At 38.9% G+C, this 72089-nt stretch overlaps 1 protein-coding gene and 4 non-coding genes across 6 annotated transcripts; 2 read left to right on the plus strand and 3 right to left on the minus strand.

Moving 5' to 3' along the window:
- Positions 1 to 8823: 8823 nt before the first annotated feature.
- nrsn1 (neurensin 1) lies at positions 8824 to 17377 on the minus strand. 2 transcript variants are annotated; one of them, XM_064338005.1, is made up of 3 exons: positions 17249 to 17377; positions 10866 to 11072; positions 8824 to 10400 (listed from the first exon to the last, which is right to left on the minus strand). In XM_064338005.1, the coding sequence occupies exons 2-3, from the start codon at positions 11061 to 11063 to the stop codon at positions 10002 to 10004; spliced, it is 597 nt and encodes a 198-aa protein (XP_064194075.1). In that variant the 5' UTR covers positions 11064 to 11072; positions 17249 to 17377; the 3' UTR covers positions 8824 to 10001. The 2 variants fall into 2 exon arrangements, with proteins under 2 accessions (XP_064194075.1, XP_064194083.1); XM_064338013.1 differs by having other exon boundaries at positions 10866 to 11100.
- Positions 17378 to 20021: 2644 nt separating this feature from the next.
- On the minus strand, positions 20022 to 20093 carry trnap-agg (transfer RNA proline (anticodon AGG)). Its single transcript has one exon. It is a non-coding gene; the product is annotated as a tRNA-Pro (tRNA).
- Positions 20094 to 20197: 104 nt separating this feature from the next.
- On the plus strand, positions 20198 to 20269 carry trnag-ucc (transfer RNA glycine (anticodon UCC)). Its single transcript has one exon. It is a non-coding gene; the product is annotated as a tRNA-Gly (tRNA).
- A 995-nt stretch (positions 20270 to 21264) lies between these two features.
- Positions 21265 to 21336, minus strand: trnap-agg (transfer RNA proline (anticodon AGG)). Its single transcript has one exon. It is a non-coding gene; the product is annotated as a tRNA-Pro (tRNA).
- Positions 21337 to 21440: 104 nt separating this feature from the next.
- Positions 21441 to 21512, plus strand: trnag-ucc (transfer RNA glycine (anticodon UCC)). The gene has a single exon. It is a non-coding gene; the product is annotated as a tRNA-Gly (tRNA).
- The last annotated feature ends 50577 nt before the right edge of the window (positions 21513 to 72089 follow it).

Here is a 72089-nt window from a genome sequence, read left to right on the forward strand (position 1 = left end):
AACTCTGGGTTACAGGATGCATTTTCTGCTGTATCTTGTTCTGTTATGTGAACGATTGCATTTATAGTTTAACCGCTGTTATGAATATTATTAACAATAGTAAGCTATTTAGCTAGCTAGCTGGGATAACAAGCATGCCATAAAACTATTTTGACTTGCTGAATTTTAATATTGGCTAGGTAACAAGCGATGGCAAACCTAGCATATAGCTATCTTGCAGTCTAACCCGGTTTCAAAGGGTTTTAGAAAGACACTATGTCTACAGTGCCTGACCACACCATTTTAAAAAGCAAGACAGAGCTAGAGAAATAAATTTGTTTGACTTATGGTTTTGTGCAATTTCTTTGGTGCTAATTGTAAGGTATAAAAACAAGAAGGAACTATTTTTCCTGATAGAATCATTTTTTTCATGGAATTAACAACCCAAGGTTTTTGCTTAACAATGGTGCAAATAGAACTATCAGCCAGAGTTTAAAATAACAACGGTCCAAATACAACTATCAACCAGAGTTAAAACAATATGCCCAAATGGCCCGAGAGGAATATTTCAATTTCATCTGATTTAGTCAATAAAAATCAATAAAGCTGAAAGTATTAGCCTAATATATAGTCATTGTCAGTAAACCAGTTTGGGCTGTCTCTTTATTGTAAAATAATGCACTTTGGGGGTGGTTAAGCGATCTCCTTGTGGTTTATATGTATGTATAGTTCAATAGCAGTTGGGTTGGTCGCATCAGATTACTGGGTGATTGCATCCTATTAAAGGTTGACAACTCATTTTTTCCTTTGCGGTTGAGTTGTCCAAGCAGCACTTCCTCTTCACAAAACAGCACTTCTTGATAATGTTTCCTTCCATCATACCTACGAAGCAGTTTGTCTGATATCTGACATTTTTTGCATTGCCGGCTACTTCCCATGTTAATTGCAAAATTTGTTGACATCAAAATCACCTGTTGTTTAGTTTGAAAGGAGTGAAGCATTCAAATAAGGTTGTCAGCAGAGGCAAATCCAAATGAGGAAAACCATTTGATGCCTCTGTTCTCTGTGTGTCTCTGCTACAACCTCATGCACATGCTTCACCTCTTACAAACCTGTTCTGTCGTGCTGTGAGCTGGGAATTTGAAATCAGTATTAGTAATTTGCACTTGTATGAAATCCAGAAATCAGCCCCACTGCTGCTTGACCTCTGCACAAGCTTTTTTTTTTTTTGACAGCAGCTTCTTGGAAGATATCATGACTTGTTGCATCCACTGTGGATATAAATATTGTATATCATAATTTCCGGACTCTTACTGTTAGCGTCACGTCTTCTTTGGGTATCAACTAGTTTAACTTTTATTCTTCTCATAAAACAAAAAATTACAAAAGATGTGCCCAGTACTTATATGGTTGATATTGATACCAATGGTTTTGTAGTTCTTGTGAATTCAGGAAGGAGTGGGGGATCTTAGACATAAGACATATCCCACGAGTGATTATTGATAACATCCTTGAACAGTTGTTTAATTTGAAAATTACAGCATGAATCATCAAGTAAAGAGAGACTCACCTCTAAATAATCAAGGCCATTTCAAGGCCAAGGTAATTAAAGATACCATTACAGAACATACTATTGTCTGTACATGCTTGTCTGTAGGTGTGAGTGGGGATAGGTTATGTGGTGTATAGAACTGACTGCAAGGGCTGCAACTACACTTTTGGCATATAAGGACTGTCAATCTTCCTCATGCCACTGAATGTGTGTATATGTGTGGTTTCTGCATGAATGTAATGTGTGTGGCTGCACAGTAAACAAACTAAAGCAGTATTTAGGATGACCATGGGTTAATTCCATCTTTAGTATGCACTAAAAGAAGACAAAGATAAACTGGAACACATATCTGAATGAAAGTTGAGACTGTGAACAATTTCAAACGACGACTGAAGACCCACCTCTTCAGGCTGCACCTCTCCCCATCCCTCCCTTCCCCCCCTGTAAATGACTAAACTTAGGGGTGTAACTAGGCAGCTGTTTAATAGGTGACTTAGTTGATGCGCCAGTCTTAACGACTACTTGTATTTTTATTTATTTTCATTTTTCCATAGATTGCGTTGTGGCCGTTCTCGTTGTTAGTGTTAATCAGTTTAACCACCAGGGTCCAAGTTGAACTATGCGGTTGTTCCCTGTACTTGGACCGGTACTTCTCTCTAGGGGTTTCGTCATACTTGTTCCTGGTTATGGTTATACACTTTGTTGTACGTCGCTCTGGATAAGAGCGTCTGCCAAATGCCTGTAATGTAATGTAATGTAATGTAAAGTAATTCATTTCTGAACTACTTTCTTTCCTAAATGACAATGAATAATCATAGCTGTTACTTGATTTGCATCTGTTGCTCAATTGGGAATATATACAGGACAAAGATGTTTAATGCCCCCCATGACATTTCACCACATGAAGAGATTGATCAGCTTTCACTGAAATAAAAACATCATTCCATGTATTAATCGCAAGTTCCTATGGAGACAGTCTAGAAGGGTCAACTGGCAGTGGCCTAATCAATTTCCCAGCAGAAATGAGATCCTGCTTTTTTCTGTTCAATTTGAAATGGCCAGTCATAATTATAGGCTGCTCCTTTTCAATGCATTATCTGACCCAGCTTGCAACCATACTGTGGCCCATTAATGGCCTGCCATCTGTCAGTCCGCCAGCATTTTGCAAATTGGCACTATAGCAGTCTTCAATTTGACAGCTGAGGCAAGGATATAGATGAGGATCAACAGAATGTAACCAAATTGTTGATTAATGGCTTCTAAAAGACTACTGTAATGCTGATTTGGAAAATGCTGGAGCTGGGGCAAACCTGTGGAGGTGCACAATAAGACACAGGGGTTGGTTGTTTAGTTAGTCTACCTCTTGACATGACATTATGGCCAATTATGCATCTTGCTACATGACTCAGTATACAGCATTTAGGAACAGTAACCTGAACAGATGACAACTGTAAAAACACAACAGATGTTCCTGCCCAAGATTAGGGGGGCAAGGAGAGCTTGTTCATTTACAGTGTCAGCTAACATGACCACACAATTCAAATAATTTCACAGTACACACAGTACCAAGATAGCATGTTTATGCCATATATGCACAAACAGTGCATGAAAAAATAATTCACACTTTGAGAACAGGACAGGAGCACCCGTCACATATGGGGAAACACATTAGCACAAATTGTGGTGCATGATTGAGACATACTTGCTCTATTTTTGCAGTGTGGACCTGTGCTGTGCTGACATCTATGGGAAAGAAGCACAAACTTCAATAAATTAAAGATGAGATGGAAATAATATGTATTCATTCAGGATGAGATAATGGATGTGCTTTAGTGTTATTCATTTGTGTTATTTAAGCAAAACCAGACAATGGTGAATATCCAATTTAAGAGATACAACTGACACAAACCCCACAGGACTAGCTTACACGCTAGGTGGAGTGCAACTTGTTTGACATGAGGGCAGGTGTGTGCATACTCGATCCTCAGGACCCACTGTGTACACTTGTGTACCCTTCCATAAATAAAACCTCAGAGTAGTACTGAGCTGCTAATTGTACTGTAAGAGGGAAGTCAAACTGGGACCCAGAAAAGGCTGGCATTTGTACAAGCCGGCATGCTGGGACGCAGCCTGTACTTCAAAGGACCCGAGAGCCTTGTGGTAAAACAATAAGTTACTCGGACTTCCTCTGGATGAGCAGGCCATTTGGCTCTCTGGACTGTTACCCTCTGGACAAGACTGAGATAAGGGGAACTGGACTGGTTGTTTATGGTTGTGTGAGCAAGCCGTTGGCTCTCTGGAATGTTGCCATCTGGACACAACTAAGATAAGGGGAACTAGTCTCTTTGTCTGTGGTTGTGGGTGTGTGTGTTTTGGGGTCATAAAGGGTGAAATGTCTGGCCAAATGGTGGGGCAACTGTGCGGGACAGTACCACAGTGCCCTTATGTGGGCCCCTCTGCCATTACACTTTTTATTTCTTTTCTGGATCTGGACTTTAAACCATCTGTTTATCCTATTTACAAACCCCGGAAAACCGTACAAACCATGCACATGTTTTCATTGTATTATTGTATTATGCCTTATGTAATAATAACATGGATTGCATGTAAAATCGTTAAATAAAAGGGTATTTTCATGACAACTGCACCATAATATTACATCCACTTGACATGTTTAGTATGGACGTATTCAGGAAAATTCAAGCAATTGAATGAAATATGTTTCATACCAAATAGAATTTAATAAAACATAGTTACAGAAACTCAGGAAAAACCTAACACAATGAAATGTCCTCTCTGGTAATCATCTCCTTTTCCCAATTTCCCCACTAATTGTTTTAACAACCGCCTCCAAATGGTGGGGGCCGAAATTCCAGATTTGACTCGGCCAGGTTAATTTATGGCAATGCCGCCTAGATCAAATGCGGGATTTGGCTTAAAAGGAAGGGAGACAAAGCAATCGAGGAAGATCGTAACCGACTTCCCACATTGCACATACGCTGTGCTCTGTGTGTAGATAGAGAAGGAAGATCGTAATCGACTTCCCGCATTGCACATACTCTGTGCTCTGTGTGTAGCTAGAGAAGGAAGATCGTAACCGATTTCCCACATTGCACATACGCTGTGCTCTGTGTGTAGATAGAGAAGGAAGATCGTAATCGACTTCCCGCATTGCACATACTCTGTGCTCTGTGTGTAGCTAGACAAGGAAGATCGTAACCGACTTTCCACACTGCACTGTGTTCTTTGCATAGCTGAACAGGGAAGATCGCAATCGACCTCCCACACTGCGCAGACTCTGTGTTTTCGTGTGTAGCTAAACAGGCGGGGTAAGAACTTTTTACTCTGTATTTATGTTTTTAAACCTTATAATTGATTGTGAATTTGAAGCTAATGACCTACCTGCCTGTTCAATAAATTCTTCTTATTTTTAACTTGCGTGGTCTTCATGACTCTAATCCATTTTATCTTCTTTTCAGCCGAAATTCCGATTAAATACTCAGGGGGACAATTATGACTAGGATCTACTGATCAGGGGTCTAGTACAGCGAACGTCTTTAGTGAGGTCTTCAAGTTAGATAGGCAACCACGATCTGCCCGCTAACGGGATTGGTGGTATTGGTTCTGGTGTTTTGGCTTAAGAGGACCCATGGGCGTTATACGCCGGTTCTTGTCAAATTCGCCTTAAGGAGCCCGATAGATACGCACTGTCCTGGGCTCATAACATGTATTATGGTGGTCCGCCTCCTACCCTCTGGGGGCCTCACCGAACTGAGATTTAACAATAGTGCTAAACCCGGGAGCATATATTGAGGAATGATGGCACAAGATAGAGTCGAGTGTAACCACTCCCAAGTTCCACGTATAGTGAAACCCAAATCTTAAATTATAATTTAATATGGAGTCAGATTATCACGAGGGTAAAACCTAGTAACTGTTACGCTTACTTGCTGTGGTCATGAATATATTTGATGTGTTGTTCTGCGCATTTGTGAATATTCTGATGCTCCCATTGGAATATTGACAGTCCGGCGACAGATCAGATATATCTCTGATGACAGCATAGCCCCGTTTGTGAACGGAGATGTAACCAGAATGCTACTGGTCCGTTTCAGGCCAGTCTTAAGCGGGATATGAAGCAGCGCCTTCATATCTGACCCGCGGCGACGGAACCAGTGCATTCTATAATTGTGCCCTGTTCTTACGAACAGAGGAAAAATAACTAACATCTCCGGTTTTGAATCACACCAGCCAAGGGAAAACACGCGGTGCCTTCCCCTCCAGCTACAAACCCTCATTGGTCTAGCTGTGAGGTGTTTACAGTACAGTACTTAATTAGACACTTTGGGCCAGAAGTAGTTTGGTCTACTTTCAGGCTTAAATATGACACGTTCTGCCCCAGAAACATGCATGTTATGTATCAAACAGGTGCACAGGGCTCGAAGCGCAGTATGGATCGACAAGAAACATCACAAGGTGTGCATCTCTCCTTAATGCATATGCATTTAAGGGAGGATCACGCAAATAATGTGTGGCTGATTATGTATCCCATTGAATTTACTAAAGTTTGCACAATTAGCGAGGGTCAATTTTTGTGTGAAATTTCTCCGCCTCTAAAGAGCAGCATCATTGCGTAGGTAAGTCAGTGACACAGATATAGGCCTAGAATATGCACTCAAGGAGAGAATCTTTACAAAAAGACACACTATTTCAACTCCCTGAGCAAGTACAGATTAAGCAGTCAAGCAATATTTAACGCTGGGCATTTGTCACAGAAAATATTGACAGGTTGTAGAGAAGTTATGGCAAAGCTGTTAAAAATCACGAAGAACTGAAAAAATAGGCCAGAATCAGTGTTTTAAAAAAATGTATTAAATTAACCGTAGATCTACAGCAGTGGGGAATGTTTTAAATAACATGCACAACTGTAGTGGCAGTAACAAGTGCTTGAAGTTTAAAAAATGAGCAGCTACCATAATTAAAAAAAGAGGGTACTATGTGTGTTTTATTTCTTTTAAGTTAGATGTTGTAGCTTAATTGCAAAATTTCAGTCTTTGATGGAACATCTCTTGCCACAGACAGGTTAAACATTACCGTAGCTACACGAGAAGGATCGGGCAGCATCAAGACGGTTGATACGGTCGTCATATATTTGATTGCAGTTACTGACTGGAGGCTGTGTTATAGTTGGCATCCAAGAAATCTCAGAAAGCAGTAAAAATGGGTAACTGCTAAAAAGAGACAAAATCATGGAATCTATGATGCCTGCACTTCTGTGACAAACACCCAGCCATAAAACTAATTTCTGTCTTGGAAGAAATAAAAGATTACCTAGAACCCCCCACACAATATTCTATTTCATTCCACCAATAGTCAAGCTCCTTGCAACATTACACTCACTGGACTCTGGATTGATTCAATCAACAATTATCACTACAGCTGGAATATACCGGTTTGCTTTTTGTTGTGTGCTGTCCATAGTGCTCTTGTGGCACACCAGCAGATACATACTGTCACTCGCCAGCATGACACCCCTAGGAGGGAGATGCGGCAGTGCCGGGGAACACCAGTGGTTGTCGCATGGAGAGAGAGCGCACCCACACAAACACAAAATCAAATAAACGACCCTCCTCACCCTTCCCCCTCACGGGTGCCGGGCGAAAACAATAAAATAAAACAACAAGCTGAAATAACGAAGACAAAAGAAAGTAAAACAGCGTGACCACTTTCCCGTGCGCCGCCCGTAGCTGGCCCACCTTTTCAGCCGGCTCCAGCTCCTCCAGCATCCCAGCTGAGGATCACTTCTTTTGGTCTTTCCTTTTTGCTTGAACCAAGCTCCAAAGTAAAATGAAACTAAAATTATAAACGTTTCGTGTGAGCTCCCGGTCTCGGCTCCGAACTGTGGAGCGCAGCACGCCCTTAAGCACCTGGGCTGATTAGCTAACGCAACCCAGGTGCGTGTGCACTCTCCACCAGCAGGCTCAGCCGAGACCAATCCGGTTCACCGCTGGACTGAATGCCACACATACATTTTCCCACATTCAAGATATTCAATGCACTAAACAAGAGTTGTTTTTTTAATTGTGTCATTTAAGCTCTGCTACATACTGTACACAAAATGTGATTTGTAGGCAGTCCCATTGCGTAATGTCCATGTCTGATTATGTAATTAGCATGTAGCCTTAGTAAATGAGACGTTAATTTCACTGCAAACACACCGACATACAGTACACTCATCAGGCTGCAATTAGAGTTTTATGTACATAAATCTGGCCCTTTATGTCTATTGAAGGATGATATACCCTCTTAAGGTCATAGTACATTAGAAATAGTGTATGTCACAAAGAGAAAACATTCTACATTCACACTCCATAATTACTAATCAGTCAGGTCAACTGATGCCTTCATTTTCTGTTTCATGCTGTATAACAAATTATGCCTTTAGAAAGTGGGTACATTTTTTGTTTGATTTAATTATATATTGACTGCTGAAATAATTGGGGTCCTAATGATTGAAAGTATTGTATAACTATACACAGGAAATTGTTGGCCTTTGGCTCCCTGGCCATGGGACGGATCCTCCTTCCCTGGCCATAGAACTGACCCTCTTCTGAGTCACGTACACAATTAACATCTCTGGTCAACAAGGGCATAATGATGTGACTGCCCCCCTCCTCTTGTGACCCTGCAATAAACTCACTGCTTCATCAGTTAGACATAAGTTTTGGGCAGGAGGAAAATGAAGAGAATCAGATTTAATACGCTTTAAACATTAAATCAGTGGTAACTGTTTGATTAACAGCTCCAATACCATGAGCCAATCATATGTTTGCGTACCCAAAGTAATCTACCAATAAGGTTCCAGGGAACAAACATGGGGTTCTGTTGCATCAGTGACTTTGTGAGCATAAAATCTTACAAAAAAAACTTAACAACTTTGCTCTGAGGGTAAAGACACTTGTCTACCCAACCAGATGCACTGCTTAAGGACATTGCCGGACTTAGCTGCGCGTTTCAACTTGCACCTCACTCAATCACTGAGACCTGCCTGAGTTGGCCAGCCATCGTCCATGAAATACATAATGCTGGTCTATTTCCCATTGACAGCTGTTTTGAGGAACAAGTATCTACAGGCTTTTTCTGCAATATATCCCATGCGGCCTGACCCAAGTGGAAGATCTATGCATAACCAAGTTGCCTTGACTGGAACCAGTCGTGACCCCGGCTTTTACAAGAAGTCTTCCAGGATCACACACACCAGCAGTGGCCTTAGTGGCCTTAGACCAGCAGACACACTGACATCAAACAATAGGATAGCATAAAACTTGTAATACCTGATTAGGTCATTTTACTACTGTTGTTGTGTGTGTTTTGCTATCCATGTGTTGGTCTGAAATAGCAAATTCCCTGACCTTGTTGTTTTAACTTTAACTTAATTTTGTGAGGCTGATTAAACTTTGTCTTGTCTGTGTTATTTCACTAAATTGGCTCTACAGATGTGCAAAATTCTGTTCGGTTGTTGTGTTGTTCTGAATAAGCCTGACCAAACTTCACAACAGTATGGTTACCTGGTCACTGAAACTATGCGAAAAATTTGAGTTGACCAAGAACGACAGAGCAAATGGGAATGAGCCAGATCTGCATGATGTTGGAATAAGCCTAAGTAAAAAATGATATTAGAAATTAAACCCATGCTTTTAGCGACCTTAATTGATAAAGATATTGACTGTAAGAAAACCAGCATGCACAGTGGGCCCCAGGATAGAGTGTGAAGACTGCTCCAGGGTAGCTGAAAGGGAAGCATTGGACTCAGAAGACGCAGAGTCCCAATGCTGTATGTGAATTAAATGCATAATGTGCACTTCATCTGTCAATGTGCAAAATCTGACACATTTTTTCAGCTGTAGGCCTCAGCGATGTCACCCTCTGTCTTGTATCCCATCGATTTCATTTTGCAATTTACAGCATTGTATTTTGTGTCAAAAAATGCTTTTTTAAAAAAATCATCTGGAGATTCAAACTGCACCAGGAATGAGTTTCAACATTCTAAAACATCAATCCACCCATTTATCAGGAGCCTGGAATTTAGTTGAACTGACGAAAAGGTAAGCTTAAAATTCCATTTGCACCATTAAGACAAAATTCAGTCTGGTGCTCTGACACAGAGCAGCACCTATAGGTCAGTGCAAAACATTCAGATTAGCACTCCAGAACTACAGCTAACTGATGTTCACAAACAGTGTTAGTACCCAATTATATTGTAATAAAAACAGATACAACATTAACAGTGCTGAATATTAAAAGAGAAAAATGGTCACTTCGTCCTGCTACACTGAACTGAGACTGTTGCCATCCTAAATGTCCTGCCAAAGTCCAATCTTACCAATAATCAGGAGTGCCCAGTTCCTAAGGGGCTTTACATTAGCATCTACTGCGCTCTTCACCACGTAAGCTGGCCCAGTGGGACGCATCAGGTCTCAGAAACCGGCTGAATGTTCTGTGCTTTGGATAGGGTGACAGGGATCCTCCACTCTCCGAGCGTGGGAGCCTTCCTGATGGGGTGGACGGCGGCCTGCAGCTCGGCGAGCTTCTCCTTGAACCTCCGTTGCAAGCAGCGCTCCTCGCTGGGCTCCCCCCGGGTGAAGCTGGACAGCAGCAGGCCCGCGGCCGCCAGGACGCCCCCCGCGCAGAACAGGACGCCGCCGACCAGCTTGCAGACTTCCAGAGCCCGGTTGAAGTGCGCGGCGCGCTTGTCCACAAAGAGCAGCTCTTCCTCGCCGAAGGCTTCGATTTTGGGCGGGGCGGCGAAGCCCACGGTCAACACGGTCAGACCAACGACTAGCATCAGGGTCCCAAACGCGAGACAGACCTGCAGGTGGAAAAACAGAGCAGTAGAGACGGAGGACAAAGGAATGAGGAAATGCAAACATACTTATAGCCCCATTTCAAACTGGGAATGATAACTGTAACTATATGCATAAGGGCTGTCTGTGACCTCACTGTCCATCCATCCATCCATTATCTATACCCACTTATCCTGAGCAGAGTCGTGGGGGGGTTCTGGAGCCGTGACCCTGCTCTCACTGCCGGCCATGATCTCTCTGTATACAGTGTAATTTTCTTTACAATTTTTATACATTGCACTGCCCCAACACAGTATTGGCATCAAAAAAGATCAGAGTTCACACATAATTTCAATTACCATGAAAGTACAGAGGACGAACTCCCTCTTAAAAGTAAATAATCTGCACAAACAACACACAATATTACATGCACGGAGGTGTCTGAGGTTGGCTTTCCCATGAATCATTGCAGGGCCCAATGATGTTCCTACCTTCCCAAGGATAGCGCTCCACCTGCTGGGTGATTTCTGAATCTCAAAGTCTTCATCCCGGTCCCAGATGGAGGCTGTGCACTCCTCATAGAAGTGGTGCAGGTAGGACCGGACCCCGTAGCGCTGGTGGTGGTTGTGCACCGTGCTCTGAGATCGCTCGCCATGATCAGACCCACAGAGTTCTGAGCAGGAAGTCATTCTTCACACCTGCCATGCAAACACAAAATAGTGTACACTGGAACAGAGTATGCAAAAAAGCAGTTATATAATTGCATAATTCTGCATTCATGGAATGAAACTGTTTTTGACTCTTAAATAATATATGTATTTGGTGCACATTCCAAAGAGGCAAACTTGCTCAGAACATGGGGTGAAATGGTTCTGTATGTGAAAAAGAAAGTAAGATACTGCTAACTTTTACAGTCACTGACAAAGTTAACAGTAAAGCTGTCAAAAGTGCCATGAAATTGAGTTTGAATATTAGCTTTTGTAATTAGTTAGAGTTTGAATATATTCAAATATCATTTGCATATAATTCACAAAAAGAAGCTGCTTATTTTTGGGCGCAATATGCACGTGACGCTCCCTCTAAACTGGCCTGCGCGTTATTTTCCACAAGCGGGCAGTACAATAGAGGACATCGGTGAACTTTCATACTAGGTTACTACATCTGGGGCCTCATTTATAAAACGTATTTTATATCAACTGTGTGGCCCATACGTAGAAAATCACATCAAAGTAGTGATTTATAAAATTTCAACATGACTCGATTTGACCATGGAAACGGTTGTGGCTCTACGTCAGGTCTTCACTTGACGTATGCACACACAAGTTAATTTTATAAATGAGCCCCCTGCAGTTTCTATAGCCTAATGCGCAAATGAATAAAGCACTTTCTAGTGGATGTAATTTGCCACAACTCGGCATTTCACAATAATAGGGGAATGATAGTTAATAGGAAATCCCTGTTTATTTCTTAACACAAAAACTGGTAAAACTTGTATAGCCTAAAACAACATAAATTACTTACTCTGTTTAGTTTAACTTCTTTCATCATCCAATTTTATCAAAATCTTCAGAACAGAAAGGAAACATAGCCTGCCATGGGAACATTATTTAGCCTAAATTGTTGGCTGACCAGATCTGTTGAGTGAAGTGAAAAAACATTCTGGCTCACGAGGCTAGCTGACCAGTAACGTTAGGTGTCCATGGAGCTGAAAGTATCACCGGAGGCTATTGGCAAGGCAAACCAGGCGATCCACTTGCTCTGGGTCCAGGGCAGAACGTTTTTTGTTGACAGAGGCAGTGTTAGCACAGGAAATGATCTTTGCGTGCATGAACATGATTCGCCGTATGAAATTAAAGCCTGTATATTCATGTTAATTACAAAACGCGGGATCCAAAACTAATATTCGAATGCTCAAATTTAGGTTCGAACTTTAAATAAAAAAAAGATTTTCAAATATTTTTCAAACTTCAAATATTTTTTGACAGCCCTAGTTAACAGCATACTTAATTTACAGTAATTGACAAGATGTCATAAGGGAATCATGTCACTAGCATTGAAGTTACACCTGCAATAAAAAGTAAAAATTGAAATCTAACCATAGCACCATACTGTAGCAATGTGCCATTGGGTGCTACAAAATGAAAAAGAACCTGCTAGCAATTTTGTTGGACAAATATGAATTAAATATGAATTATAAAATGTAATTGATTTATCTTTTTATTTTTTTTTTACCACAGGTGATGTCATTTAAAAGCCTTCCACAGTCAATATGTTTCCACTTTGAATAAGTTACTGATGCTGATTTACCTGTGTATATGTATGCCATGGCAAACAGTGCATTTGCATTTGATTACTGTCACTGTCAGTGAGTAAGAGTGCTCAAAAGTTGAGTTCCTAGCAGCTAGCTAGTTAGAACAGTTAACTACCTTCACTACAATCAGTGTGGTTGTGGTTGCTAAACTAAAGCCAGTTAGGTAGTCAAGTCTGTGCGAATTCACCTAAATACCAGTGAATTTCCAAACAATGTGGGACAAACCAAACCTACCAGCTATACCAAAGATAACTGTAGGTAGGTGAAATCCTCATAGGTAGTTACGCAAATGAAATAATTCCACCCAACCAGAACTATGACAACCAGTTAGCTAAGAAGGTGCCAGGAAGTATTTTCTTGTTCTGAATTTGCTCTGCATCACGAGGGCCGACCTAGATTAAATCTTATTGGTCTGCTATACAGAATTACAACATTAATGACATCCAATAATCTGAACCAAGTGTTTTATAAGATTACATAAGCAAGCATTTTCACCTTTGGTTTTTTATAAATGGGGTATGCAAGTGTCATTCTTCACATTTTCTCTCAAAACCTCAAAAGAGAACAGGAAAAGCTTGATAATGTGGATTTTGGTGTGCAAGACCTTCAAGCAGTTCACCACCTTGCTTCTTTTCACGCCACAGCCCACAGCCAAGTGCCCACAGAGCTGTTTCACTGGGAGACATGTTGTGTGCCGCTTCAGGAAGCAGTCCACAGATGGGCGCCTGATTGACCAGCAGGGGTTGCAGATACATGGACCCCAAACAATGCAATCACCACATGCACATAGCACCATGGAGCTACCATCCGGTCTGCACTGGCATGGTCCCGATTCAATACAAGACCATGCAGCTCATCCTTTCACCAGCATGGTGCCTTAACTGGATGAGCCACCCAGCAGTGCCCCAAGCTGTTGAGCTTTAATTAGACCCTTATATAATGTGTCATGAGGGGTGATTTACTCTGTAAATGCCATATTGTGTCAGAAACAGATATCTGTGCTACACAGAATAAAACCTTCATATTAATTGAAGGAATTTATATCAGTCAGATCACTTCAGACAACTGCTTTCATGTATTATTTTGCTGTAATACTTTCTTTGACAAGATTTTTAAAGTGGTTGCATGTTTAACCCCTTTACCCCATTTAGGGGTCCAAAAACCAATCCAAAACTTCTCTGAAAATGAATAAAATGCTTGGTGTCCATTATAAAGCATAGACATATGGTCCGTGTGATGGTTTAAGATTAAAAATGCGTATCACATTGAAAAACAATGCAAAAACATTGTGACACACTGTGGTACACACACATACAGTGAGCTCCATCATGTTTGGGACACAGACATATTTTTTACTGCTTTGGCTCTGTACTATTACATTTATAATCAAATAATTTTGATTATATACATGGTTTAAGTGCACATTCTCAACTTTTATTTAAGGGTATTTTATACACTTTGGATTCACCTTGTAGAAATTACAGCACTTTTTATACATAGCTCCCATTCCAGGGCACCATAATGTTTTGGACAAATGTCTTCAGGTATAAGACAGCTTTCAGTATCTAGTCTTTTTCAATGTAGGCTTTTGATTTCCTCTGGAGCATGTTATTGGTGTTTGTCAACATAAGGACCAGAGTTCTGTGAATAAAAATAAAAAAAGCCATCATGAGGCTGAGAAATAAAAAAAAATACTGTCGAGGCAAAACCTTAGGCTTACCAAAATTAACTGTTTGGAATATCATTAAAAAGTCCCACAGTACTGATATGACTGGGATTGTGTCTCAAGTAAAGTTGAAATGCCTAAACATTCAGTTGAAATGAACAGTTGCCATTCATTTTTCCATCTCCTTCAACAAAACAGTCAAATGCAATCTGAATATTTAAATATTACACTAACTTAATAAATTCAAAGTATCAGTACAATTGCCAGTCAGAGGAGCTGATGCGTGGGTCATCCTGCTGACATACTGTAGACGCATTTGGATGGGCTTCATGGTGTGGTATGGAATCCAGGCCTTGCGGCTGCCCAACCCACTAAGAACTGCACAATTAGCACCCCAGATAACAAGCGATTCTGGGCTGGATCGGCACTGATTCTGGGATCAAAGTCAGTAGTGCCAGGCCAGAATCGATGCAGATCCGTACTGGAGTCACTCCCTATCTGGCAGCATCACTTAGGCGGGAGGATTTCAGTGAGCAGCGCATCTACATGTCACTGTCCACCAGTAATCCCCCCCCCCCCCATACACACACACACACACACACCCACACACCCTTCCCCTCCTGGTCAATTGGGCACCCATGGTCTTGACAAGTAGGACATTAATTGTCCTGTTACAGCTCAGTGTCAGTGTGAGCTTTAAATGGTGGACTGCAAAGTGAAAATGAACAGGTTGTCTATGTTATTGACAAAGTAAGTTGAAATAGGCAGCGGACAGCATTCCATTCATTGGTGCCTGTCATTACAGCAGGACAGAAACACATCTGCATCATCATGACTGAGTCAAACAGATCAGAAACACGTAATTATGCACCTTCATATCATAAAATCAGCCATTGCTGTAATATCACCTATTTATGATCAGTTCATTGTTCTAACCACAAAAAAAAGTCTGACCTCAATAACAAGAGATCAATAGCTATATGAAGTCTCTAGGCCCACCTTTGGGCAAAAGAATCTTTGTCTTGCCACTGCCATCCACAGTCTCTGCTAACCAATCAACCAGTTCTGAGGCAAAGAGAGACTTTTTGTGTCAGCTCTCAGATTTGTACCACAGAAAATGAAAAACAAAAATGCATTCAAATTTAGTCAGGAAGTTAATACTGACAAAAACATGTGTCATATCCCAGTTACTTTGTATGGATGCTCAGGAAAAGAACATCAGCCTGTGGAGATGAGTAATCCTGGTGTTGCAAAATGTGTCCCTGCTGGCTGAGTGTGGTTTACTCAGAAGCAACTCAGGTATAATACTCTTAGAATTCATCACCAATGTTCACATTGCAGTTTCAATCAGTATTCTAACATCTTGACTCTGTATGCAGATTTTGAATGTACATGTTTGAGACTAAAGCACCAAAGCATTAAAATAGCAAGTTTTGGTGACAGTCTCCCATTTCTAAAGTTCACAAAATCCTATATTTTTGAATGTGCAGACTAATTGTGTTCTCAATAATGATTGCAACATACAAGTTATTGTTAATTTTCAATGTGGTATGTGTTGACTGAGATTTATGTAAAACTGCAAATAAAGGAGAAACAGGGTTATACATGGAATACATAAAACACCTGCCATTAATAAAACTATCTCAAATGAAATTGTTTCTAAGTAGACTTTTCACTTCCCTATTTGTAATGTTGCTCATGCTTTCTATTTTTTGTTTTTGCGACATTATCTAATAATACTTGTTTGTTACTATTTGTTTGCTGCTGACTTGAAATCTATTTAGGACATAAATTGTGATAGGAGGGGTTATTATATTAAAGAACTCTCGTGAGGCATTTTACAGGATTAACAAAGCAAAATTTACATGTCACATGAAGAATGGACTGAAATATAAATTTGTCCACATCAGTATGACGAGACATCAGCTTAATATTACAATATGTGCAAATGAGTACACTTGTAGTATTTCTCAACATCAATAGTGTATTTTCACCACAAAAAAATATTAATAGGCAAATATTAATTTATGGGGGTTTATTTGTGTTGTTTGTTCCTGACCTGATGTGAAAACAAGAGTAGATACAACCTCTGTTTTAATCAGTAGCCTCACGTTATTATTCTAAGGTGAAAACTGTCAAGCGAATATGCTTTGATAGGTTTTCAAATCACACATGCGTTGTTCACAAGCTGTCATTGGATTGACAGCGATCAAATTAAACAGTGTGATCAACTAAAACATATACATATTTTCACACGTAAAGCATCTATACACAAACTGAAATAGTTCGAAAAAATTTGAGGCAACGAAATACGGTTCACCTAAATAATTATAGTAGTATGAATTTAATTTAATTCTCATTTTAACGCAAATCCGTACAATGAAGGTAAACGAAACATTCTCTGTGGCATATCCATTCGTCACCAATGACGTAGGAGTCATATTTAGTTATTCAGCACCATGGATAGCACCCGGCAATTATGAGAATACAATGTTTAAAATTATTGCATACTGTGTTCAGCTGTAGAGTTTAGTTTTATTATTTCTTGTTTGCAGTTACACCTTCATAAGAACGCGAAATTATACTCAATTAGATTCGACTTTTCTTTCTCCTTAATCGTTATTAACGACGAATAACTAAATTGTAAACAAACGCCTGCCTACATTGTGGAGTGATTAAACACATCAGATGACAAACTTTGACAGAACATCGCATCGTAAATAAATGTTCTCTTTCGTAAATTAAAAAGTGTATATACCAATGCCACGTACATAACCGAAGATCACTTACATTAATCCCCTACTGGGTCAAATCGTTTCATTCGTGAGCCGCAACATTCTACACCAAAACACGGAAACACAAAGTTTTATGGATAGCACCTTTAAACATATTCTCACCATGTTTGTAACGCTTTATTCCAAATCTCGAATAGAATAATACCAATCACAGCCCGAACAGTGATTACTTTCCGCTTTCCCTTCGCTTTGGTCCCATCACTCTGTTTCCCCTCACAAGCAATCGATGATTCAGACATTCACACATCCCAGCGCGCATGCGCACACTCCGTTTCAGTCTCCCCGTGGATAGACACACAGCTGCTAAATTAGATGATTCAATGTGCGTAGGAGACTATTGTTTTCAAGGTTACCAGTGGTGTGAAGAATATACGCGAAAATGCACAATGCGACACAAAGTTATGATGAAAGTAAATTGTCCTTCAGCACTCATAAAACATCTTGCATACATCTTAAAGATAGTTATTTCACTTAATTAATGCAAGACACACTAATTCATACTAAGTTATATTGAAGATAGTATCTACACCGCGAGGAGAAGTATCTACTTAGACTAGTTTTTTTTTTTTTTTTTAACAAAAAACAATTACAAATATGGAAATGTCTGATGAATTCCGTGATATAATAATGTTCACATGTGTAGTAGAAATGTTGTATAACCCAGATAGTAGTTAGTAGCTGACCACTGAAACGGTGAATTAATTTGCTGATTCACATACTTTTTGTCTGTAAGAACACACTGAAATGGTTATTTTGCCAGTGATGCACAACACACAGACAGTGGTCCACACACACGACATTGAGATAAAACATTATTTGTTGGGCATTGGCTGTAGAAAGTATATCAGTCCCTATTGATTGTTTTCTGTGTTGCAATGTCAGATTAAATATACTGTATGTTGAAATAGCATTTGTGTCCAGCTTCTATATAAGGTACTCTCAAGAAGGTCAAAATGAATAGTATCTATACAGCTAAATGAAAAACTATTGGAACAGGGACATAATTTAAATTGTTTTGGCTCTGTACTCCCAGCACATTGTATATGAAATAAAATAATTAATATGAGATTAAAGTGGGTACTGTCAGCTACTAAGGTATTTATATTGATACAGCCCTTTGTATACATGCACAAAACAACAAAAAATGTCTTCAGTCATGGTGATTACATCAAGAATATAAGAGGTTTGTTCATTCACAAGAGCTGCCTTGGAGTTAAGTCTTATATTTCGTAATCCAAATTTCACAGTAGTATTATTTCTGGAATGAATAGCAGTATGTATTGTATTAATATTTATGGAATATTAATATTAAGATGTTTCAACCAGAAACTGTTCTGTTTTCTGATTCTTTGAATAGGCAGTGATATCATGTAAAGAAGAGTATTTATTGTTTTTCAGAAATTTTGGATTAAAATTGTTATACAAAAAAAAAAAAAAACTTTTTTAAAAGTGTATAAATAATGTGAACATTACAGCATTAACCTCCTATCCAGAAATAGCTGATATGGGTGCAGGCTTTCATTCCAACCAAGCAGTTACAAACCTGATTCTACTAATCAACCTCAAGAGTCTTTCCTAATAGTGCCATATAATGTATCTTAAACATAACTAAGATTGATAACTGATTCTCACTAATGATCTTGGATAAAGTTGTTCTATTCCCTGTATTGAAATGTCTATTAATGCAATGCAGTAATCATAGTGTAACACTGTTATGAAAACATTTTGACAAAAATAATTACTCCATCAAAGATATGAAACATTCATTGATTAATGGGGGGCCCTGAATTCAGACCATATTCTATCTCACATGCTATTTTTAGATCTGCCATTGACGTACTGCTAGAAGCCAGTATTAGTCACCACCTTTTCTGTGTGGGGAAGCACAGTGATGCAGAATTTTAATGCTTGTGACCAAAGACATAAACAGATATGCCGACTTACTTTGCAAAATACAGGTAATGTCTAAATCCATTTGTAATATAAATCAGATATTTAGTGAAAATTGCTTATTGTATATGATAGTGGAGTGAATCACGTGCTTTCGTCATTTCATGTTGCCCAGTGCATTCTGTTGTTTTTTTCACTCAAACAAAATGGTCGTCACATTAGTCGTCGTGAAAGCAAAACTTCATTTTCAAATTAAATTATATTGCATTTAAGTGTATGTGACGGCAGCTCTAAAGCAGTTGGCAGCAGTTCAAAGTTAAATATACAAATATATTGCGAACATTGTCTGTTCATTTGAATTTGACATTATCAATGAGGGAATGCACAAGTTAGTGGTTAAACTCACAGGACTTTTGGAAATGGTACTTTGTATGCCCGTGAAAGTCTTAAGAAATACTTAGAAGCGTTATAACTGTCAGAAACCAATGCATTTCTCACAGGCAGGTTCATCGATGCGAGAGAGCGTGGCCCATGGGTCCAAGGTGCTGCATTCACTCTCCGCTGTTCATTTCAATTTGACATTTTCAATGAGGTGTAATGTACAAGTTAGTGGTTAAACTCACAGGACTTTTGGAAATGGTACTTTGTATGCCCGTGAAAGTCTTAAGAAATACTTAGAAGCGTTATAACTGTCAGAAACCAATGCATTTCTCACAGGCAGGTTCATCGATGCGAGAGAGCGTGGCCCATGGGTCCAAGGTGCTGCATTTACTCTCCGCTCTCCAGGGAGGCAAGGGTTTGAAACGCATCCGCTGCCATTTTGACCAAATAGTCGTAAATCATGTAACAGCAGCACGCGATCAGAAAGTCATCGCTGGCATAGAAGAGATCTTGCACTGCGTCACGTTTTTCAGAGTTGAGACAAAACCACCCGTCGGAATGCTGGACCCCCTGCAAGCGATACGGGACTGATGCAAGTATCCTAGGGCTCGTCCGGGATTTGAACCCGGGACCTCTCGCACCCTAAGCGAGAATCATACCCCTAGACCAACGAGCCCCCATTTGACTATTGTGGACCGCCATGGGCCTCAAAAATGTCAAAAATCGAAAAAAGCCCAAGTCTTTTGCGACAGCAAAGGTAATACATCTTTGTAGGTATGTGCATTGGTGGTATAGTGGCGAGCATAGCTGCCTTCCAAGCAGTTGACCCGGGTTCGATTCCCGGCCAATGCAGTTTAGTGGGGCTATCTGCTTCCGGGCAGTCGTGAAGTTTTCGTAAATGACCCGGTCGGGTGCGGAAGCAACACAAATCCAATTTCAAAATCCATGTGAGCTGAGCGCCACAGATTTCTGTTGGACGATAGCAGTACAGCCTTTTCTGGCTATCGTAGTGAAAAATAATATCCATCAGGGAACGGAAAGCGTGCCTGTATACTTACAAGGAAAGCACAGTGTTTCGCCTTCTATGACTTACTATTTAAGAAATGAGTGAAATTGACATCATGGATGCATAGACAGCAATGTTCAAAGGGAACCTCTCCAATCACCTGTGAAATACTTGCAGGGCTGAAATGCATTGTAAAGGCATCAATTTACAATCAGTCAATCAAATCATTTTCAGTGTTTTATTAGACATCAGAAGCAAATGGAACATTGGTGTGTTGCTCAGTGCACTGCTGCTCAGTGCATTTTTCATCAACCAAAGGGTAACATTAGTCGTCGTGAAAGCAAAATTCATTTTCAATTGAATTATATGTTTTGCGCATGTGATGGCAGCTCAGAAGCAATAGCAGCAGGTCAAAGTTAAATACAATGTATTGCAACATAGCTGTTCATTCATTTGACATTTTCATGAGGTTAATGTACAATAGTGGTTAAACTCACAGGACTTTGGAATGTACTTGTATGCCGTGAAAGTCTTAAGAATACTTAGAAGCGTTATAACTGTCAGAAACCAATGCATTTCTCACAGGCAGTTCATCGTGCGAGAGAGCTGGCCCATGGGTCCAAGGTGCTGCATTACTCTCGCTCTCCAGGGAGCAAGGGTTGAAACGATCCCTGCCATTTGACCAATAGTCGTAAATCATGTACAGCAGCACGCGATCAGAAAGTCATCGCTGGCATAGAAGAGATCTTGCACTGCGTCACGTTTTTCAGAGTTGAGACAAAACCACCCGTCGGAATGCTGGACCCCCTGCAAGCGATACGGGACTGATGCAAGTATCCTAGGGCTCGTCCGGGATTTGAACCCGGGACCTCTCGCACCCTAAGCGAGAATCATACCCCTAGACCAACGAGCCCCCATTTGACTATTGTGGACCGCCATGGGCCTCAAAAATGTCAAAAATCGAAAAAAGCCCAAGTCTTTTGCGACAGCAAAGGTAATACATCTTTGTAGGTATGTGCATTGGTGGTATAGTGGCGAGCATAGCTGCCTTCCAAGCAGTTGACCCGGGTTCGATTCCCGGCCAATGCAGTTTAGTGGGGCTATCTGCTTCCGGGCAGTCGTGAAGTTTTCGTAAATGACCCGGTCGGGTGCGGAAGCAACACAAATCCAATTTCAAAATCCATGTGAGCTGAGCGCCACAGATTTCTGTTGGACGATAGCAGTACAGCCTTTTCTGGCTATCGTAGTGAAAAATAATATCCATCAGGGAACGGAAAGCGTGCCTGTATACTTACAACAGGAAAGCACAGTGTTTCGCCTTCTATGACTTTACTATTTAAGAAATGAGTGAAATTTGACATCATGGATGCATAGACAGCAATGTTCAAAGGGAATCCTCTCCAATCACCTGTGAAATACTCTGCCAGGGCTGAAATGCATTGTAAAGGCAGTCAAATTTACAATCAGTCAATCAAATCATTTTTTCAGTGTTTTTATTATGACATCAGAAGCAAATGGAACATTGGTGTGTTGCTCAGTGCACTGCTGCTCAGTGCATTTTTCATTCAAACCAAAGGGTAGACATTAGTCGTCGTGAAAGCAAAAATTCATTTTCAAATTGAATTATATTGTTTTTTGCGCATGTGATGGCAGCTCAGAAGCATATAGCAGCAGGTCAAAGTTAAATATACAAATGTATTGCAAACATAGTCTGTTCATTTCAATTTGACATTTTCAATGAGGTGTAATGTACAAGTTAGTGGTTAAACTCACAGGACTTTTGGAAATGGTACTTTGTATGCCCGTGAAAGTCTTAAGAAATACTTAGAAGCGTTATAACTGTCAGAAACCAATGCATTTCTCACAGGCAGGTTCATCGATGCGAGAGAGCGTGGCCCATGGGTCCAAGGTGCTGCATTTACTCTCCGCTCTCCAGGGAGGCAAGGGTTTGAAACGCATCCGCTGCCATTTTGACCAAATAGTCGTAAATCATGTAACAGCAGCACGCGATCAGAAAGTCATCGCTGGCATAGAAGAGATCTTGCACTGCGTCACGTTTTTCAGACTGAAATAGATTGATCTTGAGAGGCTCGTGGCCTGAGGCCTACGGATGGAGAGAGCGGGGTGCCTTTCCAGGAAGGATGTGAACCAGTCCTTCCCGGCCATCTTTGTCTGGGTCCACGCCACAGGGTACTGACACTGGTACCTGACAGCCAGCTGATATGCAAATCTGCAGACCTGGAAAACACAACATGAATGATGAACTACAGGGTGGGTTTTCATCCACCAATCTATGGTTGTGTTGAAGTAGTGTTTCAGGGGACCACAGACAAAATGTGGGGGAGTGCTGTTATTCTCAACCGTATCTATTTATTACTTGTTCTGTCAATTATTTATTATTTTATGTATATATTTTTAACTATTAATTATTTATTGTATCATCATTATACATTTTTATATGAACTGATGTATTTGAACTGCTTTAATCTATATCAGTTATGTCCACTGTTTTAATACATTTTTTATGAGTAGCCTATGATAACAAAAAAACGATTCTATTGCAAGCATACCTCTTTAGGACTCAGTCCAAAGTATATGTCAGCTGTCTTTAGACCGTCTTCCTGGGTATTGCTGAACACACGGTTGTGTGCCCGGTAGCCTGGCACCTTCACTTCCTGATCCTGACTGCTCTTCAGACGTCTGATAAATCTGAACAGCGTCACATGGCATAAGCCGTGCGTTTCTGCGCTACTGCGTACAGATAGCTTTCCCACTAGGACACTTGTGCTGCCTGTCTGCATGTATTTGCTGAAAATAAACCTCGCTGTGTCTTCCTAGCTATATTTCTCGGCATGTTCTGCAAATGTAACAAAAGAAAATGCATTGTAAGTCATTGTAAAATATCGCGGGACGAAAGTACCAATGTTACTTTTGTCCCTCCATGGGACGTTACCTCCGTCCCTCCCCTCTCTACTGTCACTTCTCCCTGGCTTGTATCCAAGACTTGCTAGCATGAAACTTGACACCTATCCTATCATTTAGTCACTAGATGTCTTAAGAAAATTACATATGTCTGCAATTGTGTAAACACAATTCTACAATTGAAAAAGACTTACGGAACCATTTTTTTACTTACCTCGCGAGAAAAAGTTTTCTGACGGAAGCTCCACCAAAGATGCTCCGATGGCGCCGGAATTTTGAATGAATTTTGAATTTCGTGCAATGTTATATGCACGTGCACACGTAACCACGTCATTGCAGCTCCCGTCATTTTCAGGAAAATGCTCATTTTACTTTTGCCCTCCGTTACTTTTGTCCTGGCTCTCCCCTATGGAATCTTGGCCGTTATAGTGTTAAGGACCAGTTTGGTATCTGAGCAGAGCACCTCGATTTTAAAATGATCTGCAATCAACAGAAGGTCAGCTCTCCTGCAGCTGTCCAGCTGTTCGATTGTCGGGTCATCAAGGAACCTGTCAAACTCGAACTCCATGGCAACATATCGAAACGCTGAGTTCAAACCAAAGAGAGAACAGCGTTCTACCACGGGTGCCAATGGCAACAAAATAATGAAACTAAACTGGTTCGGGTATGTGGTAAATGGCAATACAAGCACAAAGTAAGAAAGTAGCGTACCTCAAAGTGACACTTTATTTCAAAATATTTTACATCAAATTGTGTTTAGTTAGAAACATTCTGCTGTCAGAAATGCCCATCTCAGCCAAAACAGATATAAGCAGTTAGTGGTTGACCACGTTAAATGCAGTGGCAAGTGATTCCGTCACAGCTAGGATGGCAGTCTCTGTTGAGTGCCCAGTTCGAAAGCCAGCCTGGTGATAGTCAAGCAGGTTGTTCTGATGGAGAAAATGACCTATTAATATTTGGCAAGTTCGTAAACTCACAAGATGATATTCAATTGCAAAGTCTGACTTTATTTAGAAATGACGAAAAAAGACAAAATGAGACATCAAACCATTATAATTACATATCTAAGGGATTAGAAGCATTCACAAAGGCAATAGCAAATCCGACAGCTAAACAATTCACAATATTATTAGCAAATTCAATAGCTAAGCAAGTAGCAGAACCATTAGCAAAGCACATAGCCAAATTAATAGCTAAACTATTATCAAAATATGTAGCCACACTATTAGCAAAACATATTGCTAAATCATTCACAATACCATTTTAAAATCCAATACCTAAACAAGTAGCTGAACCATTAGCAAAGCACATAGTCAAACTAATATAGCCAAACTAGTTGCCAGCCAAGTAGCAAGACTAATAGTCAAACAAGTAGCTAAGTAGCAGAAGTATTTGCAAAACAGTAAATCAAACCATTAGCAAAGTACATAGCTAAACCATTCACAATGCAATTTCTCAATCCGATAGCTAAATGAGTAGCTGAAAAATTAGCAAAGCACATTGTCAAACCAATAGTCAAAACAAATAGCTAAGCGAGTAACAACACTAATATCCAAACCAGTAGCTAAGCTAGTAACCAAACTAATAGCCATGCTAGGAGCTAAGTGAATAGTAGCTAAGTGAAAAGCAGAAACCATTAGAAAAATCAGTCGCAAAGTCAGCTGTAGACCTTTGCCGAGTCATTTCCAACCAGCTCCACAGTTAGCTTTACAGCTAGCTCAGCAAATAGTTCAGCAGGTAGCTTAGTAAGTCACAAAACCAATTGCATTGCACAACGCAAGTAGCTGAGTAAGTATCACAACTGAAAACAGTGCATAAATGCAAGCAGCAAAACATTGCATTGTAAATCACATATGTGAAGGTTTTTGCCGTAATCACCCTCCATCCATGGAAGTTTGGTGTTTTAAATGTTTTTTTGTGTACTCTTGTCTTGCCCTGTAAATGTGTTTGGTGTATGTCATTTTAATAGAGCTAGGTATGGGGCCAGCAGAGCAGAAGGGGTAACCATTGTGACTTCTGGTAATAAAAGTGGATAACAAGATTTATCGTAAGTGTGATAATGTATGAAACCCTTTTTGTAGTGAGATCAGATACTATGGTGATTGTAGTGTGTAGAATGGTTGTGAACACTGGAGCAATTATAACTTGGTAAACTGTGTATGTTATTTCTACGGATGAATGACTTCGCGCTGCAACTCAGCTGGAAGACGGTGATATGAACTGAGTTCAAAAATAAAGACTGTGTCTTTTATTTGCCTCATTGGTTTGCGTGTTTCCTCTTGGAAGTCTGACTCTGAACCAAACCAATTAAAAAAAGATAGTGGAAGCTTATTCTATTATCTTGAATGCGCATGCTATAATTTCTTTGGGGGTTGTTTATTACTTGGCCCATACAGATTTTATGCGCAATGAAGGATATTTTAGATACAGAAATTTCTGATAATCAGCCATTTTTACAATGGCTGTTACAGGGGCATGTGGGAGTCTGTGCTGTACACAGCACAGACTCCCACACATTATTTTATACACCCACTTGCTATCTTCCCTGATGGTAGTGCAGTAGATATCCCACCTTTTTTGTGAAAATACTCTATTATTGCATGACCATGCTCAGGCAGTCAGCATTAGAGAGCCACAGTATTAGTGTCTTTGCTCTCAAATTCCTGTCATCGGAAGAAACAAAGTCCTGTCAGTATTACATGACCATTTTTTCTACATCAGTGGACAATGAAACTAGGTTCAAGCATTTACAAGATGATGGATTTATGATCAATTTCATGGTGATTTCACACTTCTAGCCCCATTCAGTGCCATTTTTGGGTCCTGTATACTCATCCATCAATTTTACTGACAGCTGTAATATATTACAAGAAAAACAGAATTGAATGGGATTTTAAAATTGGGGACTGCTGGTCTTAATAATACTATGACAACATCTGTCAGGTGGATGCTTAAAATAATAAAATGGCCCCCCTGCCAACCAAATTCTTGCAATCTGGTAAGAGACCACTTACCAGATTGCAAGAAGCCATATGTTGGAAAAGTTCATTAACTCAACCAAATATTCTATCAGGGATTGAGCATCTGGAATCAAGACTAGTTGTCTATTGGCCACAGTATAAGGATCAGAACTCTAGGGCATGTGAAGAATGATGAGTAAGGTTGACCTACACATCAGCTTATGAACTCACTCTGACACATGCAGCGCAGAAAGTTAGCTCCTGGGTTGTGTGATATTTGTCTGCCTCCAAGATGAGGTGCCAGCGAAAGTGGTGGTGTTTGAGTAAATTCAACCAGGTCATTACTCACCTTCCATCAACAGGTCCAAATCATTGTATGACAATCATTGCACTCTATTATATTACATATATAGGCAATTATATTAACGCTGATAGACATTCATCTTGAGGTATGGAACTACCGTCTGTATGTTCTGTGTACTTTCGGAATAAAAAACGTGATCAGGAGACCTCTTTTTTTTCAAATTATTTAGTCATCTGGCGACTGCAACAGAAGCAACAACAACAATCAATTCTCCCATAAAAGAATCGACAGGTTTCTTAAATGACCAGTGTTGGCAAGGTGAGATCTGTCAGACACAAATGACGTGAAATTATCCATCATTTATAAATGTCATGCACCGTTCTCCCTTGGTCCTGGTGTTAGTCAGAAGGTTAATGTGAGCTGTGGCTTATGTCTCACGTTTCCTTTTTCGGACCTTGCAATATTTGGTAACTGAGCTGTGGAAATGAACCTTAAGCACACCGGGTTACAATAAATCACGCGCCCGCATGTCCCTCAAAGCAAGCTCAGGTGAACCTTGGCGAATTTAGATTGAGAAGCCTTCCCAGTCTTTCATATGTGCACACATGACCTATGACCCCTGCTTAACGGATGTTTAAAAATACAACCCATGCAGAGACTGCTGCTGTTCACGATCATTCTCTCGAAGGGAAGCCTTTTTAATTAGACCTGTTAATTCATATGCTTCGGGCCAAATCGCACGCCAACCCAAATCTCTGTCATCTCTTGGCAGCAATTACACAGAGCAGATTTACAGGAAACCTTTTTCCCTCACTATGCTTGACTCCTCTTGTTTCATTTTCCCCCAATAATGAGTCAATTTATGATATTTGACAATGACTGATGAAAACATTTAGATTCACATTTTCAAATACCTCATAAATAGATCTTTCTTCTGTGTTAATATACTACTTAACTGCATTAGTTTTATAGTTACCACAGGTAGTCATCAGTTTGTAATTGTTATTCATATTGAATCTTCTACTGAATCGTTTGTGCTTTGAGATTAACCATTAAATGATATGTTGCCACAGAATTAAGGAAGTTGCAAATTATATACGTTATTGGAATGACCATTTAAATCCATCACATTAACACTGCTAATAATAATAATAATAATAATAATAAGCTAACAATTCTGTCTGAGGAAAGAGATCTTATACTTCAGTATGGTCTAAGTGACTACCTCTCCATTGTAACCATTAATGAACATTCAATTACCATTTAATTACCTCTTTTGCTTTGGCCTTAGACCAATGTGGTACAAAATGTGAAAAAATTAAACAAATTCTGATCCTTTTGCTGTTCCTCTATGTACCCTCATCACCTGTTGTCAGAACAAACACCCTTGATGCCAACTGGGCACAGGGCTTTTGATGTTGCTGAAAGAAATCAGTGTGTCCAACAACATATGTATCCATTTGAAATAAATTTTACTCAGAAAAATATTGATTTAATATAAATTAAATAACATACCATGTTGATGTTATCTTGCATCAACATGATGTTCTGTCTTAATCTGGTCGCTCAACGTCTGCGACTGCACTGCAGTCTGGGTTTCTGAAACATTCTTTCATTTGACTTGAAATGGTACTTAAAGGACAAAGTGGAAAAAGTTTGCAATTTGACATATGTCCTGACAACACTCACTAAAGGCCACTAAAGATGTGTTATAGTACTGCTACAAGTTATAGACAAAGTAGTTAACACAAGACCAAATTTTAAGGAAATGTATTACACAATTAATTTGCAATCAGAGTAATAGAAGCACAGAGATGGGTAAAATAAAATTGTAAAGAAGGAATTGTGTCAGAAGGAAGTTTCCCAAGCAACTAGTCCAGTGTAAAGGTGGAGAGCTTTAAGTTTAATGTCCTTCTAGCAGTCAACATCAGAAAGAATGACCCTGTCTGGCAGATTCTCTAGGCAGGGAAGTACTGAATGCTGAAAGCAGCCACTAAGTGACCCCATATTTGTAGTTGGAAGTAGCACTTCATCCAAAATAGTTCTTACTATAGAAACTAAATGCATAAGACCAAAAGCAAGCTGTGGTCCTATTTTAATTGCCAATTTGCAGTTTTAGACCTCTCTGATTATCCTCATTACGATCCTGTTCCAGAGATGCATCAGTTCTTAAAAGAAAATGTCACTCAAAAAGAAAAAAATAAATGTTGCATAATAGATCTGGCTTTATAAGATAGCACTCCAAGAAGTGAGACAAAGTGACATAGCTCGGAAGAGCTATGGTCTGGTTTAACACAAAAAGTATATGTGCTTCAGCACTTGACATTTATAGTGATTTTTGTCTTTGAGTTTTCATAACTATTAACATTTGTGGGTACTCAGTCAAGAAAGCGTCTGTGTTGAAATAATGTTCCTACCTTAAAAGTTCATCTGGAAAGACAGTGTATACAGCCGTTTCCTTTGCCTGACACAATGGTGCCCCCAGGTGTGTGCCTTTGTTCCTGTAAGTACTACCAAAAATTGCAAGGGAATAAAAAACACTTCACCTTGCCAAAATTGTTTGTCAGTTTGTATTGCATGGTATCACAACAGAAATGTTTTCAGCATACAAAAATGTCTAATTACTCACACATACAAAGCACTGTCTATAACCCATTAATTAAAATTAGAACTAAATCTAGGCCTGCTGTTGAAAGTATTGATATAAAAATGAAGTTACAACGAACAATATTTGTTATCTTAGCTGGCACAAATTAAACAAGCTCAATAACAAAGCAATGGTACCCAATATTTACTAAACCATTTAATGTAACTTGGCCCTGTGTTCTTAGTTGTCCAGTTAATTTTGCGAAAGGTACAAGTTATTGCAACTTAAAATAAATACCGTTTGTAAAATACGTACTGTAGATAGATAAATAGATAGATTTATCCTCATTGAGAAATTTTTCTTGCAGTTAACCTACATAAGATTCATATTTACAAATAGACATTTATACCAAAAAACAACAACATACAATAAAAAAAACATGTACATTTTTAGTTGACATATTTTAAACGGAAAAAAGTGACACAACACTTTTTTTTTTTCAGTGTCGTGCACCTCTAGATTCTTATTGCGTTGCAGAACTTCCTTTGTAGTGCAGTGTTGATTGGACAGCCAGATGGAACACCGAAATTCACTGTCATGGATATGTTTTTTTGCTCTGCTTCATTGTTTTGGTTTTGACTGATGTTGGTAAACATGGAGGGCATAGAAGAAAGGCTGTCAGAATAAATACGAAAGTATCATCACCTGTTTGTTTCCTCCTTTGTTGTTGCTTTAATGATTATTCTTAAATGTTAGCAAACTCATGGAAAAAGATTGCATGCACAGCTATTTCTGACATAATGTGGCTTAAGAGCGTAAATAATCCCTCTAAACATGAAAAGCACTTAAGAAAAATTCACAGTTTGTTGAAATTCTGGGATTGCAGTTGTGGTCAGCATACACGAAGGGTCGCCAGGACCAAGTTTGAAAACCTAGGCCCTAAAACACCACAGATAGTGATATGCGTTGGTGTAAATAATTTATTAACCTTTATTTATACAGAAAATTTCCCTTTAAACTGATCTTTGGTCTCAACCCACTTTCATTCATTTTCCCTGTTCAACAATGATATGAATAATCCATTATCAGGTAAACTCAGCTTCTTCCTTTACATCATATTATGTAAATGATATGTACATTCTATTTCTAAAAATCAGTTCTTATCACTAGGCTATATATAGTAAAAAATGTACAACAATTTTTTCTGTTTTTCCCCTTTTGGCCACCAGATGGCGGCACTTCAGTTTTGTGTTTCAGTTTGTTCTTCCTCCCTGTGTTAATTGTATTATTGGTTTTAATTATTCTATCATTGTTCCCACCTGTGTTTTGTTATCCCCTCCTTTTCTGGTTTGATTGTTCTTTGAGTTCACCTGTGTCTTGTTACCCATGTCTATTTAAGTTCTTTGTTTCCTGTCTCGGGTGCTGGTTCCTTGCGTTTCATTTGTGTTTCTGCCTATGTGTTCTGCCTGCTTGTGTTCCGTCTGTCTGTGTTCCGTCTGCTTGTGTTTTGCCCTGCTTGATTTCTGCCTGACTGTTTCGGTTTACTGTTTTCTGCCCTCGTTATGTGTTCCCAGTGTTTTGACTTTTTGAGTTTCTATGCTTGTGTTTTTGTTAAGTAATTTTGAGTTTTCATTTGTTATTGCCCCTCATGGCCTTTTGTTTGTTCCTGTTTGTTTTTGTAATAAGTAAAGTCTTTGTTTCATTTACCTTTGAGTCTCCTTTTTACTCTGCGCTTGGGTCCAACCTGTCAAAACCCTGACATATGGTGCTTCTCATTTGACCAGCACGGCACGGTACAGGACGGCAAGCATTCGTATCCTACCCGTGCCATGTTGACTGTTGCACTTCTCCATTACACAACAGACCCGTGAAGGTAGGAGGAGTCATGGGAGGAGTAAAACGGAGTAAAGTGTTCTAAATGTGTAATAATTAACTCTTGTATGTATTTCTATACTCTGTACTCTTGTATGTTTTCTTGTATGGGGATGGGACGATATGAAAACAATTTTCACCGTCCACTACGTTTTGGCAATGTTCCAACACTCGTCATCTCTGTTGTATGCATCACAAAAACTATTACACTACTAACGCTAACATTACAGTGAAATATCCACATTATATAATGCCACTAACCTATTTAAAGTCACTCAATTTACACAATAACTTGTATAACCAAAATATTTGAGCAGTAATACTTACATTACGTCTTACGTCTTTTACTGCTATCACAGATAGAATGTATAAGTGAATGGGATAAGAAAATCTTTGGTTATGCTGACCTATAAAACGCTATTCCAAAAGCAAAATTAGATATGTTATACATTGTTAGAAAGCTTATACTCTCACCTACTGAATAAATGAATTGTCAATCAAGACTGAGACTGAAAAGGGCGACAATGCTGTAAACAACACGTGTGGTATTACACACAGCTCGTTATTTACGAAGGTACCCAGGCATCACAAATGCGCGTATATTTCACAAACGGATTGTCCAAGACAAAATATGACCACTCAGTCTCAAAAGGAACATCTCTACGCGTAAAACCAATGGTAAAGTTGTATATTTATTCAATATTTAGTCCCAGATTTTGACTGTAGAATTCGCTAGTTAATGTTACTCTCTCTTGCTGTTGTGGTATTTGAAAATGGCGGTTGCTGCCGGTGAACAAACTGAACATGTAATGACGTATTTGTGAGGATTTCCATTGACCAATCAATGGTCTGCAGTATCGAATTGCAGCACGGATAGTACTTTTGGTACCTACCCCAGAGCAGTAGCTAAAATCGGCACGGGTACTTGCGGCCCGGCACGGGTCAGGTGGCAGTGGAGAAAGCAAAACAAAGCAGGAGCACGGATTCCGGCACAGCACAGCACGGTGGTGGAAAAGCGCCATTACTGACCTAATCACCTGTTTGAGAAGAACTAGCAATATCTCTCTAACATTAAGTATTATGTGAATGTAATATAATATGCTTATATTAATTTAATAAGATCAGCATTGAAGCTCTGCAAATTCACTTTTATTTTTAAATTGTGATTACAAAATATCAGTATTGAAGGTGTAAACCTCCGGTTAAATCAAACACCACAACAAGCCTAGCTAATGAAGCACCAGAGAGGTTGCAGGATGCTGTCTTCCACTAAACAACATGGCCCCAGTGTTCATTTTTATGGTTAACATTGCCTCTAGGAACGCTGACATCACTCTGCTGTTCATTAAAAGCAGTGTGTAATGGCCTATATGTAGTATATCTATATATTCACTACATTACATTACATTACATTACAGGCATTTAGCAGACACTCTTATTCAGAGTGACTTACACAACTGAAATACAATATTCAAAATGCATTCTATTTTTTATTCTGAATATGTCACAGGTCATGTGACCATGACACATCCACCATGTTTGAGTACATTATAACCATTCTGTGTGGTATACAATCACACGTTATTACCTCTTACATAGCTATAGTACATTTAAATAAAGTGATAATCCAGATTTATAATAACTAATTTCTGCACAATTTAGGGTTGCTCAAATCAAGCTGATATGGGAAACTCTTCCAGGTTCAATGGCAGCCGAGGATGAATCTGGGTCAAGCTACACTCTTGTGGACCTTGACTCGGCTGCAAGCCGAACCGCCATCGTTGCCCTACTTCCTGGTTCAGGCACAGGCAGATGGTATGCCGGTCTACTGAAGACCTTGCTGTTCAGGTACAGTCTGGGAAACTGGCCTCCTAGTTTGTCAGTCCATTTGTGATTCAGTGGCGGTTTACTCCCTGCTGCTGCTATGGTCTGTGTTGGTCCATCTGAAAACCTATGCTTCCAGACTCAAGCCAATAGCCTCCAGCCCCTTGGCTGCCCCCTCAGCAGCCGCCCCTGATTTTAATCATTGCTGGACACCCAGCCTATACCAACCGCTGCTGTTGGATTTGTCATTCCATCTCGTATCTAGTGGACTGGTAGGGGTAAGTTCCCAAATAGCGGTCCTGGTTTCCTGCTGAGAACAGCTTAGATCCTGACTTCACCAGAGACTTCCAATAGTATCATCCTGGCCAGCCTGGAGAAATATTGGGAGCTGTTCATCTGAGAGGGGGTGATGTCCCATTTCCAGCTTCTGACCACTAGAGGCTGCCAGTTCCCCAATCCTAATGTCTAATTTTTCCAATGGCGCGTAGGAACTGCCGCCATGGGCTATGCATGGCAAATTGTGGTCACTCACTCACTCATTCAATCACGGCGACCTGTAGGATGCATGCACAGGTGGTGCTTCGTTTAGCAGGATGCATGCGCAGGTGCATCTCCCAAAATCACCACTTCGAACAGCACAAGATTTTTAAGCACAGCTTTATCGCCTAACGTTACTTTCGCTAACCCTAACATGTTAGCGTTTCGCCTACTTTAGTTAACCTACTTAGCACGTACCACCGATACAGATGTATGGACACATGGAGGATAACAAATAACGTTGCAGAGGTGAGGACATGCCATAGCTAGCTAGCTATATAATTAGCCAAGTTTTACTCATGACACTTTGTACAGGTGTGCTGTGGGTCTGCATGGTTTCGTGCTTGTTGTCTGATTGGTCTTCCCCTGATTTTATTGTAATATGTATAGGTATGGGGCATGCCCCCACCAAGGCGTAACTTGGCGGGATGGCATACCTGCCATCCCAATTAGTTTCACTTGTTCCCACTGTTTCATGGCTTGGTCTAAGTGTTGTGTTAACATGCATTTACAGCCTCAAGTCTCTTGCTGCGCCTAGTTTCCCCAGTGTTTCCTAGTGTTTGGTTTTGCTTGTTATTTTGTTTGTTCCAGTACCATGTCCTCAATAAAGTCTCTTCATTCCTTCACTTACCTCTGCCTGCTGTGTCAGTGTGTTTGGATCCCTACCCTGAGCCCTGATAGAGAGGTCATGTCTTTTCATGTCTTTTCTCCCCTCAGGAGTCTGGTATCCAGACTGCTTTTGAAGTGACACACATGGGGTGATTATCCCACCCACCATCTCCTCCTGCTGATGGTATATGACTGGATGAAAATACCACCGGGAAGAGAGATACTGCAAAGTTCAAATGAAATTCATCAACAATGCACAGAGCATACACAACACTGTGGAGACTGGCTGAACTGTTTGTGAAAGAAGAAAACGCTCGCAATAACTGGACAAATGCTGTTGGAGGAGAATAATAATAAAAAAGCTTTATTAAGGATGTCATGTGTGTTTAGACATTTGATTGGATAGTGGAGTATCAGATGGAGATTTGGAGAAAGTTTTACCCTTGAGCTATGACCCATTCCATGTCAGCTTTTTTTTTTACAAAGATATGGGTAGGGGTCTTAGCCCCTCTCATTGTCTGACTTCATTGTAAACACACAATTTCCTTTTCATTCTTTGGCTTACTCTCTAATGCCAGTCTCCAACTGCCTTTCCTTTTCACGGAGTAAACACTGGGCATTCCTCAATGGAAGCGTGGCTGTTCAGCTGGAATTTGTCTCCGGAAGGTGAAGGCACCATCAAAAGCACGAGGCTAAGTCATATAAAAGATGTGAACCTTGAGATTGAAACACACTGCATAATTTCCTCCGGCATCTCTGAAATGGTTCAATAAATCTCTGCAAATGGACATTTGCATTGTTGAGCTCAATGCATTGCCATCTATGAAATAATCAGTCAGCACACCTATCTTTCTCCTTTCATCTCTCGTAATTGCCACTTCCTTGTGCCCTGGGTGCGTTGCTTTCATGGTTGAGAAGAAACAATTATTATATTTCACGATGGTTATCATAGAAACGGCACAAACAAAATGCCTCACAGCTCTCTGCCAATTTCTAACCCGACAGCAACATTTTGGCCTTGATTTCCTTTGTTCTGTGCTATCCCAGTTTTCCCTGGGTGCTGATCTGTAAATCCATTTCACAGCTATTGTGAGTCAGTTTCAAGGCAGGTTGTGTGAAGTACGGTCTTTTACTCTTGTTCTTACACACATTCATTGCATCTGTCAAAATGTTTAGAATAACCTCTTCAGGGAACAGTTCACCTAGAATAAAAAAAAAAATCTGTTTATATTTAAATCCATATGCCATTATGTATGTTTTATTGTGGTAAATTGTGCTATTTTGACAAATACAGTTTGATACAACTATCATTTTTAAAACATATTTTTGAAATTATGCTGTGCTCTGAGAAACCAAACATCTGCTTTGCCAAGTGTTCTTCAAGTGCTTTGCTAAAATTTTGAAGGAATCCTATGAAAAATGACTGTTGATTTTAAAATTGCACGTGATGACAAGGGGGCATTGATCATGAATGCTTATGCAGGCATACTATTCATGCTAAAGAGGGGTAGAGTTTTTCCCAACTATTTCATCTTGAATAATTAGTAGTATATGGTTTAATGTATGTGGTGTCTTTAGTTTGTGTTTTGTGAAAATTTTCTTTACGTTTTAATTCGAAGGAAAATTGCACATTTAAAAAAGTATTTAGGGCTACTTTGAGGCTACTAAGGAACTGTTAGCGCATGGGTGGGACCCACAGCTTGGTGTTGAATCTGGACCATGCCATTACCATCTGTGGTCAGCAGCCGCACTGAGTGAGCTGGCCAGGATCATACCGTCTCATCATGTTTCTTTAATCTTTCTTTAATTTTCTGTACAAGTTCTGTTGATAGTGTGGGAATTACTTTTCTTTGGCAGCACACGCCTATAATTAAGGGCTGTGCAGCAAGGAACGACACAATTTAGGGAGAAATAGGCCTAGTAACAGTATTAAGAGAATTGAATGAGTGTTTATGAGAAAATTTGGATAATATAATGTACTTTCCTACAAGTTATAAAAGAAGGCAGACATTCTTTAATTAACCCTTAAGAAATGAGGAAAAGAGACAAAGGTGCATGCTCTGTTATAATCACTAGTAGGCTTGGTAGTAATGGAATGAGCCACCAGCAGATACCCACACTTGTAAACCACTTAAGCATAAGCTCAAACATACTCCTTCTGACAGGGTATTGGGTCCTTTTGCCTTGATTCCTTTCTCTATTAAATGCTGAACACTAGCTGGATTTACACTCTTCTGTACTGTCACGTATATTTTCTCTGTAATCTTGCACAGTATTGCAACTGACTGATTTGTCTGAAGCTTTCCTGCTTTAGCACTATTCTTGTCTTGTTTGGGACTGCAGGTTAATTATTTGGGGTAGGGGCTGGAGCAGTATGGGGAAGAGTGGGAGGTAAGTACACTGTCCTTATTCATTCTCAGAGTAATCACATGTTTTGTGCTAGTACACAACCCAATAATTTCAGCTACTACGCAATCTCCCTTGTTTGCCAGGCCTTCTGCTTCTTGTGATTGCTGGCTGGGTCAAATTGTTGCTTAAATTGAACTCCTACTAACAGGTGCGTATTCCGTCTTTAAACAGCTTTTGTTAACCAATTAAATGCTTGTTATTCAGGATGAAGCAAAACAAACCTGTGTAGCCAGGACCCCGAGTTAAGCCTTTCTGTCGCAACCGAGGAGTCAGCACAGAAATTAGGTTATGAGCCATTCCACATCAATGATGGCTCGTTTCACAGAAAGCCATCAAAGATCTTATTAAGATTGAAAAACACTGGCTTTTGTTATTGATAAAATTCAATGAGTTTTCAAGACTGACACGTCCTTTATTTTCCTGACAGGGGCCTCCTTTATTGGATATGCATATAAATCAACAATAATGCTCTGTAATAATTGGCTGCGTATAACCATGGCAACAGCAATAATATACATAGAATTCCTCTGAACCATTTCATTGAAGGTAAGCTCAGACTGAATGCTTTAATTAAAATCAAAGTATCCTTGTGGCAAAAGGAAAGGAAACACGATAAATAAATCCGTTTCCTGCCTTTTCCCTTTCTACACTGTCCTAATCGCTTGATTCATTTTGATTAAAAAAATTATAATAATTATAAAATAAATAAGCTTCAGATAAAAAATCCCACAATTTTAATTATTTGTCTCCCCCAGAACAGTTTTTCCTCAAGGGGAGATGATATTCATGTTTTCTATCCCCCAACTCGAAGAAGTTCTATAACATATTGCATATGCCGTAAAATAACTTCAAGCTCCAAAGGTATTAAATTGTAATACCACTGGAGCTTGAATATCTAATCATGGTAACACCCGAAGAAACGTAATCTCCATCAATATTGTCATCAAGATATGATATGGATATAAATACTTTATAAGTTAGTGTTAAGCTGTCAATGAACAAATTTAGCATTTTTTATGCTAACCCATTCAATATACATGCAATGCTATTTTATCTGAGGGAAAAAATGCTATACCTATTATTTATATACTTATCATAAATACCCATTATTTATCCCCCCAAAAAACAGACCAGGGAAAAAACACTGTGTGTAAAATCCCAGTGTGTATGATACTGGCATCTTCAAAGGGTGCAAACATTTTGCTGCCATGATATAATAGTATGGCACATTCAATCATTTCTGTTGTTTTACAGTAATGTGCAAACTACCAGGGGCTCCCCAGGCTCCTTAAAATCATGTGGCAAAGAACCAGCACTTCAATAAAATGTTCAGTTTTTAATACCGTTATAAAACACCCTCTGCAAAAAAGGGATGCCAACATTTCATGCCACTATATTTGACATGTAGCTACAGAGTACAATGTAAATGTTCAATAATGACTATTATCAATATATTACCACATATGTGGTAACCAGGCAATGCTCATTCTATCAAATCTATCATTCTATCAAATATGCAACTATAAATTAATTATTGTTCCATTTGATCTGCTGCAGATTTTGAGGTAGGTATAGTCTTAAAAGAATTACCAAATTGTCGGTGATGGTGGTTCACATCATGTGACAAAGGCCCAGATTCAATCAAGATTTTATTACCTTTGACTTTCCAATAAATTCAGGTTTTTATTTTATGTAATTATTTAAATCACTAACACAGTTTGGGGAGCTGGACTTGCCAAGCAGGAAACAAACCCAACAGCTGTGTATGTTAGTCACTAAAGTTTTAAGGGCAGGTGCTGAAGGAATATATAGCTGTGCTCAGCTATACGGTGGTGCAAACCATTCTGTCTGCAATCTACTGGCCCTCGCCTCTTCCTCCTGGAGTAGCCTCATTTTTATCCTGCTGAACAAGCTGTGCCCTGGTGAAGGGATAATGGTTTCCATGGTTACAGTCATCAAAAGGTCACCTTCAGGAAGTTCCCTTCTGTGTGCGTGGTGAACGACACTTGAATAATGAAACTTGCTAGAGAGGCTGATAAAAAACAGACCTCATTATGTTGTTTGACGCTTTTTCCTCCAATTCATTTAGATGATGACCAAGCAGCCCATCTCCATTCTGTTTTCGTTCCTTTATTAAAAAGCTGATCAATTTCTTAGAATTTGATGCTGGACAGAAATCTAAAATGACTCCCTCGTGCTTTGTTCATCAAACTACTGCTTTGTGATCAAAGACACAAAACTGCACAAAGATATACTATAAGCACTTCTATTTTGCTTGTACCAGGAATGGCAAGAGTGGAAGATGGGTGAAAAGAAAATGATGTGCAGTGAGTGGTTGGATTGACTCTCCCGAAGGAACAGATCATAGATAAGCAATATGGGAAACAAAGCACTTAAGCACATTAACTCCTCATATGCTGACTGAATTTTTAGTAACCTTAATAAGCACAGTTCTTCATAATGATGCACAAAGTTGGCTGTTGCTGGACCTGAGTTACCCGGCCACTCTTAATAGTCCTGGCTTGAGAACAAATTGAGAACACATTTGTTTTAAAATGCTATTTTTGATTTCCTACATTTCCTAGTAAAGTTGCCTGTGTTTAAAAAAAAAACAAAAAAACATTAAATTAGTGAAAGAAGAACATTGCCTTTTTCACATTTCTTTATATACGAAGTGCTGGTTGTGGCAAAAATGAATATCAATTTGACAGAGTCAAACTCACACATTAACACTTGGACTTCAACAGAAGAATGATGCATTGTTAGAATATACATACATTTTCCTGTTAAGAGACATCCCTCAGACCATTTGCATGTACGCGTCTTACAATAATAAAGATGACTTCCTTGCATACACTGCCCTGTTTGACTGTGTTCCTGATACTGTAATTCTATCCTCGGTCATAATAATAATAGAAATTATAAGAAGGAGGAGAATCTATGCATTATATGCCACTGTTTATCTCCAGAGCTCAAAATACTAAACCGTGGAGGGGTGGAAACACTACTCAGCCACCACAACTGTGTAGCAGCAGCCGTGTGTAACAGTTTTCACCAGAAAGCTTGTCACACGTAATCAGTGGTGGAGAGTAAGGGGTTATTAAACCAGTTAAATTAGGGGATGAGTAGGTGGGCAGATAGGCAGAGCCAGGTTGGGAATGTAGCCAGGAGACCCATGAATGCCCTGCTCTCTTGAACAAACTCGAAACAGCCAAAGCTGAACTGCTAAACCGAGTTTTACAGTTCAAATTCATTTGCATCTGAGGAATCATTAGTCCAGCAAGAGCCGAGTGCATTTATCTGCGCTTGATATTTCAGTGCCTTGTAGCTCATGATCTCCCTGAAAAGGACGCTCACGGTGTGATTAATCAAAATGGATCATTTTGCAGATGACACTGTTTACACGCATGATTAATCATCACTTAGTTTCTCAGTAGTCATCTACGGTGTGGGTCTGACAGATGATTATTCCATTTCCAGTTACTTGTTAAAGAGGGAAGCAAAGAAAGGCATTTAAATTGTAAATCTATCTGTGCATTTAGGAAACAGATGCAAACACAGAGGTTTGAATGCAGTTTCCTGAAATGGACACAAGCTTCTTAATCCTCTCAGAGCTTTTGCTGAGTTGGCTGGAAGGCTGGAAACAAGATCAAATAAAAGTGAATGATGTTGAATGGAGGCCCAGTTAACAAGTTTCATTCTCTTCAGATTGATGGATTTTGGTCTATATGATCCTTTTGGTGGATTCTAAGAACACAAAATATTTTTTCCTATGAGAATTATTTTATTATTATTTATTTTTCTGTATTTAATAAATATAGACATTCAGATAAATAAAAAAAAATTAATTTACACACATCCTTAGTGATATAATTTGTAATTTTTGTATGTTCATATGATACCTAATGAGACATGTAGTTATATGTCTTATTGATCCATGATATTAAGGATATCACGATTAAATTTTATGCTTCCATGTGTTAGTCTATTAAAAATCACTATATTGCAGGGTAGCCATTTTACAGGGCATTTGAAATTAAGATTGGGAATCACTTGTGGAATTGCTTTAGTAGTTGAAATTAGAGATTGTTTTTTATTTATTTTTAAGATGGCTGGCTTCTAGTTGCAGGCATGAGCATAATGGTGTCAAGTAAAAAAGAAATGCATATATTCATGCTTATAGCCCTTTTTAAAGTTACTAAAATAAAAAAAGTAATATTCAGCCATTATGGTCTGTTTTAATTGCTTTATTTGATCACAGAAGTATGTGTAATGCTGGAATTTCCACTGTTGAGCTTGAATTGAGATTGAATGTCAGTTATACAATATTGCCCACAAGTCATCAGTGAGGGTTTTCAGTTAATCACGTGCCATGACATCCCCAAGCAATCATTCTAGAGCCCATGGGAATTATGTGCTAAGGGGTAGTTAAAAGAGGGCCTGGAATGCACCTTAAAATCATTACCCACCAGACCCTACCCTCACTTTTACTAGTGAATGGCACACCTAGAATATGTGTCTCACGAGACATCTGGAAATGGCAGGTTCTAGGCACGTATGAATGAACAGAATGTGCTCATTATCATAATGATTCGTTAGCACATTGAACATGCATACATTAAAATGAGCCCATTGAGTAGATAATTTTGCCAAGTTATTGTTCTGTTCCTCGATAACACACTCAAAAGCAAATAATAAAGCTAATAATACATTAAAAAAATTCAGATGACTGTTATAATGCACTGATATAGAACAAAGCTCTATATAATAAAGTCTAAAATGTTGCCTGACGTACAGCTGACTGTTGTGTGATGCATAAGGTTTAAACATCTATTGTCGGGTACTGGGCAGTTTTATTACGGGAGGGAATTATATCAACTCCTACTTTATTATTGCAACTGCAATTATCACAATTACAAATTTTTTTCTCTTGCTCCCATTATGATTTTTCTGTTCTTACGGAAAATGGGACAATTCGTATATATGGGTTTCATAGAACATCTCAGACTCGCAAGGCTAAGCAAAAATATTTGTGAAACCTTTTGTAGAAGGTTAATTGTGGATCCTGATAGATTTTGGGATGGTTGCGATGGTTTCTGAAATGCCCCTTCTTACTTTCTTTGTTCAGAATAATTTCCCCCTTCATGGATTTGTGCAACCACAGCTCAACCAGTTTGGAATTTAATGCTGGCAACGATTTATCTTCTCCCAGAAGAGCTTAACATTAGAATGTACCCTCAATTTTCAAAAATTCTATCAACAGAAGACTGCCAGTACAGACTTTACCATTTCCAATGTTGCCCCCTAGTGGCACAATGTTGAATTGTCTGGAACAAAAGTAAAAAGGTATTTTGTATTAAATTCCACTTGAAATGTTTATATTATCATATGTCCGATGCATTATTTATGTGTTTTGTAATCATGTCAATTTATAAAGAGTATGGCACAGAAACATAATTTAATAAAAAACATAAAAGTGAATCACTGACAAATGTACAGGAACAGAGCAGATGCAGCACTCATTGGATGCAACACTTACTGGAACAGATAATATATGCAAGGGAATAAAGGAATAGTTGTGCTTTACATTACATTACAGGCATTTAGCAGACGCTCTTATCCAGAGCAACTTACACAACTTTTTACATTGTATCCATTTATACAGCTGGATATATACTGAAGCAATGTAGGTTAAGTACCTTGCTCAAGGGTACAACAGCAGTGTCCTTACCCGGGAATCGAACTTGCGACCTTTCGGTTACAAGCCCAGTTCCTTATCCACTGTGCTACACTCCGTCTTGACTGCTTTACTGGTTCCACAAATTGTCAATAGCTGTATCACCAATGGCTACATTTAAAGAAAATACACAACATATTTTGGAACTATACGCATATTTTAAGTAACAAACAAGGACACTAGGAATAAAGCATGTTACCTGAATCCCTTGAGTTGATGCCAGGAAAGCACATGCTATATACTGTGTCTAGATGTACACTCGACTAGATGTACCAGGCCTTGTAAAGGGTCACTGGTGTATGTTGCGGTTCAACCTAGTCTCAACAACAGACCTTCTGTAATTAGATTAGATTAATTTTTGGAAAGGGAATTTGTTTTCCTGAAATCTGATTGATCCAAGCAAATTCTAGCCAGAATTATGTCATAGGCCAATGGTTGAGATGCCCTGTATCTCTGCCTCCAGTTGGAGCAGGTTCAGAACATAGCATTTATTTTCAGACATTTTTTATCCAAAGCAACGTACAATAATTGCCTACCAAAGGTCATTGGAACAACTTAAAAACACAGGTCCAATAAGGTTCAATACTTATTATGTAACAGTTATCCATGGCCATAAACATCTAGTCCAGTTCACACATTACATAGACGAGGTCAGAAAGTTATAGTAAGTCAAACTAGAATTAGGCATGATGACATGATAGAGCAACAACATCAAGATAATGATACAATAATAAGTGCAATCTAAGTGCTGGATGAAGATACAAATGGTTCATGATTTGTCAGAAGTTATCAAGACACATCCCTGGAAGTCTGATGGACAGCAGGCATGTAGTGAGCGCTCATGAAAACCAGAGAGCTGTTTAGCACATTAACATTTAAGCACAACACATTTCTTCCTAATAATAAAATAAGATTGTGGCCAAAGGCTATCTATTCTATTTGTCCTTCACATATCTGGTTATGAAAACCTTCCAAAACGTTTCTAATGGTCTAATGTTTCTAATAACAGAAAAAATATATATTAACCTCCAGGAAATGGAGTAATCAGGTTAATACTTTAGCCAACCTATTTTAATTTCAAAATTTCTAATGATATTTCTCAGCATTTCATCTGTCAGCTCTCTGGGCTGATGTATAGGCGTGATTTCCAACAGGCTGCACATCCCTTGTGGACCATTAGTTACAAGAGGACCAAAAACAGTTAATCACACAGAAATGATTTCCATATATTCATAATGCCAGTAGATGATTAACTGGTCAGGATGAAAAAATAATACGCTTTGACTGTCTGAAATGGTATTATTTAAATAATATATTGCCCACATTAGAGATGAGTACAGTATATTGGAAATGCTTAATGCATCTCTAAATTGCTATTTATAGGGAATGCAGATTTGACATGCATTGCTGACTGATTTGAATGCATCGTGTGAGTTATTGCTCCAGGTGCCATCTGGAGGCTTGTGAATGCTGCGTTACTAATGACAGTTTAGGACGGAACGTAATGACGTCTCGCTGAATTATATGTAACATCCATTGAAAGGTAAATGATTCCATTTATACTGTTTTTTTGCACTTGTGATTTCATTGATATTCCATAAAGAGTGGCAAACAACCAGCAAAGAACATGTGTTGTGTACGTGGACTATGCAGGAGACAGTATTTGCAACCAAGTTCTAAAAGATTTTTTTCCTTCCCATCCAAGCGCTTCCTGTAAATAAAATAAAAATTTAAAAAATAACTATGTTACATTTTTTTTTTAATGTAAAAAGTGAAGTCTGGGGTTGTGTCATTGGTCAGCTATGACTGAGGTTGAATCACCGCTGTATGTCCTTCTATGGTAGAGTAGGGTAGGGTGGGTTCATTAGCGTCTTCCACCGAAATGCCAGGCTCTCACAGGCTACCAGGTGATGTTAATGTGAGAAACACCTTTTTACCGATCGATGCTGTCCTTCCTGCTTTATATTGCGACCTGTTGTGTGGAAAATAATTGGTTTGTGGGTGAGTGCGTTAAAGGATGCCACAGCTTCTGTGCTACTTGTGCAGGTAGGATTGGCACAGCGGTGAGTCAAGAGCCACATTTGGCAATTCTAAATCAGGGACAACAAAAGTTACATTTGATTTATTTTCACCTTGATGTGTGAAATCAGACAAACAGCCAAACAATCCCCTCTCAGGTAAACCGCAATGTTCATACTGCACTGAGAGAACATAAGAGAATATTTTTTGGAGTGCCTACATTCCGTATTTTAATCACAATTTTTTATTTCATGGTAGAGGTGTTTATTTCATTATCTCCCTGTGATTGGCTACACAAATTCCATGTATTCCGTACTCACTGTTATTCCCCAGGTCATCGCTGCAAAAAAATATTTGAGCCCTCAGTTAATCAACCCAAAATAAATTAATATTCTGGTTTGAAATAAAAACATTTCCATTTATGATTCAGTTTCAAAATCAGTTTGTTGACATACCCGTCACCATGAAACCTTTTTTCAATGAGTAATGTTCCCTCTTGTTATTCATTTTTAATACCTTCCCCTTAATGCACACAGGCACAGACATACAGGCGCTCACACACACACACACACACACACACACACAAAGACCTAACACAAACTCTGCATCTTTACTGGAAGCACAGCTGCATATGGTCTTATTTTACATTGTTTGCCCTGCATGGCTTTCAGTCTCAGTATAGTCAAATCACTGGTAGGATGGCTAAAATGTTAACCATAATAAGCATCCTTCTTTTCATACACAAACTAATCCTACATTCATATTCTGCTCTGAAGAAACTCCCTTTTTGACTTTTAGCTGAACAGTAGAATTTTATATGACGTAAAGGAGATCCTGCACACCCAAAATCCAATAAGATTCAGTTGATTTATGCCGCATGTCTTGGTGAAGTCACCATCTCTCCGCAGGCCCTGCACCTGCCTCACAATAATTGCATTTGATCCCTTTCCAATGAACAGCAGTGTTGGCTCGTCTATAATGAGAAACATTGCACAAATATTTTAAAACATTCGCACGTGAAACAGGAGGTGATGGGGAGAGCGGGGTCTTATGAAGTAGAGCCAGCTCTCCCTCTCTCTCTCACTCTCTCTCTAGCTTTAGCTGATAATTTATTTGAATGGCCTCAGATTGTGGATTAGAGGCACAGTCTCATTGTGATAAAAAAAAGGAGACTCTGGGGCTTTTGGGCCAACAAAAGCATCCGGGCAACCGAGCATCACTCCGTTGCCGTGGTAGCCAGCGCTCAGCAATTGCTACTCACGGGCTTTGGCCCCCAGCTCTCTAATTATGGCGCCTTGCGCTGCCAAGCGGCTCAGCTCGCGCTGAATAGACTGGGTATCTGCGGCTCCGCCACCGCGCACAACAAAGTAAATGAGTTTAGAGCCGCGAAGCTCCGCGATGCACCTGCTCCCATCCTCTCGAGTCCGGTTCCATCAGGGGATTCAGGGCCCTTTCTTACGCGCTGTAATCCCTCTGACACCTGTCTTTGGATCTGGGGTCTGAATTATGCTTTTTTGGAAGCGATGGATGAAAGTTTCGATGAATGAAGAGCTTTTCTTTTATCTTTAGGCCGTAGCGTAGCGCACGGGCACAGATAAAACCCAGAAATGGGACTGTGTTCCTGATTCCTCATTCACTGTACACAGGCTCTGCTGTGATACAGCCCTCCCCACAGCCACCCCCATTCCCCAGCCCCCGTTGGCACCTTTCCAGAAGCTGTTTCTTTCATTGTTTAGAGCAAGAGAAAATCCCCTGTGATTACAAATAAGAGTACAGACAATGTTAACATGTGTTCAGGTACATATATAATATGAAATTCATAGTTCTCCCTTTCGTAAGATATAAAGTTTGTCTCTCAGATCATTTGAATCCAGTTTATGATGATTACAAAATAAATGTTGAGGTTCCCCAAGATAAGAAGGTATAACTAAAACAGTAAAAATAAAAAAAAATGAGAATATTACAGTAAAACATTAACAATTAGCCTACTACTAATTAAATTATGGTTCTATTTGAATGTTATAAATTTGTTAGAATATTAGACTCTAGTACTGGCAGCAGGAGTTGATCAGCCTTGACGTACCAAGTCAGCTACCACTGGCTGGTATGACACTGTAAACTTTCACCAGAAGGACAGGGGCCTAGAAAAATGACAGAAAAATGACAGACATTATCAGATTAACTCAAACCGGATGATTTAGTGCTAGCAAGCCTATCATATTTAAAACAAAACACATGGAAACAAAAACCATTCTACTCACGGAAAACTTATGTGAAACTGGTGATGTGAACTGTCCAACAAAACCCAACTTTGCCTTAGCTGGCAGCATGTTAAACCAATGTTTAAAGGGGAATGGGGGAACACAACCTTGTGAATCCTAGGGGTTAGTGACTGTATCTACAACAGACCTGGGTCAAATACATATTTGTTTTGGCTTCAAATACTTTTCTACACTTTACTGAGCTTGTCTTGTGTATTGGAACCTATCACATAATCTCAAAAAGTGTAAACCCCACCTTTTGGTACTATTGGTGGGCTCAGTTACACTAGGCAAGATCAACAGAGCACAGAAAAGTATTTGAATCCAAAACAAATACATATTTGACCCAGGTTTGGTCTACAAGAACCAACAGGAGAGGTAGTACTACACTCTAGATTGCTGGATGATCAGCATCATGAAGGTGGTACCATCAACCTACAGAAGGGTGTAAAGAAAACATTACCGAAATGGAAACCATTGAAAAGTATGATGGTTAACCACTGAACAGTTTTATGCAGCCACAGACAAAGATAAAGAAAAACTTGATCAACACCCTCCAATCTGAGGTAGAGATGACAACTGCCTGAGACCTGTTTCTCATTGAGGACTTAAATGCAATGAGAGGCCAGCGGCATTCTGCATCACAAACAACTTAGTGATAAAGGCAGCCAATTTCCCCACAAGAACATTCACAATCTGACGGGGTGCTCTCCCTTTGGGATGTACGGTGGACGATTGACCTTCTGATGGTTAACGGCAAGTTGAGACATTCTGAGGGATGTCAAAGTACGACCGGCAGCAGATGTCACTAACAGCCATTTTGACTGGAAAAATGAAGCTGAAGCTGAAATGATAAGAATGACTAACAAAGAAAATACCAAGATTTGATGTTGTCAGGCAACCTTTGTATTTAACCTTTATTAAGTCTGGGACTGATACCAAGCCCTTTCGAACACAAAAGAAGAGTGAAAGACTTAAGCGAACAATCAGAAAATCTGGTCCAAGCGTACGGTCAAAGAACATAACGTCCGATCTCTGTGTTCCTCACCAATGTTAACATTCTGGTGAAAGCACTGGCACGTAGTTCATCCCAAGCTTATTTCTCCAGATCAAGCAGGCGCTAGCTTAGTATTATTTCTACACCATCACCATCAAGGCTTTTCATAGCAAGCAACAATGTCTAGTATGTTAGCTGGTCAGTAATCATACCTGTAGCTTTATATATTTTTTCCATGTTCCCCATGTTCCCTGTTAGAATGGGGAGGTAGTGCCAGAATAGTATTTGTTCGTCTCGCACAAGAACATTGATGTGGCAGCTGTAATCATCTTTCGAAATAGACACCCTCAGAATCACAGTACAAACATAAATAGAGACAGCATTTTCTATTTGAACACATTATTTCCAAACAAACATTTTCACTCCCATGCTGAACATCATTATTGGATCAAAGAGAGATGAAAGATGACCTGGAGCCATGTACTCAAAGGATCTGTGCCATATCTCTATGAAATTTACTTATTTTCACCCACACTGTTACAACCAGTGTTTGCAAAAAAAAAAAAATGTTACAGCGGTGGCGTTCTATCAGGAATTCCCTTTCAGTACGGTACATTGGTACTGTGCATTTGTTTCCAACAGCAACATTTTTGATTTTATATATATATATATATATACTCACAATTATGCTTTGTTTTTGAGGTTTTAAAGTTAATTTATTATATGTGTGCAGGTGTACATCTAAACCCATTGCATGTGTAAAGAGGTGTAATTCAGTCTAAATAAAAGTGTACTAAATAAATGTAATGCAATATAAACGTCTACTGCAAGAAGCATCTCAGAGGGGCACATCTGCTTGATTCTGGCTCACTACAGTGCTGCAGTTGTGATTGCAATGTGTACATTCATATGTTGTGTTTCTTTATGATGACTTTCAGTAAATATATCTTTAAATCAGCACATATATTTATTGTTCGTTTTTTTACAATGCACTCGGTAACAGCTCTCTCAGTGAGTGAGTAAAATGTAAAGAAAAATACACTGTGAAGATTTAATTGGCTTATCACTGTGGAATAGCATTGAATGTATTTTACCTGAAAGGGCTGCACCCATTTGCCTTTTCGATATGGCATAATGAAAGAAATGTCAAATTCAGTACTACATTGTCAGCTCAACAGAAGGATCATAATTGTTCAAAAGTGATACCAACTAAAATATGGACCCACTGTTTACCAGAAGTATCACCATTCTGAATAAACAGTCAGTTTTATGTAAAATCCAGAGGAATTGTATTGATGGAAAAAAACTTTTATAAATGTGTCTTAAAGAAGCATATTACTTGGTTTGTTCTTGTAGAATCCAACAAAATGCTTCCAATTTCCCCATTGTTTTCAAATATTGCATGCCTTTTTATTATAAAATGACTATTTATTTTATGTTCAAATAAAAATAGGAATTCTGGCACTGGTTCAAGATGGGCCAGCACAGTGGTGCAGTATTACCTCATGGCAGGAAGGTCCTGATTTCCAATCCGGCCTGGGCCTCTCTGTGTGGAGGTTCTCCCCTTGTCTGCGTGGGTTTCCTCTGGGTCCTCCCAGGTAGGCTAATTGGAGACTCTAAATTGTCTGTAGGTATGAGTGTGTGAATAAATGGTGTGTGTGCCATGCAATAGATTGGCAGCCTGTCCAGGGTGTATTCCTGCCTCTTGACAAATGCATGCTGGTATAGGCTCCAGCACTCCCCGCAACCCTGCCTAGGATAAGCGGGTATAGATAATGGATGGATGGATGGACTGGTTCAAGATGGCTGCCATGTTACAGTAGCTCATGTCAGTGTAGCATTATTTGTTTGTTTTTGGGTTTTTTTTGGGGGGGGGGGTTGTTTTTATATTACTTTGACCTGGTTTAACCTGGACTTCTATCCATAACTTACCACCATAGATGCCTTTTGGATTATGCATACTTTCCAGACTTTTTTCATTCTCCAGGTACCCTTTGTGTCTGGGAACAGTCTTCTGGGTAACAGGGGCACTGTTTACACATGGGACCAGCTAATTGTAGTTTGGCAGCCATCTCTCTCTTTAAGGCTCATGCTGGATATCCCAGAGGAACTTAAGCCATGGAAAAGAGGTTGCAGAGTGAGGGCTAAACTACATGCCATGAGAAGAAGGTTAAAATCTTTTCTCCCCTCTGTCATCTTGGGGAATGTGAGATCCCTCCAAAATAAGACTGGTGAACTGGCTGCCCTCATGAAACACCATTGGGAGCACAGGGAATGTAGACTGTTACGCTTTACTGAGACCTGGCTGCAGGATTGCTCTCTGAGCTCCGACATCGCAATAGACAGATTTCATACTCCAGTGAACATTTTTGTGGTAAAAAGTTGGCAAATCACCATCAGGGCAATGGGTCTGGAGACTCTGCTGGAGTCCTGGGTCATGGACTATGTAACTCGCAGGCCAAAATTTATCCAGCTACAAAACAGTACCTCTGAAGGGCTGATAAGCAACACAAGACTTCTGTTGCAACACAGATGACACTGGATACATCATTAATGAGTGTGGTAGAACACAGAGAACGGTACAGGCCTGAATGCTTGACCCTTACAGTGAGGGGGTCCAGTGGCTCTGTTATGCAGTGGGGGGGCATTTTCCTGGCATGTTTTGGGTCCCCTTAGAGGGAAGGGTCACTGTAAATCAATGCAAACTTATTATGAGTGATCACCTTTATCCTATGATGAAACATTTCTATGCTGATGGGAGTGGTCTCTTCCCGGAGTACAATGCTCCAAATCCACAGGGCATGAGGGTTCACTGAGTGGTTTGATGAGTATGAAAATGATGTTAATCATATGCTATGGCCTTTGCAGTAACTGGATCTCAACCCAATTGAACACCTATGGGAGATTTTGGACCGATGAGTTAGACAGTGCTCTCCACCACCATCATCAAAACACCAAATGAGGGAATATCCTTTGGAAGAATGGTGTTCCATCCCTCCAGTAGAGTTCCAGAGACTTGTAGAATCTATGCCAAGGAACATTGAAGCTGTTCTGGTGGCTTGTGGTGGCTCAGAACTAAGAAACTTTAGGTCATTTTTTCCTTTAATTTGTCACCCGTCTGTACTCTTATGTAGCTTCTTACACTGAGTATGTATTGCTTACTGTTTTATTGTAAGACTGGAATGCTACTGTAATGCCCAATGTCCCCTTGGGATCAATAAAGTTATCTGCACCGGTATCTGTAAATTAGATAAAGTTAGTGTTGTGTTACATTTCTATACCTCGGTATAAACTTGTAATTCTTCAGAGGGAAGATTTACTGTGCCTATAGTTATTTTTTAATTGATGTCTGAGATTTGGAAACCTCTGTGTATAATGACATCATTATCAACTTATTTTAATTTCTTTCTCCAAAGCATACTTGCTTCTTAAACGTGTATCCCCTGTAAACTGCAATCTTACAATTAAGACAGAGTGTGCAGCATACATCAGGGTTAAAGGTATTTATTTAAATACAACCATTATAATTTACAACCATTTTTGTACTTGAGTTCATTTAGCAGATGTTAGTTCACATTGTATTGTATGTATGTATTGTTTCATTGTATGTATGTATGTATGTACCATTTATTGTAAAGCGTCTTTGAGACCTTGAAAAGCGCTATATAAAATAAATGTATTATTATTATTATTGTATTATATCACCCTAACTTCAATAAAGCTAAAAATGTACACATGAATATTAAAAACTAATCACGAGAAGATGATGCTTTTTCATTTTTTTCAGTCTGAAGATGAAGACCTTTTGTTTTGAATAGGAATATGAAAATGTTCCTTTCCCCAAATTTTTACAAATGGAGTTGAACTTTTTAAAATTACAAATATGCTACTTGCACCCATACATGGAGCATTGCAATTTTACATGAACATGAACCAATGCAATCTTAGTAAAGCACACAGGGATGTTCAGCTACATCATTGGGTGCATTGGGTGGAACGCTAGCTTACGTGTGTTTTTCTTCCAAAGGAATCTTGGTTTTAGTTTTCTGACAGCTCTATAATCTACACTGGATCACTCCTGTACTCGAGTACAGTAAAATCTTTAAGACACACTTGATGTCTGTGGCTGTAGCTGGTGCTTATATAGCTGTCAGATCAAGACATGATTGTGCCAATTAAACAATTAAGAGTATGAGTTGGGAGAAAATCTTGAAATGTATCGATTGTTGTGCACCCCAGTATGACAATAAATTGCAACAAATCCTTTTGAAATGGATATTGAATCCCAAAGGCCACGAGCAGGACATGAATCTCAGCCATGGTGTACTTCAAAGTGTGTTTGGAAATGAGGAATTGACACAAACAAAAATCTTTATCGGCAGTGTTGTCACTCCTTTTCACAGCCAATGAGAAAATCTGGGACTTCAAAAATTAAATGTCATCATGCTATTAACTCTGACATTTAATCATTTTAAATGATAAAAAAGGAGAATCATACACATAAAAAATGTAATCATTTTTGATAGCCCACCGTGGAGCAGAGTCCATGTTTGCCATGACACTGTGTGAAATGAACCCAGCTCTCATTTACAAAGGGTCACCGGAGTGAACGTAGCCTGATTATTTCCTCTTGTCTGGGTAAATCAATCCTGGAATCAAAGTACATTGGATTTTGACAAGGAGGATGAAGGTAAATGAGAGATATGAATCAATAACATGTATTGCAGATTTAATCCGTGTGTGGAATACATCTGCTGCTAAATTACAAAGGGCTTGGACATCGGCTCTCTTTCCACTTACTTCAATTCTAGCCTTTGCCTGACTGTCTCCATAGCCCTATTGACTTGCATTTATATGATATCTGAGGGTGACACAGGTTAAGCTTTTGATGATATGAGACCGAATTGATTCTGTCTGTATGAAGTATGAAAGATTACTAGGCGCAAATGAATTTTCATAGCAAAAAGCAAGTTCTATGCTGTTGTCTGAACCAATGTGCTTTGAAACTGGGAATGAAAAGGTATCAATTTAATCCTGCCTCATTTGAGTGTTATCTTATTATTTCTGAACAGTCTGCAGCGTAAGCATTCAGTGTCAGGTAGCCATGTCCAATTAAACCTGTATGCTACAAGTAGCAGAATGCAAACAGGGTTTAATTCACCATATAAATATAGTTCAAAACTCCATTACCAGAATATGGCAAGAGCTGTTGAAACTGAAGTAAGAGGTCAATAAAATTCATACAGGAATTTCATTTATGAGGGACATAAAATAAAATCAGGATCACTGGAATGCTCAAAGGAGCAACAACATTGTCTGAACTGGAACTTTTTTTGGCTCACCGGTGGTTTTTCAAAGCCACTAGCCACACAGCACTTTCACCAGCCATGTGGATGGGCCAATGGGATGAGTACCCAGTGTGCACCCAGTGCTCATGGAGTTGTAGTATCACCTCAAATTGACTTGTAAACTACAATAATTTTATTGTTTTGGTTTTTTTTTTTCATAAAAAATGCTACCAAAAGGTCGTCACCAAAGTGGCTGGTTAGAGTGACGGAGTTACACACTACTGCCAAATTCTAACTGCATTTGGCGGGTGTTAATATCAAGCCCCGACTGCCACACTTTGCCTCTTTATACAGCTGTTTATTTACTGATGCAATTTTTCAGGTTCAGTCACCTTTCTGAAGCAGTGCCGCACCTCTGATTTGAAATAGCAACTTCTAAGACCAGCTACTTAGCCACAGCTATACTCTGTGATGTAGTTGAACATTTACTTAATGCCACCCTTATCTGCTGTGACTTGCACAGATTATGTTTCTTTTCACATTATACATTTAGCAGCTTAATGTTTAAAGCCTTTCACACAAGTCAAGTACCATGCCCAAGGCTACAGCAGTGACATCACTTTGAATTCAAAGCCCCACAACACTATCAGAAGTCTAGTTCCCTAACCACTGTTCCATACTAGTGCTCTTGTTGTTTCTCACACTTAAATGGATGTGGTTGGTACAGTTTGAGAAAATATAAAATGATCGGGGACTGTATTTATTTTGACAAGCAAAACTAATCATGTTTCTACTGTGAAATACCAAGGACACTTCAGTAGTCCTGTGTCAACATGTACATTTTTATCTGTAGTTCATTATTTAGAACCTGTCTCCACTGCGTTTTAGTACATTTGCATTTTAGTACACTTAGAACATCACTGAGCACCATTAAGCTCTTGGTCATGAAGCCATTACCTGAGCATTAGATGCCACACATATACAACTGCTTTAAAAACCACTTTGAAAATTGACTTTTTCCCTCTCTCTAAAGCATTGAAAAGCAAATGAGCAACAATGCAATGAGGCAGAATTTTGATTATTAATGTTTGAAGAACACATACACAGTGATTTGGGTTCTATCTAAATCTAAATTTATTTTTGACTACCAATTATGTGCAAGTGTTAGAATTTATCTTCGCCAGCCTAATTTTGTGAACTCATCAATCACCAAAATAGACTTGCTGAACTGAAACACAAACATTGATTCTAAAGGCCACTGCTTGGTGTAACAGTTTGAAGTACATAACAAAGAAAACTGAATGAAGCCACAAAAAAATTGTATTTTAAATGGCAGCACCATTGTGTACCTTGTAAACAGCGGTTGCAAGTAACTCACAAAATGCATTTGCTACTTTCATTTCTCTGCTGCACCCACCTCCCCCACAACCTCTCTCCATTCTCACACCAATAACTTTGCTTCCTATTCTGAATCCACAACTCTAAGGCGGCACCTTACCACAACCACAGGGCCCACAGACCCACTCCCAACTGGTCTCCAATTCATTTAGATTTTGTTGTTGTTGCATTTGCATGTCTCAACATTAGGACCAAAAGAGTGTCAATGCAAGAACGCACTGGTGAGCTGAGTATTAGCAAATGACCTGGTAGACCACTGTAGTGGATGACCAAAGAATAATTTCAATTGGGAGGAATAACCCTCTGGTATAGATAATGTTCCAAGATCTTAAGTGAGTAATTTGACAAATAACCTTTTTTCATTTTTAACTGAATTAAAATTAAATGATAGCCCACAAACCTAATCGTTTGAAGATTTCATTTTTGCTGTAGGTGTTCTCAAATTGGATACAGAGGAAAAATACCACTGATTGTATACTTCCTCTGCTTCACAGCAGAGCATAGTCCTGTTTGCTGAGAGGTATGAGTTTGACTGCTAATAGACCTGTATTAATCCAAGCCAGCAAAGCCTGAAATAGCCTTTTAGAAAATAATTTCAGAGCCAGCCTTGTGTTTTGAATAAACCTTATCACTGCTTTGAAACTTCAAAGTACAGCATCCAAGTGCCAGTCACTCAGCTCAGACCCTGCTTAGCCTTATAGTCAGATATTACTGAAAAGTGTAATGTAGTGACATATTTCAAGATTTCCGTGTGATGTGATGTATTCTCATAGATAACTCTCTTCCTTGAGTTTAACACAGCCAGGATCTGTTTGATTCAGCATGAGCCAATGTGAAAATACTGTCACATGAACTGAATATTAACTAGTGTAGATTGTTTGTTTTTAACAGTGATATGTTACTATTAAGAAAGCAGAGAAAAAGCTACAGAAGTGAATAATCTTCATTATTTATATTCAAAATATGACTTTAAGAGGACCGAATGCTATAAAATGTTAATATCAAAAGAAGGAGAATGATTAGACAAGGGAGAGAAATAAAACATACAATATGCTCTGTGAACAACTGATAAATGCTTCAGTGTTTATTTCATGATGTGCATTGCCCAAAATTCTCATTGATTTTGTTTGATGCTATACTTACAGTAATTTCAGGGACCAAGAGCAAGACCAAAAACTGTACACCCCTTATACACTGGCCTAACAAACTATTTTCCCTAACTTTGGAGTGGGTTTTCACAGGTTGAAAATGTTATCCCCAACCAAAATTTGACCTGAAGCTTTACTTGAATCTGATTAGCCCCAAGAAAAATAACTAAAACTTACATAACCAATCCAAACACTGCCAGCACACATTCAGAAAAGATATCTAATTTGTACCCATATTGCTAATGAGTGGTATTTGCTGTACATAACAATTACATATAATAATCATGTTGTCAAGGTAACAACTGTACTGTGATGTTACTCAATCGATGCTTGGCTGGACAAAGAAGCAGGCAAATACTAATGCCAGTGAGTTCATTTCTGCAAAGATTTAGGCACTGGGATGCATGAAGACCAATGCTGTCAATCAACAAGTATTTATTTGTATTGTTTATTTGAACAAATATATGTAAAATGACATTGTCTGGCCACTGGAATTGTGTATTTACTTCCTGTCATATCACATGCAATTAAAGTTAACCCATAATGAACGTTCCAGGTCTCCAACAAAATCAGTGACATTGAACTCTGTGCCTTGAAGATAATTTATTTTCACTTAACATGGCAATGAGATTATAACTTTGTTAATCCGGGCTGACAGAAGCACTTATATGCTTGATGAAAAGGACACAGAGACTGTGCAACACATTCAAAGCAGAGCTGCAGTAGGTTGGCTTCAGCACAGCAGTCAAGAAGCCATGCGTTCCTATACCCAGCCTCTGCTGTAGCTCCAGACAGCACTAACTGAGATGACAGTGCTTCCAGCTTATACTTTGTATTGTACTAGTACTTTATGCCCGTAACGCCTGGAGTGAAGCATTTTAACCTCTAGCTTTATTTTATTGTTTTTGTCTACTATGTTGCCTTTGCATGTTCATACACCCATTGATGTACCTCCTGAATGGAGAGGAGGGAGAATGCTGACACAGTGCAGAAGGGGGACTGGGGTAACAGCCTTCTGAGTGTGCAGTGATGTATTGCCTAGCATGCAGGCTGTAAGGGTGCTGAGGTACGCAGTATTAAGTGGAGTGGAGTGGAAGAGTGGTGCCTGCCAAGCACTTCCAACTTTGGCCTGGGGACCCAAAAGGAGAGGGGGGATGATGCAGTGGAGGAACACATGGTTATTAATTGATATGCATGTTAAATAAAGGCATATTCTGTTTTACTTACACTCTCTTGGTGCTGTGTGGATAAGTAGAAGAAGGGAAACAAGTCCTGCTGTTAGTGAATGGGGAGAAGGGAAGTTCTCCCCCTGACACTTACAGTCAGTACTGTAGACCTGGACATGCACAATTATAAGACATTTCCTCTCCTGTTCTCCCATGCATATAAGCAGCTCTTATTAATGAATGACACATATCATCAATTTAATGGCACTTTTTGGAAAACAAATTATTATGCATTAGCATCAGTACATTGTGCATTTGATGATTATTTAATGTTAAAAAAAAATTTATTTCCAATATGATTTCAAATGATTTGAACTGGAAATAATAATACATTTTGAACAATTATTCAGATAACTCGAGTAACAATGAGCAATGAAGTATTCCCCTTTAGATATAATAAATTCCAGAAATGAAGAAACATATATGCTTCATCTCTCAGCAGACATTTCTGTTTAAACCCTGTACACATATGGATTAATAATTAAATAAATTACATTGTAGTGATTTACCAATGGAGTCTAGGACCACCATGTGTTGCCAGTATGGCCAGTATGTGCCACGACATAAATTACCAGCATTTGAAATTCTACAGAAGGAATACAATATCACGCTTCCTTAAGAAAGTCAGTGAACTTTGGCTTAGTTGATGGAAGAGGAAAATGCCGTTTCGGGCGTTGTTCCAGACGATCCCGTAAATGCTTGGATGGGCTGGTAACTGAGACGGTCATGACATATGGATAATCTCAGTATTGGGAGGAGAATGGGGCACTGTTGTCTTGAAAGGCATGCCTGTCTGCAGGAAAAAATGCTTTAACATGTTATCGATGATTACTTAATGCCACAAAGTAACAATCAACATCAATCTTGTCAAAGGGTATGACTGACCCAAAGTATGCTAGCAGCATGCACTCAACACTGTTATTGAATCATCAGAACTTTTCACTGTTGGACCCCTGCACATACTGTATTTTTCCATGTATGGAGCTATGGAGATGCAATATATTAACATTCTTGATTTTTTGCAGTGGAAAGCCATTCTGATGTTTTTGGAATTTAACTTCAAATACCAATGATATAAGACTTCTTGTCTTGTGCAGTATGATATTTTGTCATTTGCATTGATAAATGTTTTTAATAATATATGGAAATACAGTATAATACAAAAATTAGCAATTATTGCTGCTTTAGTGTCAGTGGGATATAACTGAAAGACCAACAGAAGCAAAAATTACAATATGTTCAGGGTTTCCTGCGGGCCCATTTAGCCATGCCAGGATTGACGTGGAGTCAGGACTGAATTCTTGTACTGCTGAAACTAAACCCCTGGAAGAAAAAAATATTAGAAAAAAGAAAAAAAAAGATGAAACCTGATTAAATGCTCAAAGGAAAATTCAATAACAATTTCCGTCGACTAAGACAACATTGTGACGACCATTACAGAGAAGTAAATGTGCCTAAGAACAAATATACAATCAGCATTCCATCTAGCTATCATAAAAGTTGCACAAGGGTATCTGATCCTAGATCTGCCATGGCTGACATTTTAGGAAACTGGAGATTTTCTGTTAGACCTTTTCAAGGCAACAAGACCTGTCTTCTGCGTCATTAGGTGAGTTACTATAACATTCAATACAGTTTGGAATAACTAGCCAGATGTATTACAATAATTTCATGACCTATCAATATAGGTGTAGTTTTGATGGTAGGTGTGCATTTTGCAGGACTGCAAATCGTTGTCAAAAATTTTAGGTTAGCTAATTTGCGAGCCAACCATCATAGCTGTGATCACTGGCATATAGTTTGTCTGGTACAGGCGTGCACTTGCCTGTCATTTTACATTTTAATTTGGCGCTAATGGACCTCTTTAATGTGTCTTAGAACATCTTTCTCAAACCACTGAGGTGGGCTTCTTCCAAATGAATGATTTTTACACAAGTGGGAAAAATAAGAGGATGCTGATATGTTTGTATCCATACAATGGAATATCCTACTTAAATTATCGTACAAATCAAATTACCGGTGGCTGTTTTATGTCTCTGCTAACCCAAAGAGGGACAGCCTTGTACAGAACATCCACTCTTACATGTCTAATGTTGATGGTGTTTTTGTCCAGGCAAGTTTACACATTGCATGACTGTGCCTAATTACTGCCAGATTTCAGGTCCATTATTAAGGCACCATGCCGTGGTGCATGGAAAAGCCTCACGGCATTGGATTGAATCTAGATCATGGCAGCGCCGACTGTGGCCAGTTGGTCCATAAGGAGACCCTAAATTGGTGATAGCATTCCCCAGGATATGGAAGGGTTCATGCAGTTTGGGATCTGCGTTCATTGCTATCTAGTGAACACTGCTGATTGATTGGGCGCCTGTGGACTGTATGTGAAAACCACATATAAAAAGTCTCCTCCAACTCTGTTCTGTGCGAGCTTAGACGTAGTCAGTGGTGTGAAAAGCATCTGGCGGCACCACGTATTTGTGGGGAGAACTGTGGATGTTTACACTCTTCCGAATCAGCAGTGGGATTCACAGCATGAAGGTGGATGTGGTTGCCATGACAGTTGGCCTTTCCAAACGGGATGGAGCTGGAGATACATTGGGTATAAAATTTTGAACAAAAAAAAAAAAAATGTTCATTTTAATTGAGTGTGGTAATTTGCAATCACCTTTCTGAAATGGACACTGATCCTGTTTTAATCCCTATTTGCATAAAAATGTGTTAGTTTGGTGCTGGAATGTATGTAGATACAGTTTAAATATGTATCAACCCAGATTGTCCACTATTTTCCTTTTCCTTGGAAATGCAGTTTTGTGTACTTTGCACTCACTTTGAGTTCTTTGTGAATAATTCCTAATTCTTCTGATAATAGAGATGATTCAGTTGGTGAAAATGCATCACAATACAATGTTATTTTCAAATATTTTGCCATTGACCACTTTCTGCTTATTACAAAGAAATGTCTTTATCGTATCACATTGTGATTCTCATTTTATTGTAAAAATGACTTCTTTAGCATTTGGTGAGTCTGATATCCTGACACACATGCACACACAGACACGCACTGCATCTTAATGGATCTCAACATATAATGTCTTTACCTTCTTTTCTATTAAAAAAAATTGTGATACAGAGATAAAATCTATCATTGCATTTTTTGATTTACTGTTATAAGATTTAAAAAAATATGTAGGCAAGAATGGAACTTTTAAAAGATGGATTGTCTGTGATATCTCAATAATTAATTGATTGGCTGAGGGGTATAACATATTCTCCCTCCAAAGAGCCACTTTAAATTGGAATAAATATAAAATTTGAATATTGCCGAGAACACAGGGAGAGAGATAATAGATAATGAGGTACAATTTCATTCCCTTCTCACTTGTACCTATCCTTTCCTGAAAATTGAGTTTCATTTCATTTAAGAAAAGAACTGTATCTTTTATATTTCAAAATTTATCTGTATTTCCAATGCTCTGTTTCACTTTTAAAGGATCAATGTGCGCACTAGTGGTGAAATTGACAAATGTGCAAAGACAGTCTAAGAAACTGAGGGAATTAATCTGAAATGTTCATTGGCTGCAGCAGCATCTGAGTAGCACCCCACCAACCACCACCACTACCACCACAACACAGCCCAGCAATGTTGTGCTGCCCAGCTTAGTCAATGAAGTAGACCAAAATACATTTGTGCTTTACATTTACTCATGATTAAAAAAAAAAAAATTGTGAAGAGCACAAATCAAAAGCTACTTTATTATTAGGGGTCCAAGCAGTGAAGCTGGTGGAACCCTATTGTATCTGTTAAGATTATTATTATTATTATTATTCTTATTATTTTTCTCCGCTAAAAGTGTCTGAGGCTCAGGAACCATAAGTCCTACAGCAACCAATTTTGGTAGGTGGGTTACTATGGCCCCCCACTACTCAGGCACTAAAAATCACCTATGTCGGCCAGATGGTGGCGCTATAACAAAGGGTTATGCGTAAAAGGCCATAACTCCCACACCATAAGTCCGATCAACACAACACTTCATCGACATATGCAGCTGAACGTGCTCTATAACTTTGCCTTTGGGACCACCTATGTCTGCCATATTATTTGCCCGCCATTTGGCCGTTTTTATTAAGTGGGGTGTGGAAGAGCTGTGGCTCCAAATCTAAACGGTTACGACATCTAGTAAACTTCTTTACGGCAAGCGACATCCATGGTGACGCAAGTAATCCGACACCGTAGGGTCTAGTTTTTATCAGTGAGGGGACGGTCTGACCGTCGGGGAATCAATGGAAGACAGTGCCACCCAGGGTGCATGCTAGGATAGGCTACCAAAAGTTTGTTAGTAAAAGCTTTCTGAGAGGATGAATAATTACTTTTCTTTTGCATGGATCCATTTGAAGACAGTATCGGGTGAGTTCGTTTAGTCTTTGAATCTGTCATTATGCTGAGAAATAGCTAAACCATTTTATTGATAGGTTCTGAGTTTCTGTGCACACGTGCGAAAACACACTGGTATAATAAAACAATGACGGTAATACATATATAGTCCGCTTCGTTCCGTTGCTACCATAATATAACAGACTATCTTGTGTCTACAGCTGCAGTTTCTCGCTGCAATTTCTAACATTGAATATTCACAAAAGACGCAATTTATGCTGTACTCTGCCAATGTCTAAATAAATAATACGCTACGGTAAAGCTTTGAGAGGATGAATCATTACTTTTCTTTGACATGGATCCATTTGAAGACAATAACGGGTGAGTTTGTTTACTCTTTAAATCCGTCATTATGCTGAGAGAAATCGTATTCTCAATTTAATCTCTAAATTGACTGTAAGGTTAGGGTTGTAACTAGTTAGCTGTTTCGTAGGCGACTTAGTTAATGCACTCGTCTTAACTATTGCTTGTATTTTTGCATAGACTGCGTTGTTGCTGTTCTTGTTTGTGTTAGTGTTAATCAGTTTAACCTACAGGGTCCAAGTTGAACTATGCGGTTGTTCCCTGCACTTGGAACGGTAGGCTACTGCCCTCTAGGGTTTTCGACACACTTGTTCCTGGTTATGGTTATACACTTTGTTGTACGTCACTCTGGATAAGAGCGTCTGCCAAATGCCTTTAATGTAATGTAATGTGATATTCCGTAGCAACAAGATAAACCAGACATTAGCCCTAAAATATGCCAATACAGCAGTGAAAACGCTTCTCACTGAATAACGAAATAAACGAGACAACGTTTTTTTTTAAATTATACCATGTCATTATACAGTCAATATCTGGGACTACGCATTTAATAAATATACAATCTTACCATCCAGTTCTCGCGTATAGATGTCTCTTTTGCGAATGAGTGGTCATATATTGTCTTGGACAATCCGTTTGTGAAATATAGGCTACGCTCATTTGTGACGTCTGGGCTATCTTCAAAAATAGCTGTGCGTAATACCACACCTGCTGCTTACGGCGTTGTCGCCCTTTTTAGTGCAATTTGGCTTGATTGACAATTAATTTATTCAGTAGGTGAGAGTATAAGCTTTCTAACGATGTATAACATGTCTGTTTTTGCTTTTGGAATAGCGTTTTATAGGTCAGCATAACCGAAAATTTTCACATATGCCAGTGTCTACATAAATAAAACGGTAGGCTGCTCTGCGCGTAGGTCGCGACTTGATATCTCGTCTTTTGTTTCGTTTTTTCTCAATGTCGTATTTATTATTTGAAATGTGTATTTATGTGTTATTATTCTATTTGTCTCTGAGGCGCTCTGAAATGTTCATTCTCTGCTAAGCTGAGCAATGGATTGGAATATGTGCCTGACGTACTGTTGCACAGTACGCCGACACTTCAGCACTTTTTCGGTACTTAAAAAAAAAAAAAAAAGAAACGGTTCGGTATTAGAATTTTCCGACGTTTGGTAGTTTTGTGTCAAATGTAAAAGCCAGGGACATGTGTCTCCCGCATTACCGATTGAGAGGATGAAAAGTGTAATTTGTCAGAATCTTCGCTAGATGGCAGTAGCAACTAAGGTTGCCAAGTGAGGTGACTTGCGCTTGTGTACTCAGCTCTTTGAAACAGCGCAAGGTTTGACTCAGTTCACTTCAGTAGCAATAGCTGTTCCAAATTTTAAATATTTTATTATAGATAGATGCTGTATTGTTATTAAAATATGCTGTTTTTAGATCTATTTAAAGGTGAAAGACCTGCTTTAAATTTTATTTAGTTTACAACTGTTTAATTTTTGAAATATATTTCACATATTTTTCTATTGTTCAGTGTTGAACAATATGTTGAATATGTTGAAGAGGCTTCAACTTAAAGGTTGTTAATGAACCAGGTTGTTAATAAACCATGAATTCGAAAATGAGGTCAACCCTTGTGGACATTACGTTTCTGATCTATGGTAATTTCTAAGGTAAGGTAATCTAAGGTAATTTCAGTATCGTTAGGTACTGAGTATTGAATCAGTATCGCTTCAGTATCGAGTATCGTGATACTAAACCTGGTATCGGTATCAAAGTCAAAATTTTGGTATCGTGACAACACTAGTGTGACGCTTTTTTTAGTTGCGGCATGGAAGCGCTGCAGCTGTACATACACGCTGGGCCATCTAAGTGTTACGACATGCCATCTAAGTGTTACGACATAGTAAAAGCCTTTACGGGAAGTGGCCAGGACACATCCATGGCGACGCAACTAAGTCATCCGCCAGCGTCTCTTACCACAGAATTGGCCATAAGTCATCAATTTTTTATACAATATTCATGATATTTAGTAGATATGTTGGGTGAAGGCGTATGATCATGAGGACAAAGCCATTTTAAAATCGCTCCACAGGGGGCGCGATGGTGCCAATGCTTGGACCCCTCCCAACGCCGCTTGCGGCTTTAATTATTATTGTTATTATTATTATTATTATTATTATTATTATGTTTTTTTCTCTGCATGTAGTGATGGAAAAAAACATGTACCTTGTTGTGTTTGTAAAATTCCTACTTTTAAGATTTGATAGCTAAGTAAGAAAAACAGACACATTTTCTTGAAATGATCTTAATTGTCTAACACACAGAGTGCTTTACGCATAAATTATTCACAGAAAAAGACTAAAATAGGCTCATAAATATTTAAGGACAGAAATATGAGAGTAGTACAAGGGTTATGTGGTCATTTAATGTTTTTGATGCCACAGCATTAAAGGCACCACATCTTCATCAAAGTGGTTTAAGGTGTTTGATTTTTTTCCCCTCTTCTCTTGTGGGAAGCTCCTGGTGTGTGTGATCAGCCTGGAGGATGGTTTTCAGACTAAATGATGCAAACTTTGAATATCTAAATTAGTTTTTCACAGACAGACCAGGAAGTTAATGATGGTGATCACTGAACCTGTGTGCAGGCCTTGTTTTCTGTTCTTGCTCCATGTTCCAGTGTGCTTCACTCCTCTTTCCTGAGTTCCCTCTGTCTGAAAGATAAAAGGAATGCAAAGCAAACTGATGGAAGAGAGATAGAATGTGGGGACAAGAGGCAGATTGTGCTGTATATGAAATAGTATTGACTCAACAGAAGAAGACATAATTGTGAGCAGGATAGTGAGTTTGTACAAGGGCTTTAATATGAAGAGGGCTGAGAAATAGAATGGATCTGAGACATGAAAAAAAGCAGAGGTTGCTGAGGTTTCACAGAACTACAGTGAGGGAAAAAAATAATTACAGTACTCAATATGAGAAATATCCAGAACAATGAGTTTGGAATGTACTGTTAGAGATGGAATGATTCTGTGAATTTTATATGAAGTGCATTGAACAGATTGAAAAGTCCTTAAAAATGGCGTACCTTGATCGATTTCTGGGTCATGTGAGGACTAAGAAAATGAGGACAGATAAAATAAACGACTGAAAAGAACCTCAGGTGACATCCCTATTCTGCCACCTTTAGTTTGTGATGTGTGTGTGTCCTATGTCCTATGGGCAGGGCTTGACAAAGGGTCAACCGCACGACACTCAGGATTCGTCCGAATAGCCTTTTTTGCTTAGGAAGGTTCCGAAACTGAGTGAAATGACCCGGAACCTGAAATGCCAATCAAACCCAAATGTCAATCAAACCCAACCCAATCCTCGGATACACAGTCAAAACTTTGTGGTCGCCATCTTGGTTTTGTGTGCAAATTAGCTCGCTTGCTAACTAATAATTGGCAAAAAATTTAAAATCTTGCTTTTACGGCTGTATAATCTTTGTGGGTAGCTCATTTATATTACATTTAAATGCACCCTCTATAATTTCACATGCAAACCCCACATAATATAGTTTCATGAGTCAGATAGCTACATGACTACAAGGTAGCCCACAAAACCTCGGACTGAATTTGTAACCATTACTGTTACTCTTTAACCAAAACATGGTGTAGCCAGCTGCATAGCCACGTTTGCTTCATTCACACAGCTGTCTGGCTACTTAGCTACATAGCTTCATTATACCAGCTGCATGGCAAGCTAGCTTGCTCACTTCATCTCAGTTAATTTAAAATGAAACAGAAGGCCTCTCGAAAGCCCACCTTTATCGCCGACACTCATGCATTGCACAAGCATACAAATAAATCATTCAGAGTGATAATCCGGATCACTTTATGGATTTGTTCAAGAAGGTTCATTGGTTCACATACTGCCCAAAATAATTGACACATTTGCAATAATAGAGGGAGTCAGGAAGGGGCCAAATATTTTTTCATGGTATTGTATATCATACTATTCGCAAACAGCACCAGCTGCCCAGTTCTAAAATGCAGGAGTGCCATAGATGCTTTGGGTCCCTCTGAACATTAAATACATTTCAGGATCCATTTTCAGGCTTGGTTATGCCCCCACCCCGAATTGACAGAAAATGTTGCAGCAGTGGACCTAGAAGTAAACTAGTAAACAGTAGGGGGCTAAGTATAGATTGATGTGCAAAGTCATCCCAAAAGAGAAGCTCAGCCACTGGAGACCCTGAAGTTAATTTTTTTGCTCCATATTGTGGTCGTCGTTTAGGTATAGATGTTCATATTCTTATGTCTTGTGTTCATACACCATATAACATACAGTAGTGTAAGGACTATGTGCTACTTTGGTTCAATGACATCACGTCATGTCACAATCGCAGGATCACAGACAGGCTGATCACATGGACATGGCTTTGCTTGCCATTACAGGAAGGTACATGGACTACGTGCATTTAACTTGTTGCTATGTAGCATAACAATAGCAAGTGCAAAGTTAGTAAACGACTTGATCCCTTGATGGACCAGTTTATTTAGCTTACTTGCAGAGAACCAGGACAAAGACCGTTGTTTCTACTCACAGCGCAATGGTGATTCAGAGCTGATGCCCAAGTCAGAGTTTCCTTGGACAAGCCAGCACTGCACGAAAGCATCTACACTCCCGCAGTAAGACTGACAAACATCCAGGCATCAGCTAGCTTAGGAAACTTCTGTTTGTTCATTGTTTTCAAGGAATTGTATATATGTATATATATATATATATATCCTTTATTTAACCAGGTAAAAGTCTCATTGAGATTAAAATCTCTTTTTCAGGCGTGACCTGGCCAAGAAAGCAGCATAAAAATTGTTACAACAATAACACAAGAATACAAACAGACAAATACAACTGTCATACAATACAAATTGTGTTATTGATTGTGTGTAATGTTGTGTTTAGATTATATCACTTCTCTTGTTAATTAGCTACAGCCGCCTAGCCTGCATAGCTAACGTATATACTCTATTTCTAAGATTAGCTTATAGTCCACTTTCCATTAGCCTAGATCTGTGCATGTGAACTCTCATGCACTAACATATACTCATTCAATATATGATCTTGTGTATTTAGAATTCAAAGGTACACTAAAATTAGCTAGACGTAGCTAACTTCTGTAGTTTTTTATCCACACCATTCCCCTGATTTCCAGGCCAGTTTTAGCAGCACATGCTAAAAGCTGATTCATAATTTCATAAACAGAGGAGCTTATGTTCCCTGCATCACGTGTGCTGGTGACATTTATATAGCGCTTTTATCCAAAGCACTTTACAATTGATGCCTCTCATTCGCCAGAGCAGTTAGGGGTTAGGTGTTTTGCTCAAGGACACTTCAACACGCCCAGGGCGAGGTTTGAACCGGCAACCCTCCGACTGCCAGACAATCGGTCTTACCTCCTGAGCTACGTCACCCCATATATGACATACATGACTAGACACACACGTGGAACAGTCTAGTCCCCCTTTCATATCATTTTCTATTTAGCCTTTAATGATTTTAGTTTAGATGTTTGTTGTTTTTTAAAATAAATTCTATTTTATTAAACCTTATCATTGGTCTGATTATTATTTGGATAAATGCTTGAGCCTACCACCTCAAAGAACTTATGCATGTTGTTGCATCATTGGTTATTATTTTAATATTTAGTACTGAAATTCATAATCATGATTTAATCATTAAATTTATGAGAAATTAATTTAGAGACTGATTATACTTTTGCACCATTTGATCACTGCATGAGGTAATATATTTATATCTGCTGTGTTCCTTGGTGCCTATTTGTGAGGATTATTAAAACTCTGAATGGTGAGAAAAAATATGTCAAATATGTAATTAATCATAATTTAATTCACTGTTCACATGTATGAACTGCATATAATAAAGCCAAATTGCACACAAAAGTACAAAATATGTATACTGTAAAAGTCCAGATATTATTTTTACATATTGTTGTTTAATAAACAAATGGATTGGTGGATATAGCCCAGTGAAACATCTTTAATAGTAAATAGTTGAACACCATATTCTGATGTGATGGCTGCTTTCTGAAAGTCACTTTACACATACTGTAATGAATGACTGAAATCCACAGAACTGCTTTGTGTAGAAAGCTTCTACTTTTCCTTTGTCACAAAAGTGCTACATGAATCAGAGGAAAATAAGCCAAGAAATGTAAGTTTTTGTACCATGAAATGAACTTTTTTCATCAAAGTTTATATACCAAATAATAATGCAACATTTTTGAAAAGTCTTTTTATCCATATGATGGCTCTGAAAAATAAGGCTGCTTTTTCAATGCTGTGACCATTAACTTTTTTTTGATATGCTTAAAACGTTATGCTATTGTTGTAGAAGGAATTGGAATGTTATACAGATTCTCCCTTTGCTGAAATTGCTATGGATTATTTTCTTTGCTAAAGAAAGTAATGAAGTCATTTAAATGAGGCCTGTAGCACAGTGACCCACAATGAACCCAAGAACCACAATGTCACTTGTGCCACCAACCGGAGTTTGGCACATTTATTTGAACTTATTCATTTCAACAAAGCAGCCATAATCACATTCATAATCATTTAGCTAGCAGCATAATTCCTCAAATCAATGTTACTGTGGCATTAATTTCACGAATGACAACTGGAGGATGTCTTGCATGAAGTTCTTTTAACATCTCTAGCCTGGATGGGGATTGGGGGTTGATTTACAGCAATGTCTTACATGTGGGTCTGCATTATCGATTATTCCCATTTAGGGATCACTGTACAGAACATTCACTTTCTAAACTGAAAACATGTATCATGTAAAAAAACATGTAAAAAGTATCAAAACAATAACATCGGTAGCACTATGCGGCCATGCGACAAAGCATATTTCTGGGATTTCAAAATAGATGTTTCGCATAACCCTCACTGAATTTGTGCTTAAAAGATTGATAGATATGGGTCAGCATATTAATGCCATATTACATTTACAAACTGGATGGAATTTAATTTCTGAATACATACATATTGAATATCCTTAATGAAATCCAATGGTTTCTTTAAATGTAAAAACCCATAGAACACAAGGGACCTTTGATGGTGTATCTAGACCAGGGGTCCCCAAACTATGGCCCAGGGGCCATATACAGCCCTTCCCCACATTTTTACCGGCCCCGTGAACCATATTGACAACACATTATAACCAGCCCTGTGAATCATTTTGGTTCTTGAAATAACTACCTGGAACCTGAAAATAAATTAAGAGTAAATTATTGTCCTCAGCTAGCCACTATATTGTCAAATCCCTCTGCCACACACACACTGGTATTAGCTACTTGACATTTTCTTGAGCATCGTGTACAGCCAGCTGTATTTTTCACCAAATAGTTAACTAGCTTAAACATAAAATGTGTTTAAGAAATTAGGGAAGAGAAAAATCTAGGAAAAGGCCATTTGTTTCATCTGCTACAAGTGTGTGGCTGTATTCAAGGAATACAATGTATGCCAACTTTATGAATCCTGACACAAAAACAAGTATGATTGCATGCAAGGTCAAGTGCGAGCGAACAAAATATCAAGGCTAAAAAGTTTGCTGCATTTGTAAGAAAAACTCAGTTGAACCAGCCATTTATTCGGGCCAGCTTTCAGGTGGCGAAACTGATACCAAGCAGTGGGAGGGCCCCTTTTAACTGTCTACTGTCACAGACAGTAGCCCAGACAAGAAAGATGCTCTCAGTGCAGGGAGTCTATTTGCAAGTACAATTACACAATTACAAGGATTGAAGAAATGGGGGTAAAATGTATGTCCAGCTGCAAAGTAAATCTAAAAACCTTGACATTTTTTTGCTGGATCTTGACAAAAGCAAATATGTACAGAACATGGGACAGCTTCTCATCTTCTCTCATATTTGTGGCGTTGACGTATACCAATTTTGAGGTATCTGAGGAGCTTGCTGCCCTGAAAAACCTCAAGGGCTTTCTGCATGTTTATAATCACATTGATTATGAACATGCAGAGGTAAGCTCACCATTCTTGTTTTAACTGAAATATGTAACATAAAAATATCATAGTAGTAATGTTCTTTTCTTACATCTATTCTATTTTACCTTCATTAAATAGACTACAACTGTGTGCTGTAGCCTTTTATTTACTATTCAAATTAAATTTTAGTGAATTCATTTTAATATATACCCATATGGCATTAAATACAAATGAGGATAACAAAATTTGAAATCAACCATGCCAACATTAATACATACATATATAATTAGTAAAAATAAATCATAATAAGATGTTATGGGTTAAATCAATTTTTTCAATAATAGACTCACTCCAGCCCATATTTTCTGTTACAGCCATACACGATCTGATCTGGCCCTGGCAGCAAAAAACTGGGGACCCCTGATCTAGGCAATGCAAAGGTTCTTGGTGTAGTGACCCCACAGTTTGGAACTGAATCCTGACCATGCAAGTGATGACAACGTGATGCAAGATTTGGCCATGGTATCTGCATTTTGGAAGGTGCACATATGAATCTGCCTATTCCCAAAGAGAGCAAGTTATACTGTAACATTTGATTAAATTTTCATGTCTTATAAAAACTTATAGTTAATCGGACAAAATTACTGTACAATAAACCTATAGTCCATAGTATATATAAAATTGTATTTTGCCATAACAGTTAAAAACTGTGAAAAAAAGCTTTTCTGCACTAAACAGTTACATCTACACTTTTAAATTTATGCAGTCCTTTGAGATTATAACAACAGCAACAACAACATTCAAATCTTGTTAAATAAAAAAAGTAATTCAAAGTGAAACATCTATTTTAACCATTTCTAATTGTTTAAAATAGATATTTAAATATTTTTAATAGCCATTTTTTAAAATATATGACCAATTCCTTCTCAACATCTTGTGCTGGCTCAGTAGAATGCAGAAAAGCATGTGCGACATGTTATGTGTCCCCGCAGGCAGCACATGCGGAAATGCAGAATTTGATTGACATTTCAGGCTCTTGCAAGCACTCAAGTGGATGCTGAAGGTACGTGTAAAGGTGCTTGCCCCCCCCCCCAGCTGAACTCATGCTGACTGAAATCAAAGAGTGCATGTTCAGATTGAAAGGTGTTGGCAATCACCTCTGTGACTCAAGTAAATGGTGTCAGCATATACAGTGCCATGAAAGTGCCCCTTCCTGATTTCCTCTAATATTGCATATTTGTCACACTGAATGGTTTCATATCTTTAGACAAAATTTTAATATTAGACAAAGGGAACCTCAGTAAACATTAAACACATTTTTAAAATTATTATTTAATTTATTTAATGTAAAGTTGTCAAACACGCATATCACCTAAGTGAAAAAGTAATTGCCCCATTTTGTTGAAAGATATAAAACCATTCAGTGTGACAAATATACAATAATAAAAGAAATCAGGAAGGGGTCAAATACTTTTTGACAGTACTGGAGCTTGGAAGGACCATTAACACAAGTGTCATTTCTGTAGCAATCAGAAATTCAATAACTCTTTACGTCATTACATTATTCGTGTCAGAGATACACTAGCTCTGTGTACTTTCAGAAAGTGGCTGACCCTGGAAGCCATATATCTCAGCCGCCTTCAGTAGGCAGTAACCTGGTTGTCTTGGTCAGCCTGCAATGCAGAGAAAGCCTGGGCAACATGCACATGCTAAGCACATTTGAGTGTGTGGTTAGGATGCAGGTCAATGGTAAATGCAGAGCAGCATGTGCACAGAAATGCAGAAGTACCCCCTCGGTGTGATGCGTTGAGCTGTTATGCTCCATGCTTTTGGGAGTGATGCATACAGCAGGGAGTGGTACAGCTAGGAATCAATTCCACACAGTGAGGCACATAATAACTCTGTAACAGTTGCTGCATCCCTTCAGATCGTCACCTGGCAGACATCCCATGTGACTGTACAGAATTAGTTTGATATTTTACCCAATTGCCACCTGCATGAACACAGAAGTTTGTATGTGAGAGACAAAGTGAGCATAATGTAGCTGAAAAGCTGTGGAGCTGGTCATCTGATTAGCTGGCCAGTTAAACAAAAACTGAAAAGCTTTTACTGGGGTTGCTTTGTTTTGTCTTTTTTGTTTTAGTTTTTATTTTTTCCTGGAACCTGTGAGGGGGAAGGGTGAAGATTTGTTATTCATTTATTTGTGAGTGTAAAATGCACTCTAATTCACTGTGGAAATAAGTCATCACGGTGAACACTTGAACTGTCGCATTTCCCTCCCAGGGGTGTCACACTGCATGTGACAAATACTATCCAGTTATTCAGTGATATCACATTCAAAGTACATTTCTGAAGCCCGGCCAACTCCTTGTAAAGCCAGTTGACTGTACAGTAGACCATATAAAATTGTTCTCAGCTGCCTTCAGTTGGTGGAAACCTGGTGGCCTGAGCCCGGCTGCAGGTGAATCCTGGGCAAGGATGAACCAGGCAGCAGCCCCAGGTTTCTGATTTAATTAAGACAAATGTATGTTGACAGTGGCACCATGCCCCTCAGCTATCTGGTAAAAGTATCCATTTACTTTCTGAAAAAAGCATGTTTGTAATAAATGCCAGTCATGTTGAATTCCAGGATAATATTTTTGTTGCCAGCATTAAGGAAGAAACATCACTCATCTGAAGGGCAAATGATCCAACTCCCCTTTTCCTGAAGTGATGGAGCTGAGGGCTGTTTTTACCGCAGCCAGTTCTGAACAGGGCTTGCTGTGGATGGACTGAGATCAAACTACATTAGACTCATTAGACAAGACTAACTGAAAACTACATGAAAATAATATTT

This window comes from Anguilla rostrata, chromosome 1 (assembly GCF_018555375.3).
Source record: "Anguilla rostrata isolate EN2019 chromosome 1, ASM1855537v3, whole genome shotgun sequence".
NCBI lineage: Eukaryota > Metazoa > Chordata > Actinopteri > Anguilliformes > Anguillidae > Anguilla > Anguilla rostrata.

What these genes read in the sequence shown, in the direction of transcription:
- nrsn1 (XM_064338005.1), bottom strand. Translation starts at nt 11,063, where the DNA reads ATGACTTCCTGCTCAGAACTCTGTGGGTCTGATCATGGCGAGCGATCT. An exon ending in GGAGCGCTATCCTTGGGAAG is followed by an intron (nt 10,401 to 10,865) that starts GTAGGAACATCA and finishes TTCCACCTGCAG; the next exon opens with GTCTGTCTCGCGTTTGGGAC.